This window comes from Podarcis raffonei, chromosome 3 (genome assembly GCF_027172205.1).
Source record: "Podarcis raffonei isolate rPodRaf1 chromosome 3, rPodRaf1.pri, whole genome shotgun sequence".
NCBI lineage: Eukaryota > Metazoa > Chordata > Lepidosauria > Squamata > Lacertidae > Podarcis > Podarcis raffonei.
In genome coordinates, this window is record NC_070604.1 from 35,041,897 (window position 1) to 35,113,985 (window position 72,089).

Below are 72,089 nucleotides of genomic sequence, written 5' to 3' on the forward strand. Positions count from 1 at the left end.
GTAGATTAGTACTTTCCTATTAAACTGCAATTAGCTCTTGTAGCAGCAAGACATCGTTTCCTGTAGTTTGTTTCATATTTAGTTAGCTGCTTTGGGAATATAATCAGGAATCCACTGTGGTCTCTCAGGAGCCAGAAAGTTTAAACTAATTAAAACTGGACCAAGAAAACTCTCTTTAAGAATCTTGCATGAAAGTGTAATGACCTTGGCCATTGACTTGCAAGGAAATGTTATACAAGTATTTTTCAAATTGACAGACACATGGAAAGTGTTTTATTAGCTACTGTGAGAAAGAGGTATGCTTGGACGCATGTGCAACTAAAATCCCAGTAGCGTATAGCAAATACAAGCCTTTGGAGCATGTGAAAATTCTCGTGCCAGTTTCCTTTTCCCCCTAAACGGAAGCAATGGTAGCAATGCATAAGGAGGGGGGGGGGTTGGTTTTTGTTTTTCCTTGTTTACAATATCTTTTCACTGATGATGCAATTGCAGTGGTGGGTTGGAACTGCAGAACCTTGATGCTTTGTAACGTTTGCACTTCTGTCAATGTGTTGTTTATAGTCTTCCTGAGCAGATGTACTCAGTTTGAAAACTTAAGTAACTATGGAGTCAATCCAAAAATTCTGTTCTACACTCAGAAGGATGCATTCCGTAAGTGGAACTCTCCTTCCATGAATGGAAGCTCCTTTGCTGGCCAGAAGGAGCCAACTCTGGATAATAATGGGTTATTCTTGTTCAGCAAGTTTTCCATATAATATAGCCAAGAAAGAAAAAAGTCATTGCAGAGCAAACAAAGGTTTCAGATTTATTAGATCTTAAAATATAGACTTGTATTTCAACAGAACATTTCAAAGAATAATATAATCTTCAATTTCATACACTCAAAATGGTACACCTTTATTCAAAAATATATTACTTAATGTACCCAAAATACACTTTTCAAACTTTATTTAAAATAAATTCAGTTCCAAATAACCACAACCTTTAATCTATCTAAATCACAGGCAAATCCATTTCCTTTTTAAATGCTTCTCAGATTAATTTTAACCTTCATGATTTCTCTTCAAAACAGCAAGTCATAAAAGATACCTATATTAAAATGCATTACAGTACATGAACTGCAGTTTAACTAAGTAAGGCTTTGTGGTAAATTAAAAACATAGTTAAAAGCAGCTGGAATGGGGGGGGTGTCAAAAAGAAATCTAACAGAAGTAATTGTTTAGTATTTCAACAGATTTTTGAAAGATATTTTAAAAACAGGAATAAATGTTATTTGTAAGTGAGATAAAGTAATTTTTCTGAAACGCCATACAGCTGACCACATTTTTCTGCAACAGTGGGCACCCTCACTTCCCCGTCACAGACACAAATCCTATTAAATAATGCTTGAAGGTGAGATTAAGTAATCCAAGAAATAAGTAAATGAGCATTCTTCTTAACTTAAATAATGCTCTTTGAGGACTGGTTTGAGGGCATTTGGGGCAGGGGGGTTATTCTCTGCTTATTCTCCATTTCATTAACTCACTCACTGGCTCATGTGTTTTGTTTTGGTCGATAAACACAAACAAATCCATCGCAGTTGCGTTATAGTTTAATAGACCAATAGTATTTACTTGAGGTAAGAAGGTTGTTCTACATTCCACCCTGCCCTGCTCCCGTAACTTCAAAAGCTATGGACCCAGGCAACAAGCAACCCCCAAAAGCTTAATGACTTCAGAAAAATTTGCAACCCCACAAGCAAATAGAGGTAACATAGCTCCTATGGTTACACTCCTTCTGCTAAAGAAAATAGCTTTGACAATTATGTGCAATCTTTCAGCCCCTGCATTTAAACTGCCATTTATTTATTTAAACACGGTTCAGCGTTTTTCTTTATCTAATGGAGTAGAACTTCTAAAAGGAGAACTGTTTTTAGCTAAGCATTTTCTCTCTCTCTCTTTTTCAGCCTTTCCTCAGTGCCTTTTCTAAATAAATAGCCCGCCAGAGTTTTCATTGGCACAATGTAGCCAAATGTATTCAATTTCCTTTAACAATATAAAACAGTCACGGGAGTTCTGGGGTTTCTGAGTTAAAGAGAGAGAACTATACAAAGGCTTTTTTAAAAAATGAAATAAATCTCAGCATGATTAGCTGAAAATCTGCCTTCAATATTCTAGTACATACTAATATAATAAAGCGTTTGCAATATCATTCATACAAAAGAAACTATATACCTTTAAATAAATTAATGCTACTATGTACATAATACTGTACATGAATGAAAAATGGCATAAACTGGAATAAGTTGTTTAAGGTCCTCGTTTCCTTAAAAAAGGCATTCTATCACCTTTACTATAATTAAGGAAAAAAGATATTATTGAGAATCTTCTTTTTTACAAACCGATTCTAGTGGCAACCACATGATCGCACCACCATGTTTCTGTACTTTTTCAAAATAACATTTGAACTGTCATCAAAATAGAGCACAGAGATTGCATTCAGTTTCGTTGGGGCACAGCAAGGCTTAGGGACATGATCAGGGAACATCAAATGGACCTGGAAAAGGCAGAGAGACAAGTAGGACTCAGCTACATTCATAAAGATAAAGTGCATTATATGGGTTATAACACTGTGACACCAGATGGCGCTGTGGAGTCCCTTTTTCGCCAGTGGGATTTCCCCATATGAAGTTTACAATGCATTTAACTGAACGGTTTTTTTGATGTGTCTAGATCCAGCCGTAGTCAAACTAAGGCTTTACTTGTACAGTCGTACCTTGAAAGTCGAATGGAATCCATTCTGGAAGTCCGTCTCACTTCCAAAACATTTGGAAACCAAAGAGCGGCTTCCGATTGGCCGCAGGAAGCCAATCGGAAGCCTCGTCGGATGTTTGGGTTAAAAAAAAAAAGCACTCGAAAACTGGAACAATCACTTCCAGGTTTCGGTTGTTTGGGAGCCGATTTGTTCGTGAGCCAAAGCATTTGAGATCCAAGATACGACTGTAGAGTTATATCCATACTTTCTGCTTGCGTTGACATACAGTAGGTACATTGGATTGTATCCCATAAAGGTTTCCCAGTTGGTCATGGATTTGCACTACAGAAAAACCCATCCCTCTCTTCTCCCCATGACAATCTGCTCTGGGGCTAGGTGTGGAGAAAAGGGGATTGGAAGTCCTACTGTGCAAGTGGAGCTCCTTGTGCTAATGGAACAACTTCATTGGATTTGGGTTAGGGCTAGACTAAGTTAGTTGAACTTAGATTCCATTGCAGTTAATGCAACAAGTTGGCAATGGCTGTACTTAAATTCCACTGATTTCTCCTTCAGCCACAGCGGGCACCAGTGAATGGAGCTCAACTCAAAGGTTCTGCCAGGCAGCAGGAGCAAGTTCAGGATTCCGGCCAATGTAAGTATGTTACGGTGCTCCAGTAGCGCTGGCAAGGGTGGGGTGAAACCACAGCATATGTGATTGCTTTTTGGAAGGAGCAGGGGAGAGACTAGAGGAGGCCATTCCATGAAATGGGCTTGGATAACCATATGGAAGGCAATGCTGAACAGCTTCCTGAAATGAATGGGAAAGGTAGTGGAAACATTGGAGACTGAGGGAAAATACAGGGTCTTTTGTACTTGAAAGCAAGTTAGGAATAATATTCTGCACATGTTGGGTGAGTTGGGAAGCAAGGAGGCCGTAGAAAAGGGAGTTGTAATAGGAAGGACAAAAGAGTATTAAAGCCAGGATAAAAACTTCAGCAGTAATAAGTTTCGTTTGTTTGCTAAGACTGTTAAAATCTGTTATAGCCATCTGCCCAGCAGTGATATAAGTCTGTAGTCTTTGCCAGAGAACACAGAACAGGCAATCGGGAAACAGCTTTTATATAACTGTTACCATGAAGAGATCGTTTACCAGGGAGAGATCTTTTCGAACAATCATAAATCCTTTAAACACACACACACGAGTGTTTAGTAGAAATAAAATGCACATGCATTTCCTAAGGTTGTTTAATAAATAAAATGAAACTTTTGGGAATGTGTGTGTCTAGTTTAATTTTGTAGGGACTGTGGAAATATCACGGGCTTCTCACTTTTGGAGGCAAGGGGAAGCACAATTTTCATTTTATCATTTCTTGCCTCTTTCTCATTTGAAGATGGAACAGATTAATAAGAATAGTGGTCAGCAGTAATACTGCCAAAGTTAATGAATGCACTTAGGAATGTGAATTTTCCCAGCTTGTAATGCCTGATTGTAACCCCTTTGCCTTGAAATTATTTCTCTGTTTCTAACCTAAATAAAGAATATTTCTAGATTTTGCACATTCTGCAATCGTCTTACTAGGTGCTCACATCTAATAGCCACTGCTGGCATAAGGTTAGAAAGAAATTACTTTAATGCCTCAAATTTCACATAATTTTGTGTGTGTGTGTGTGTGTGTACACACACACACACTCGACTCAGGAATTTCCAAGTTCAAATAAGCCAAATACAACCCAAAGGCATGCATTAACCATGTACAGCCTGATTCAGCTGTAGTGTCTGAGAAAGCTAAGCTGCTGGTTGCTGTTTTTTTCAAAGTGTGGTTAATAAAACTTTTCTTGGAAAGCTACAAACCTCATTGGAAACAGCCTGGTTGAAACCTTCACTTAGGTGAAGTCCAGGGAAATGAACAGTAAATGTCTTTAAATATTTTTAAAATTGGAAATGCTTATTATCACAAGGCCCTTTTTTTGATTGTTTCACAGCAAGTGTCCTAATAGAGGAAAGATACTTATTGGCATCGTCAACATAAAGGTGTCTGTTTGCTACAGTCTTGGAGCCCAACTCCCATGCAGTAAGTATGCTAGAAAACACTTGCTACAATAAGCCAGTCTGCCATGTAGGAATCCCAAGGACTAATTGCCGAAAACAAAAGGCTGACCCTTATTGGAGTAATGTGATCACAGTGGGAAGGACTTTATTACAAGTTGCATGCATGAGCAGTTAGGTCCCCAAACTGCACCCTACACTGAATTCTAACATTCATAATTTGAAGTAGAACATGCCAGACTTTTGCATGTACAGTGGTACCTTGGGTTACATACGCTTCAGGTTACAGACTCCACTAACCCAGAAATATTACCTCAGGTTAAGAACTTTGCTTCAGGATGAGAACAGAAATCGTGCAGTGGCGGTGCAGGGGAGCAGGAGGCCCTATTAGCTAAAGTGGTGCTTCAGGTTAAGAACAGTTTCAGGTTAAGAACGGACCTCCGGAACAAATTAAGTTCTTAACCCGAGGTACCACTGTACATATAAATTGGAAGATGACAGCTGGAGGGACAAACAGCAGGTGAGGCAAGATATTAATGATCAGATCTCGGGACACTTTTTTCTTGCAAGTTTAAAAGCAAGCTGGGTTGTGCTGGAACAAGGTGCTGTGGAAGAGAGTAATCTTTTCCCTTTGATCCCTTTTCTCTAGTTCTAAATAGATCCACCCACTAAAAGTGTCATCAGCTCTGCAGTTGGGGGGGGGGGAATGCAGGTACATGTTTTTTGGTCCTGAAAATGAATGACCGAGTCAAAATTTTAAAATATAATGGGAATGTTACTGTATAACAGTGCTTCAGGGGTTTCTTACAGAAATGTGATTATGTGGTTTGTTTTAAATATTAATCTGCTTGGAATATAATGTTAAGTAGAGAGGTTTCTGGATATTTCTTGCCTTTGTATTGAAAACTGCTGAAGCAGGGGAAGACATAAAGAAAGGGCAAGCCCAGAAAACCTCTGTGTGTGTGTGAGAGAGAGATGCTTTCTCTCAAATAATATTCTTACACTTAAGTACACTTAAGCAAAGCCCCGCTGGTATCCAATGCCAAATGTTTTGCTTTCCTTTCCTTTAGACAGCATCAGTGAGGCTGAGAAGGGGGTCTTGCAGTTACAAGTAATAAGCAGATCTTGATTGGCATCTACAGCCACAGCAGGCACTGCAAGTTCCAACAGTTTGACTTTACCCCTGAAGGCACACACTTCCATTGTCTCCGGAGAAAGACTGATGCAAGCAGCTGATATCTATGAGATAATGTATTTACATTCCATTGGTTCAATTCAGACATAATTCCACCTCTTTTCCTGAATGGCACTCATTACATTTAGGGAGGCATACGTACCAGAGTCTGCACTATGGCATGATTTGTTGCATTCATGTGTGCATTGAGAGGAAAGGAGCATTCTCCATCACAATAAAAGGCAGCGTAACCCTCTGGAGCTATAATCCAATCCTAGGCAACAAACAAACAAAGTACAAACTCAGTACTTCCAATCTAAAATGATCTGTAGTTTGCAGGTAAGAGAGATACTTTAAGGAAGTTGAGGTGCCAAATGAGGGGGGGGGGGGAATCAAACAAAAATGAATATTGAATTCCACCCAGAAATGTATACAGCAGGGATATCCAACTCCCAAGAGACTGCGATCTACTCCCACAAAAAAAAAAAAAAGGCAGTGATCTACCCATTGCAATGACCAAAGCTGTTGAGCTTTTTGGGGAGAGGAAGACCCAAAGTTGTTACGGGGGGGATCGATTAGGATCACGTGATCGACCAAGGATGACCCGCAATTGACCGGTAGATTGCAATCAACCTGTTGGACATCCCTGGTATACAGTAATGGTCCCGGCTCTTCAAGGTCCTGGGTAGATGTCAGTGGATTAATATGTGTGAACTTTACAAATATTCCACCGTTGCTGCAAAGCATTGCACTGGTGATCTTCTGCTCTTCTAGCTGCCCATTGCTGTCAATTCCTGAAAGGGGGGGCAAGGTAGCAGACAGCTTGGTCCAGCAATACCACACTGGTGTTGGAAAGCTAGCAGAGCAGCAGAACCCCACTGGCAGCTACTGACCCTTGCTTTGAAACTATTAGAGATAAACAAGGGACACTGCTGACAGAGTGAGGTCCAACACTACTTTCCTGTCTCTAAATTGTTGGCATATCAATTTTCCATGAAACAATATTTATTAATCTGGGATAACTAGATTACCTGAAAATTGATCAGATACCTTCCTTTAGCAGCTCACCAAAACCAGCATAATTACTACGGAATGAGTTATAGACTGAATTTCTAGATTTGTTGCAAAGATTCATGTTTAACATCCCTCCTCCTGAATCCTAAGCACCAGTTGCCATTATTATTCTTTTTTGCTGTCTAAAATAGGATTGATCATTGCTCCTACCTGCCAGCCTAGGTCTCTGAAGCTCACGTACAGTTCATGTTTTTTACAGGCTTGTTTCTGCTCACTTGTGTTATAATCTGCAGAAAGGAAATAAAACGTATAAATACTTCTATGGTTCAAAGCATTCATTATTTCCTCCTTAGATATTACAAACATCTTGATATGAGTAAATAGCAGGAAACCTGCTTTTGATATATGAAGTGTTTCAGGCAATTGCATGTCATGCTGACTACTGCTATTACTGACTACCGTAATACTAGCAGAGGAGCTTTAAAAGAATTATATTAACAGCAGACTCCCATACATGTCTACTCAGAAGTACATCTCACTGAGTTCAAGGGAGCTTCCTCCCAGGTAAGTAGATGTAAGATTACAGCCTCATTTTCCCTCAAAACCCGGGGCAGGCAAGAGGCTCAGTTGTAAAGGGATCATTGGATGGGAGTATAATAGCAACTAAATAAACCTGCCACTAAAGTATGTCAGTTATGGGTGGGTGGCAGTTGCGGCCCCTCACTCTCTGCTGCCATCCCAGCAATTAGCTTGTGCGTGTTTGCCAGCCATTTGGGAATTCCCCCAGTTGGCAGGATCTCAGGGCAGGACTTCCCGCCAGAATGCCAGCTTCAAATGGGCCAGTCAGAGGCCCTGCCTGATGGGCAGTACCTTGCTGTCTGGCAAGGCACTGACTGCTGCCATAACCAGCTATGATATGTGAAATATACTCAGAGTCGCAAAGTGATTTCATGCTCTTTATTCAGCTCATAGTGGTGAGGAGGAATGGAAGTCCCCTCAAAGTATCTGCTTTATATATATTATTTACACAATGGGCTGCACGTGATTAGCTAATTACAGACTTCTCCTGTAGGCCAATCAGGTTGTGGATTCACTTCTATCTGGAGCTGGATTGGGTGGCTCCTACCGACCAATCATACTGCTGCATTGTTCTAGGACCAATCAGACTGCTGCATTTTGGATCCTATTGTTCTAGGACCAATCAGACTGCTGCAGTTTGGATCCTTTTCAACTCAGTACATAACATTATGATAATAATATAATTGTAATTGCATGCCTGTTTTATTTTAAAAAACAGTAGCTAATTATCTCTCCTTGCCAAAAAGCAAGCAGCATGATGGATTTTCATCAACCTGCAAAAAGTTTCATTGTGATCAAGGCACACAGACATAGGGTAGTTTTCATGATGCAAACGGCAATATAATAGAAAGAACTATAGGCTCCTCATCAACATCATGTATCTTTGTTGACAAGCCTCCCTGGCTATTTATATAGTTGAGTCTATTGGCATTTAATACAGTGAAAATATTATCAAACCCTTCTGGCTGTGTGTCCTGCACCATACCTGTAGTGCTAATATTGCTGCAATTTCCCCATATTTACAATGAGTTAATAACTTTGACCGTTAAGAGAAATGGGTATAAAATGTTACATACCTTCCACTTCTACTGATTTCAGTTTTCCAGAATGTTCATAGTCAAAAGAGTGTTATAAGTCTCTAGCTTACTTTTTATAATAAGACTGACAGATCAAGGAAAGACTACCTCATGAACTGATTTTCTAAGAATGTCAATGCATATTTTGTGCCCACTCAGTGTCCAACCATGTTAACATCTACTTGGTTACTGATTCTGTTTTGGCATCTTAATTCATAATTACAGCATTTCTACCATTATAAGAGTAATTCTGTCTACTTTGAGGGGCTTCCCTTCCTTGATTTCTGCTCAAGAGTTTTTCCAGAATCGACCTGTCTATTAATCTTGCACACAGGATGGAGAGAGAGAAAAATGTGCTCTATTTGCTGGCTGCTTTGGGGGGGGGGGGGTTAGACCAGAAACACAAAAATGTACTCACCAGCTTTTTGGAAGTCCCCATCTCCCCATGAGCTCTGTGTGAATTTTTATTCAAAAAAACCAAACAAAACCCAAACCCCTCTAATATATGTAAAAGTATCATTTCAGCTTTCTCCACAGTGTTAAAATTGTTTTTAGCATTTTCATAACAGATGACTGCTGCCCAGATGTGAAAAAAGCCTCAGCACACTTGATGTGAAACTAGGCATTCAATATCCAATCATAGGGGGAAGACAGGGGAGAATTTGATCGCACACTTATTTAGAATGCAAAAAAATTCCCTAAATTAAATCCATATTCCTTCCTTACATTTCTGCATGTTAGTAATATTACATTGCATGGTAAGTGGCTAGGGTGACATTACTATACAGAATCTGGTGCCAAAGATCTAATTTCACTGACTAGGGATTCAAGGTCCATGTGCTTATTCTGCTAGGAATCAAAATCATGGGATATTGTGGCTGAATAAACTTTATACCCAAATAATTTAGGAACTGGAATTAGGTTTAGTAGAAAAATACTTTGAAGGGAGAACAAGGAAATCGGATATAAAAACTCCTAAATGTATCCATTGGCGGGCAGCAAATATTTGAGATGGGATTGAGTTTGTCTATATACCAAGGATTATTGCATGTTTAATTAAGTTATTACACATCTGGGCTGCAGTCATGTGCACATTTACCTATGAGTAAGTACCGCATATCTGACTAGACATGTATAGAATTGCACTATTAAGCATGTCCCACATCAATAAACAGAACAAGTTAGGCTTTTGTTTCTCCATGGAAGTCTGTATTTAGAATGAAATCTACACTGTTAAAATACAGCTTTTGAACGAATATTTGACTCAGTGAAAGAGCTACTTCTGTTCATTTAAAAAACATGGCTGCAATATTGGTAACAGAACAACACCATGGAAGTTGGGGAAACTCATTGCATTGTATGAGGGAGAGAAGAGAAACATTAGAGTAACATTTAGGCTGGTTAAACTCTATTGACTTCTGTGATTAAACCCCACTGGCTTCTATAGGAAGCAATGCACCCCTGGTTTAAAGTAATGGGTTTGACTGCACAATCATTTGTGCCTGAGAGGTCTATATGTCTCCGTCTGGCTTGTACTGGGTGGGTAAAGCCACAACCCTGGCTTACTGTTACGTGCAAACCTGGGAATGTCGGCTGTTTCGCTGCAATGAATCATGGTCAGTAAACCAATTAGATATTATGCATTCTTTGTCTTACCCCCAACACTCTGCATTCTTGAGGAATCTTGCGGAGTGCTGGATTTGTTGCGGTTCTGATTTTTCTTTTTGTTGTTGGCAGCTCGGACAGATCGAAAAAGGACTTTGCTTGCTTTGAAGAAAGCAACCATGAATGGCTGTTTTGACTGAGGTCCATGCCGTCCTATAAGGCCAGCAGATTTCACGTTGATACTCCTACCTGCAAAATAAATCAACATAAGCATATTTACCTAAACACAGAATAAGCTAAGCCAATAGGTGAAGGAGCCATGTTAGAATAATAACTCTGGAACATTATTATTATTATTATTATTATTATTATTATTATTCTACTATATTCAAAGTAGCACTGAGTAACAGCTATCTAGAGTAGACTGCCTACACACAGTGCCTCCATTTTGCCAGCAACCACAGTCAGTTTGTTGGCCCTGATCCAGCTCCCACTGGCTCCAGGCACTGGTCCAGCGCTTACAGAGATGTTATCCTGATATATGTTACAGAGGAACAGAGTTGTGTATCATTAGTGTACTGATGGCACTTTTCCTCAAATCTCCCAGAAACCATCCTGGATGGCTTCATGGAGATGTTAAATGGCATCGGGGATGAAATAGTTCCCGGCAGTACCTCACAGCACCCCACAGAAATACTCCCCAATGTTTTTCTCTGAATTTGACCCCAGAGAGAGGACCAGAAGCACTGTAAAACATTCTAGCCTAGAACATTCTAGCCTAGAATGTTATTTTTGTTTCAAACATTGCAGATTGTGGACAAGATGGACTGTTTCAAGAAGTGGCAAAAAGATATTTCCAAATTTGTCTGGCAGGGCAAAAAGCCCAGAATAAAATTTAAGATATTAACTGATGCAAAAGAAAGGGGGGGATTTGCCCTGCCAGACTTAAAACTTTATTATGAATCAGCAGCTTTCTGTTGGTTGAAGGAATGGCTACTACTTGAGAACACAGATATCTTGGATTTAGAAGGGTTTAATAACATTTTTGGGTGGCATGCATATCTGTGGTACGACAAGGTTAAAGCTCACAAAGCTTTTAAAAATCATATTGTCAGGAAAGCATTATATAATGTCTGGATCAAATATAAGGATTTGTTGGAAAATAAAACTCCTAGGTGGTTATCTCCAATGTAGGCGAAGGCCGTGAAAAAACTCAATATGGGGTTGAAATGGCCGAAATATTGGGAAATTGTGGAACAAGAGGGGGACAAATGGAAATTGCAGAGTTATGAGAAATTAAAAGATAAAGTGCGTGACTGGCTTCATTATTATCAAATAATGGAGGTCTTCAAGTCAGACAGGAAAAATGGCTTCCAGGTGGAAAAATCAAAACTGGAGACAGAATTGTTAGAGTCCAAAACTAAGAATTTGTCAAAAATGTATAACTTGCTGCTGAAATGGAATACACAGGATGAAACAGTTAAGTCAGCCATGATCAAGTGGGCACAAGACATTGGTCATAACATTATGTTTGAAGACTGGGAACGGTTGTGGACCACCGGTATAAAGTTTACGGTGTGTAACGCCTTAAAAGAAAATATTATGAAAATGATTTATAGGTGGTACATGACCCCAGTCAAACTTGCTAAGATTTACCACTTGCCTGACAATAAGTGTTGGAAATGTAAAGAGAATGAAGGTACATTCTTTCACCTCTGGTGGACGTGCCCAAAGATTAAGGCTTTCTGGGAGAAGATTTATAATGAAATAAAAAAGGTATTTAAATATACCTTTCTGAAGAAACCAGAGGCCTTTCTCCTGGGTATGGTCGGCCAGTTGGTGCCAAAGAAGGACAGGACATTTTTTATGTATGCTACAACAGAAGCAAGAATACTCATCGCAAAGTATTGGAAGACAGAAGAACTACCCACCGTGGAAGAATGGCAGATGAAAGTTATAGACTATATGGGACTGGCAGAGATGACTGGCAGAATCTGAGACCAGGGAAAAGAGACGGCGGAAGAAGATTGGAAGAAGTTTAAAGACTATCTTAAGAAACATTGTAAAATTGTTGAATGCTAAGACGTTGTGGATTTGGAAAATATGAGGTTGTATGCTGTAACCATTATGCAATATGAAAAGAAAGGTTAAAATTATTTATTAGAAATTAGGGAGGGATTTGTTGATCAAAATTAATTAGGGATTGGAATGCAGTAAGGGGAGGTACGAGGAGGTCGGGAAAATAAGTTTTATGAAAATAAGGGATTGAAATTATACATGTGGTGTTTTTTGTGTTTTGTGTGTGTTTATGGTTTATGTTTTTGTTTTTTGTTGTGATATGTGTGCTTATAATGTGTGAAAAAGCTAATAAATATCTTATTAAAAAAAAACAGAAGCACTGTAAAACAGTAGTCCCAATGCCCATCTCACAGAGCTGGCTCAAGAGGATACCATGATCAATGGTATCAAAACCTACTGAGAGATCAAGTAAGAATAATGGGCTTGCATTCCCTCTGTCCTTCTCCCAATAAAGGTCACCCAAGATGACAAAGACCTATCAATAACCAGGCCTGAACCTCAACTGGAAAAGGTCAAGGCAATCAGTTTCATCCCAAAGTATTTGCAACTGTTGAGCCACAACCTTTCCCCCAAAAGGGACCATTCATGACTGGGTGGTCATTGTCTCAAACCAATGGGCCCAGGCTTGATTATTTTTTCCTCAGGTGTGGTAGCATCACCGCTCCCTCCCACAAGGATACATTGACCACAGCTTGGATCCACCTGGTTGTACCACCTCAGCAAGCTTTTAATAAGCCAGGAGGGAGAAGGGAACATGTTGTTATTCACTTCATTGCAAACACCTTGTCCACTTCATCAGGCTCCATCAACTGAAATGTAACGTGAAAGGCAGATATGCTAGACATACATAGAATAGCCTCACCTATTTTGAAAACGGTGTAGCGCTAGAAGAGAATATTGTGTGTATTAGAATCCCACATTGTGATGGCAAAGTAGTCAACTTTTTTTTAAAAGCCACTAGCCTCTTAATTTAAAAAAACAAGAACGGCAGATGGGGAATCCTGTATACGCGACACAAATCAATACGAAAGAGAAAGGCAGGCATCCTACATATTTATACTTCGAGTCATAAATAATTTCAAAGCATTACTCAAATTTCACCAAAAGCCTTAAGTATAGGTACAGCTGAGGCTTCAGTCTTTCAAGGAATAATATATAATAGAGGTTGAAATATGTACATGATTGACTCTAGTTTTACTCCCAGGGGGATGTACATATTTCTCTATAATATTTGTTCAGTCAGGACTGAGCACTACACTAGATTATAGACTCTGACCCTCCGGGGCAACCGGGGGTGGAGGAGTGTTGGAGGAAGGTGTTGAAAATGAAAAAAAAGAGGGGGGGAGCTAGTCACTAAAGCTGCATCCATATGAATTTCGAACAAATAAGCCCCCAGCTCTTAACAGAATTTATTTTGGCAGCCCGAACACCTTTGTGTCTCCACGTATTATGCAGAACCCTTCGTTCCGCCAGAAACCGAGACAGTGTCATGTGAAGCTATGCAGCTGTACAAGGGGAAAGCGTACAAAATTCCTTAAAATAGTAAAAGAAATTCTGAATTGCTAGCCTGGTTGGCAGCAACGTCCCTCTGATCTATAGCAAAGTAGGAGATGGGAAATGGTTAAAATCCTCTGAGAAAGAAGCATCTGCCTTGCAAATGTATCATGCCATTAAACTCAATCTCGCTTGAGAAAGAACTTACTAATAGTCATAGGAGTAAGCCTTAAACAAATAAGCATATAGGCTTCCCTTTTAAAGGCAAACTTACAGTGGCTCTCTGCCAGGGTCTATATTTCTTAGAAAAACTTCTATCATTGGCGTAAATGAAAGAGGCAGTTTGATTTGTGGTTAAGGCAGTTTCCATTCTACTTCCACTGTAACAAATGTATTAATTCAGCTCAGACTTCCTCCTCCTGGCAGCCCTTTTGCAGTAAAAAAGAGAAATTAGAAGTCGCAGCCAAATACCGTACCTTGAACTGACCCACTTCAATACATAAACACTTTTACAACATGTTTATTCAGGTGTAGCACTTTAAATTGCTTTAAGATGTTTCCAGTGACAGAGAAACCAGCAAAGGTGAAAAAAGGAGAACTGAGAAAGTTAAGCAGTTCGGGAGCAGAATGGAGTGGCCACATATTATGAAAAAATATATATGAAATAATTGCTGCTTCATGGAGGGGGAGAGTCTGGAAAGGAAAATATGTATTTGTTCAATTTCTAATTTCATTTAAATGATTGTGAAATAATATAGTGCAATTCATTGTTGAATGTGAAAGTCTTTAGCAAGTCGGATCTGGAAAACCTTTTACAGATTATTACAACCTGGACCAAACCACAGCGTTCCACATTTACCTTCCTTTTTCTAGGAGTCCTTCTGACGAGGCGCTCTGTTTTGTTGCAAGGACTTTCAATAATTTTATTTTACCTATAAAAGACTAATACCTTACTGGCAGACATTTCAGGAAATCTATTAGATGTATATGTCCTGAATACTATAAAGGTATGTGTGAGACATTATTTTAAAGGGAGTTCACTTTGGTTTTGAAGGATCACCCCCCCCCCCACACACACACACACTTTTGCTTCTCACAACCTAAATTTTCTGAATTTACAAAAGTGTTTTTTGTGTGAGAAGCAAAAGTGGGGGGGGGGGTTGAACCTTCAAAACCAAAGTGAACTCCCTTTAAAATAATGTTTAATATTATTAAGTTTCCTGTCGGTTTCTTTTTAGATTTCAGCAGTGAGATGACTATTAAGATGCCACAAGCTAAGGTTTACTTAAGTCCTCAAGATATACAGAGATACTCTTAAAAATTAGTCTAAGCCCAAATACCCTTTGAACACAGAGGCAATTTATGTGACTCTCTATCTGCTGTTTACTTGATCTTTTGAACAGCCAAGGTAAGCTGCGAGAAACAGTTTTCCCCACCCCTCACCATAGAATTATGGCTCAGCACTTCTATTTTTCTACATAAAAAAACCAATAAATAATCATTTATATTTCAAAAGGTTTGCTCGGCAGTAAACTCCCAATGACTACCATTCAACATAGCTCCACGTAAGTAAATTTAGCATTATACAAGTTGATAATTCTGGAGAAAAAAGCATGTTGCAATCATCAAAGCACTTAATTCAGAATTGCCCCATTGGTCTCAAAACTACTACAAAATTAGTGGTTTCATAACTGAAGGCTCAACTTATTTATTATGGCCAGGATCCAAACAACCATGCAACTAGTTCCATGCACCCAAGGGAGTTTGGGGCTTGTGTTTTCTGAGCAGCAGACCCTCATGCCACATAGCAAACCTCTTTCGAACCAGAGAGCCTTTCAAAAACAGTTTGTGATCATGAGCCTGCTATTCAAAGGGAAAATGTTAAACCAAATGGGGCTTGCCTGAGGCACCTGGGTGGGTCTAAAGTAGCCATCTAAAGTAGCCATCAGTGTGTATAAATCAGTCAGTGTGCTTAAGTCACCTGATTATGGTATGCTTGCTAATAATTTTAATCAAATTCAGCTTGCTCAGATAAAAATAATGCATGTAACATAGATCTGGGAAGCACATACAGGAATCACATGTACTACCATTTTGGGATTCTAATTGACAAAAAACCCTATGTGTTTCATTTGTAGATTTCCACTAGACAGTGTCCGAAAAAGCAGATGAGTCATTGCTGCAATCCATCCTTTCCCATGTCTGAAGAGTCCTCCCCACACATTGGAAGGCGTATTTGAAGTGTGGAAAACAAGGGCCTTGTGTACGGGGGGGGGTGTCGATGAGTTTCTGGCACACAACTCCATGTGCGTTTCTGGTAGCAAAATTCCACAGGTAATGAAAATTCTTTCTTTCAAAAGCAACTCTGATCAAATCATCTCTTTTAAGAAACTCACCCCAAACTACTAGCTGTTTGAAAGATGCCAAAATTGTGTTTGGTCACAATGGCAGGAGATGACAGGTTATGCCCAAGAAACTTTAGAGCACAAGTCTATGTGTGTCTAGGCAAAAATAAATTCCCACTGAGTTCAATAGGGTTCATTCTCAGGTAAATGAGTACAAGATTGCCTTATTTAACTAGCTTCTGCATTGATGGCTAAATCATGCGTGCATCACACTCTGAAATCAGTAGACCTAATTACCCGGTTTTACACTGAGTTGCCATGGCCACTGTGGAGAGGGATACTGCAATTAGTCACCCACTACAGAATTGCATAAGCTTTCCAAAACTTGTGATCGCGTTGCTAAAGTTCATATTGCTTTGGCTAAGCATAAAAAACAGCAACTTGTAATGATTACCTTAAATGCAAGGCAGGCATTACGGCTCTTAATTTTGTTTCTTTCCAGTCTAGATGCTAATGCAGAGAACTCATTCTCACTCATCCACTTGCTCAAAAAAAAAATGCCCACCTCCTTACTTCTTTGGCTGCTGCTCTGACAGTGATCTGCTCTCCTCTTTCTCCTTCCCACCCTGAGGCCTGGAATGCTGTGGCTGAGACAGTGGCATAGCATGGGTTGCCAGCAACCAGGGCCACACAGTGGCAGTGGATGGATGGGAAGCAGATGGAGTACATATTCACATCACCCAGGAGATCACAGCACAGATATAAGAAAAGAGTCATTCTGTTGTCTAGAGAGGTCACTTCCTGGTTCACATGGAGAAGTCGTTCTCAACAGAGCCCAGTGACGGAAGCACACAGCTGTATTGAGGCAGCACAAGGTGCTGAAGTTTTGCAGCCCTAACAATTTTACGCCCAGGGCAATCACCGCTGTGCCCCCCTCCCCATGCTACACCACTGGGCTGAGATGCAGTAAATGCTCTATGTGTTCTGGACAGCAACACATATCTGGGGAGAGGGGGAGAGGCAGTGACATGCTCCCCCAGGCAGTGTTCTGACACCCGCCTGTCCCAGCGTGTCACAGCCTGTCCCAGAGAGCCAGCATGGTGTAGTGGTTAAGAGCTGTAGACTCGTAATCTGGTGAACCGGGTTCGCTTCCCCACTCCTCCACATGCAGCTGCTGGGAGACCTTGGGTTAGTCACACTTCTCTGAAGTCTCTCAGCCCCACTCACCTCAGAGTGTTTGTTGTGGGGGAGGAAGGGAAAGGAGATTGTTAGCTGCTTTGAGACTCCTTTGGATAGTGAGAAAGCGGGATATCAAATCCAAACTCCTCATCCTCTTCTTCTTCTTCCCCTGCACTGCGAGGTCTGGGATAGTGTCATGCAGTTGTGAAATATGTTAGAACTTATTTACTTGTCCCAATAAGGCCATTTATAAACATGGGGTATGAATTTATTTATTTTCTCTTGATAGGTGCACAAATTTATTCTAACTGCTGGGTGAAGAATGCCCTCTCAGTTTTGCAGCATCACCAACAAGACCACATTTTTGGCAACATTCTCAGAGGGGTCGGAAGGGGGACCCCCAACTTCTCCTTCACAAACAAAGCATCTAGAACGGCACCACTTCATGATGTTGTGGCAACCAAGAGAAGGGGTAATGGGAAAGGAACATGGTGGCCTGCCTAGCCACTAACTGCAAGTGCTCTGTGGTTTTAAGAAAAGATGCTGTCCACCCTCATCTTTACCGATAAGCTCCTCTGCCTTCCCAAATTTTAAAACTTTCACCAGTCTGAAGGTTAATTTTTCTTCCCACTGTTGTCCACTCAAATGCCACTACAGTCAAACCTCGGTTCTTGGACAGCTCCGTTTTTTAACGTTTCGGCTCCCGAACGTCTGACACGGCTTCTGCTTGAGTGCAAGAAGCTCTTGCAACCAATAGGAAGCTGCGCCTTGGTTGTCAAACAGTCTTCCGGAACAGATTACGTTCGACAACCAAGGTTTGACTGTACCTCTGAAAGGCTCAACACAGCTCTAATTATTTTTTAAGCTGTTGGCTTGACAGGCAAAATGAACTTTCTTTATCCATCTGATTCTAAAGAAAACCATAAGCTGCTATAAGGGGTTTTTGAATTGCAAATTACAAGTGCATTTGCATGGAAGGAAATTCCTTGTCATTTTTCACCAATACTTTCTACAACTTGAAGGTAGCTATAGCTTTTCAAAACATTTGGCTAGCAAAAGAAAAAGGGGGGAAAAGGCCAAGCTGACACTACTAATTTAATTCCACTCCAAACCCAATTTCTTTCATTTAGTCTCGTTACACACTATATTTAATTTTGCCCATTGATGCGTAAAGAAAATACGTTTCGGGAATTTGCAAGGAAAACTCCCCACCTCAATCTGTAAATCTTTCTTCAGGGATTATAAAAGAGCTCAAACTGACATGCTGCTTAGGCCTTTGTAAGTCTGACATTGCCCAAAGAAACCATTTTCATTGATGCATTAGCACAAATAATTATCATGCCAGAATAATCTTTTCATATAATCTTTGTTATGGAGTAATAAGAAACAGGAGGAAGGCAAGCAGTTCAGGGGAGGAGGAAAGGGATATGTCGGTGACCCAGGACCCAACCTTGGAGAGGCAGCAATGCAATTTCAAATGTTTCACATACCCCAACCCAAATGTTGGCTGCAGGAGGAGGGAAGGAAGGAGGGAACACATTTGAGACGTGTCTCTAGGGACACTGGATTGCTGGTGAATTCCAATGCAAGCTGGTCTTATCTGCACTGTCCAGAATCCACATATGTGTTGGAACTTGGTTATTCAGCATCTTTCACACACATGGAATCATAGATTAGTAGAGTTGGAAGGGACCCCAAGGGCCATATAGTCCAGCCCTCTGAATGTTCCAACACAGTTCTCAACTAAGAGAGAGAATTTAACAATTATACAGCAGTATCTTGGTTTATGAATTTAATCCATTCCAGAAGTCCGTTCTTAAACCAAGGCATTCTTTCCCATAGCAGAGGGGACTCAATTTACAAATGGAACACACTCAACAGGAAGTGAAACATGTTCTTATTCCAAGGCAAAGTTCACAAACCAAAACACCTACTTCCAGGTATGCAGCGTTCTTAATCCAAGTTGTTCATAAACTAAGCTGTTCTTAAACCAAGGTACCACTGTATTTTGATAGAAAAACATTTTAGAATTGCACAACTATGGACTCAAATGCACATTTCAATGCAGAAACAGATTGATTCCCACTCCTCAGCCTTCCGCAAGCCAGCTCCTCTACTGTGTGGCAGAAACCTGTTGCCCAGTCCCAAACTGCCCCATCTTTTCCTCCACCTGAAATATGCTTTGGAGGACAAAGAAATTGCATCACCAGCTGCTCCATCTCATCTTTAGCAGGGGAGGGGAGAGAGATCTTGAGAACAAAGTGGCTGAGTGGGAAAGCTGGGAATGTGAGAGTGAAGGACCAGGAGGTGAAGGAAGCCTCCTCCCACCAACACTTTCCACCCCATTTCACAGGCTATTAACTAGTTAGAAATATGTGTGGCTGCCACTGGGACTTCCATTCTCCTAACTGCTAAACCATGCAGAGAGTTGTTAGGAGACCGCTGGTCCCCTGACAGAGCTCATGTTCGCAGAATGGTTTAACAGTCAAACTCCCTTCTCGGTTGGGAATTCTGGGAATTGTAGCTCTGTGAAGAGAATAGGGACCTCCTAAGAACCCGTAGCAACCTTAACAACCTACAGCTCCCAAGATTCTTTGAGGGAAGCCATGACTGTTTAAAGTGGTTTAGTACTTTTAAAAATGTACAGCGGTACCTCAGGTTACAGACACTTCAGGTTACAGACTCTGCTAACCCAGAAATAGTACCTCGGGTTAAGAACTTTACTTCAGGATGAGAACAGAAATCATGCTCTGGCAGCACGGCAGCAGCAGGAGGCCCCATTAGCTAAAGTGGTATCAGGTTAAGAACAGTTTCAGGTTAAGAACGGACCTCCAGAACGAATTAAGTTCTTAACCCGAGGTACCACTGTATAGTGCAAATGGGTGCCACGGTAGGATGCACGTATATGTGTAAGCTGTGCCATGCAACCTGTCCACCAAAAAGGGTGGGGATAGATCATGGTGGGGAAGTTATACGGGCCTTTACACCTCATCTCAAACTATTTCCCACATGGGATCAGGGTCAGGGGTGCATAAACAAAAGGCTCATTTCTCCTTCCCACCACTTATAGTGAATGTGAACCCATCTTTAAAATTCATTTGTTTGGCATTAAAAATGAAAGTCAAAAGAGGTACATTCTTAAGACTGAACTGTAGCCAAATGGTTTTAAAAAATAAAAATCCCTCTCATGGCTAAGGTCAGAATTAGTAGAATTAATTTGACAGAGTTGCTTTGGGGTTTATCTGTACATGCTGAAAATGATATCTGAAAAGCACTTTAAGGCAAACCTCTTGAAAGATTTATGAATATTTCAGGGGAATGTTTTACACATTCTTTCAGTGCAGCCTGACAGATTATTTTTAAAAAAGAGAAAAATGTTGTAATCATTGTAGAAAATGTGCTCATGAAATACTTGACCCACCATTCCAATTTAATACAGTTCCAGTTCTGAATAGTGTGTAGGAGTGTTGCTTTTTATCCCAGTTTGACTCGTTTGTAATTATCACAAAAAGATGATAGCATGGAAAGTAAACAGGAATCCTTAATAAATGACTTCATTAAAGGAACAAAAAGGACAGTGATTTTTCAAACAAATGTACCTCTTTTTATATCTAAATGACAGTTATTTTCTGTATTAAAGTGATTTTTTATCATCCCAGTCTCCCATTGATCACACTAACACTTTCTGATGTGTATTAAACCAAGCCAAAAAATGTCCTCAATCATTTGTTACACTGCATAATTGAGAGTTGTGTTCTGTGCTATACATCAGTGGAGCCCAGCAGCATCTGAATCATGTCCCAAAATGTTTACAATCTCTTTTATACACTGAATAAGACGTATATTCAGCAGGGCTGCAGAGAAAATTTGCTATTTATAATAAATGAGAAATACACAATGCAAACTTGATGGGCTACTGTGAATAGACTCCACAGGGGAAAACACACTGGTATTTAAGAAACTATTGCAAACAATTACAGAAAGGTAGCCGTGTTGGTCTGCCATAGTCAAAACAAAAAAATTTTTTCCTTCCAGTAGCACCTTAAAGACCAACTAAGTTAGTTCTTGGTATGAGCTTTCGTGTGCATGCACACTTCTTCAGATGACTGAAGTATCTGAAGAAGTGTGCATGCACACGAAAGCTCATACCAAGAACTAACTTAGTTGGTCTTTAAGGTGCTACTGGAAGGAAAAAAAATTTTGTATTGCAAACAAGAGATTAAATAATAGCATTCAGGAACAGGCTTGCATAAATAGAAAACCCAGAAATAAAACAGAACAAGGCCTAGACGCCAGAATGTACAATGTGCTGTATAGCATTTCAATTACTTTGTGTGATAAGCATCAAATGAGAGAGGGCAAACAAAACTGAAAACTCACAACAACAGCATTCCCTTGGGACAATTCTTACACTGTGAAACTCTCAGATTAGATGCCTCCCAAATTAGATGATTGAAATCTGTAATCAGATCTCCTCTTACTTTAAATGTTTGGGGGGAGAGAGAGAGAGAGAGAGAGAGAGAGAGAGAGAGATTGGGACCGAGACTGAGAAAATAAATACAGCTATGGAAGCAATGGGAAGGAAGATCTGTTCTCCCCACCAATTTCCTAGTGAAAAATTCTCCTCTTAAAGTTGTTATTTGCCCCTGCAGGGAACACCTACAGATATTTTCCTAACAGATCAAACAGCACCTTCAGGAAGGAAAAGTGATTTTCATCAAGAAAAATGGTGGGTAGAGGAGAAAGACTAGCCACCTGCCCCAGTGGTCCCACAGTGGCTTTTAACAAGAAATCAAAGAGATGGTGATCCAATCACAGTTCTCCATTGACTCATCTACTTTGGCCTTTAGCCTCACCCATTAAAACCAACCCATTAGCTAACACTGGAATGGATTAATCCAATGGTTCCTAAACTTTTCTTTCCCACTTGATAATTGCTAGGGATCTTGGCAGACAACTCAATGATTTTTCTGCCTGTTGCAGGAACTGTAACACACGGTGCTAAATCCTGTATGGTTTTTAATTTCCATTTTGCAGACATGCCATGAATGAAGGAACATAGTTTGGGAACCCCTGGACTGATCCACATCTTCATAAACCTTACAGCTCTAGACTTAAAAACAAACATAATATTTTGATGAATTTCATCCTACATATTGAACCGACATGGACCCTGTGATCATCAGCTGAAGCCCTTCTTCATGTGCCTTCTCCACAAAAGGTCTGGATCGTGGCAACACCAGAGTGGGCCTTTTCTGTGTGGCTCCCCACTTGTGTAATGCTCTCCCCAGGGAGACTCACCTGACACCTTCATTACATATCTTCAGGCACCAGGCAAAAAATGTTTCTCTGTAATAAAGCCATGGGCTGATTAAAATTCTACGGTCTTTAAAATGTGCTTGTGGGAGAGGGCAAATTGGTTTGTTTTTGTTTTATTATGTATTTTGTGTTCTCATTTTGTATTTTTATGTTGTGAACCGTCCTGTGATCTTTAGATGAAGGGCACTATACAAATTAAATAAATAAATAAATAATACATATTGCTTTTCAGCAGAAGCATGTTGTTTCCTTACAACCTCAAAAAAATGTAAACCACAAAAGCAGACTTCAGTTTCTTTTGTTCTATTTTATGTATCAAAACACAGGTGCTGATACACAGGATGTCAAAAATCTTAAAGAATGTTCTGTGTATACGAGAAAGGAGTGCAAGATATTTCTCCTGTCCCCGCAAAAAAAAAAAGTTTTCTGAAGCTACATACATTTTACACAGAAATTCAGTAACTTGCCTCTCATGTCTTGTATCAGTGTAAGAGTCATCAACTCTCCTTTAAGACCATAAATGTTTTCAGTCACCAAAAGCCTAGAATGTAAACTTCAAGGTACCCAGTGGATTATTGGAAAGAGATAGGCAGACATTAGAAGGGAGAATTAAAACAACAACAACATGATCCTTTCTTAATTTACTGCAGCCCTGGGGAAACTAAATTGTATGTTGACAGCTTCCATATGTGTTTTGTTGCTCTTTGGACCTACAATTCAATATAAAATGTGGTTTTAGCAGAAAATCAGCTACATTTCATTCAGAAATGATGCTTATGATACAAAATATCATTTTTTAAAAATGGATTCCAATGCCATGTGGCCTTTTGTACTTTTCTCAGCATTATCGGGGGAGAAACATGAACTATAACAACCAGACATTTTCCCATAGAATAGATGTTCTCAATATATGGTTATTTCATACCACATATTTTTCTTTCCTGCTCCTAGTATAACAAAGGATTTACAGTTAAGAGCCACAATCCCAAAGGAAAGCCATAAGGAATTTGTTTTAATTCAACAAGACTTAAGGACCAAAGCTCACAGCAAAAGTGATGGGGCTGAAATCTAGGCTACACAGACAATGTTGCAACTGGAAGAGGCAGTCCCTGGCTTTTGTCAACGGTATGAGACAAGCTAACCAGTGATCTGGGTGTGTGGTAAAGCCTACATTCAGAGCAGAGTGCATACCCATTTGCATACTAGATCATGTCACCCACGTTTCTCTATACTCAAAAGACTACAAAAACTAGCACCAAAAGCCCCCCAGCACCACATCAGATATATTTCAGTGGAATCTGCTTCTGTTTCCCTTTTGCATGAATGGACACTTCAATTGCTTGAAATTTCATTTAAAGATTAGGTAAAACTGATGGAATGTTGTTGTTGTTTTTCCAAAGGCCCTTTCACAGGACCACTGTAGCTGTGGTGGCTCACAAAAATGCCTGTCTGGTTCAGCTTCTTGTCAGTTGCCTGGGGTCACCGGCCACACCAGGATCAAGCTATTTCCATATGTGAGTTTTAATTATCTTTTCTGATCATGTTATACAGCACAATTAACCTGCTCAGAAGTTTTTAAGCAGCAAGCAGAGGCCCAATTGCTGTGTGCGTTGGATCAAAGTCAACAGTACATTTTTTTCTCTTTACTGAGGTTTTCTTCTGTCTATTAATTTAATTTAATTTGAACTGTCAGGATTTCCAATGGTAGCACCAAAACCAAAAATAGAGTTTTCAGTTTGTGTTCTGGCAATGCAATCATTTGACTCCTTTGGTAGTATCTATACTAACATATTATACTGACCTTATTCCTAGCTAGCCTATTGGAGTTTATTTGGGCTTTGAGCCATTACCTTTCTTTGTAATTGATTAATTAGGGTTGCCGTATTTCAATAAGTGAACTTTCTTTTTGGCAAGAAGTTTTTGAGATATTTTCTAAGGAAATTCACCAAAGTCTGCACTTCTGACATTTAAGTGATTTCCGCCTGGACACTGTTTCTGACGGCCGAATCCTGGCTATGTCCAGGAAACTCCAGACGTAAGGCAAACCTAAATTAATACTTAGATCATACAGGCAAAGGGTCCCTGTTTACATGAATTCAGTTGCACTGCCATAATCCTGCACTAATCAAAGCCACTGCCCAGACTTGATGCAAGTGCATGTCTGAATTGCAGCAAAAGTAGGACATTCTGCATGTGTTCCCTGCATCAGTGAAAACACCATGACTTGCAATGTTGTACTCAGTCCTATTTTTCTATTTTTTTTTAAAAAAGTGCTGGAGCTCACTATGAACGCCTCCCTTATAATGGCAATGGTGCCCATCTGAGGGCTGCTGGAACTGTGTTCCGTCGAGTTCAGGGTTTAAAAAGCTGTGGTTGTACTGGTGAAAGAGCCACTGCATTTTGTTCACTGTCTCCAAGGCTACTGTAATATCTTTTATCCAATATATTATGTGCCAATGAACTGCTGGGTTAGACGACAAAACTACCACCAGGATGGGAAAATCAGTCATTTTGTTTTCTCTCTATTTCCCATTTTTTCAAGCCTTAAGTTCAGTTTTCCAAGGTTCCACATCAGTTTATGATTAAAAAACAAAAAAGTATTCAGAAAAATTGATTAGCATTTCTAATAGATCTGCATTTCTAATATACACATTTTCTATCCCATTTTGTCATACAGATATATAGATTGCAACAATCTCTGATACTCTGTCTCCCTAAGAAGAGGAGAAGAAGAGTTTGGATTTGATATCCTGCTTTATCGCTACCCTAAGGAGTCTCAAAGCAGCTAACATTCTCCTTTCCCTTCCTCCCCCACAACAAACACTCTGTGAGGTATTGTGAAAGGTCAGCGGGCTCTGCACCATCGCGGAGAACTCCTGGAGACGCTGGTGCTGCTGAACCCTTCCGACAAGAAAGAAGATTCCACCTGAACATTAGGAAGAACTTCCTGACAGTAAGAGCTGTTTGACAGGGGAATTTGCTGCCAAGGAGTGTGGTGGAGTCTCCTTCTTTGGAGGTCTTTAAGCAGAGGCTTGACAACCATATGTCAGGAGTGCTCTGATGGTGTTTCCTGCTTGGCAGGGGGTTGGACTCGATGGCCCTTGTAGTCTCTTCCAACTCTATGATTCTATGATTCTAGGTGAGTGGGGCTGAGAGACTTCAAAGAAGTGTGACTGGCCCAAGGTCACCCAGCAGCTGCATGTGGAGGAGTGGAGACGCGAACCCGGTTCACCAGATTACGAGACTACTGCTCTTAACCACTACACCACACTGGCTCTCTAACCCCAATGCCAAGGGTGTTGTCAGGTCATTTCTTCTAACGCATTGCCTCTTTAATTATATATTTAATTTTTATTCCACGCTTTCGCCCAAAGGAGTCCAGGGTGACAAATTGTAGGCAAATTTCAAACAATGCCTGCAGACCTTACATCAGTAAGTAAAATAAATGCAGTATTTCCCCATTACCAGAAGAATCACTCCAGCTTACTTCGGCTATTAAGAGCTCTGTGTGCATTTCCATTATTGCCAATCAGCCCTCCCTCCTTGCACATTGCAAGTTGCTCATGATCTGGACCAAGAGGAAGCGAGAGAGAGAAAGTTGCTGTTAAGCCCAGTAGGGTTTCCTTGTCATGTGGCCATTGGACCTTCACATGGAGGATTGTAATAAAGTCACAGGGCAAGAGGGTATACAGTCCATAAAATTTGTATAATTCATGGACCTTATGCAGCATAGATATCTCCTCTGCCCAGGTAAATATAGTATAGTTCATAAGGGAGTCAGTAACTGGAAGCCCCAGTATAAAACCTGGCCTTCTAATAGCTGCAGTCTTCCCCATCCCCTGCCCCAAGAAAGATAGCAAAGAGATCTGTGGAAGGAGGCCAGATTATAGAAATGAAACTTGCTAGCTGGCTGCTGTGCAGGAGTAGAAGTTCAAGGATAGGTCTTGTTCCTCCAGCACCTTAGAGTGGCCACCCAACAAAATCAGTTGCTGGCTTGGGATCTATGCTACATATAACACCAGCTTCATAACACCACTGTCAGTCATCACCAGAAATGTGCTGCTTTGGCACAGTAATACATGATGCAAAGGATCTGTATGGTAAGTGGTTACACATGTCAGTCAGATTCCCACGTGGAGTCACATGAATTATGTCTACAGAGTCTTTCACACATTCTAAAATGTAGAGCATCCCACAAGTGCGTAAACGACAGGAAAACCACCAAAAAATGAAAGAAAAATATCTATTTTGGAATGAGGTATGTAAATGTAGCTTACCATCCATCATTTCTGCACAGAGCTGCAATCCTAAATTATTCTGTGGATTAATCACCCAGTGATTGCTGGTCACGGTGATGTCAAACACAAGCCAGCCAATGTCAAACGCTTGAGCTCGTCTTGTATCTAACAGAAACAGGTCTGCGTCCCTAGTTTAGAAAATAAAGAGATAACATTTAGAAATTAAAAGTAAATTATGTCTTGGATTTAGACTTTGCTTCTGCCAGTAAAGCGTTTGTCCTGGCATTGCAACAGCAATGCTGAAAATGGGTGCATGACATCACTGACATTTCTTTTGGAAATAAAGGCTGTGGTCCACAAACCAGAGAACTTCAATCTTAGTTGTCGTCGGTGATTCATAAACACTCTTCATTTCTCTTAAGGGAAATATTTTCTGTATTGTGTCTGTTAGCTGCGCTCTGCTACTTCCATGTAATATATATGCAATGAAGAATTTCAGTGTGTACATGAAACATCTATCTTTGATCAAGCAGAGGCTTCTATCAGTGAAATGGAGACAATTTTCTCACTCCTTCTGCATTTCCACACATGTCCCCTCCCTCATCAGTTCAATGATTATTGAGGGACCCTTCAGAACCATATGCAGGTGGACGGACGAATCAATCAAACTTGCCTCCTTCCCTGTTACACTGCTGGAAACCTCTGCTGGATCAAAGAGCTTTCTGTCGGTGCACAAAGGATGTCATTGGACACAACCCATAGAAAATAACAGAAAAGCCCTACACGCATCAGGCTTTTGAACATGCCAATGGTATTTTGAGCAGTTTCCCCCTCCCAATGATTATTAGGAGAAAAGTTATATATTTATTTGGTTTACTGTGGGGTCCAATGAAAACCACACTGAAAATCAGGTCAATTAATCTAGATAGGACTTGTAGACATTAGAGCCTCAACAGCAAAACCTTTTCCAAACTCGGTCAGTAGTTTAGATGTTTTAGCTCTATAGCTCACAGATATTTCTGGAAACACCAAACCTAAAGATCATCACTTCGCCCACTTCTTACTAATGGAATATTTGCATTAAAAATTACTTATGGTGAGGAGCGTGGATGTGGCAAATCTAATCTTAAAAGTTCATTCATGGCTTAATATGCCCAACAAGCTATTCCACTCACACACAAAAGTCTTATACAGTGTATAGATTAAGAAAGTAAATGTAGCTCTTGGTTCTGTAAAAATAAATAAGAGTTGAGCCATATAGTATATCCCTTGTTGCAGTTAAATTAAACTTGGCTTGTCGTATTCATATTTCAGGGCAATGTGTGTTTTTCAAAACTAGCCATTTAAATTGTGCATGTAATTCCTACATTTGCTCATCCATAACGGTTAACTTAACTAATCATTTACATGATGAAATTGGAAAATTGGATACCTGTGAATTTTCCTTCTGGCACCCTCCCTGGGCAGCAGTACAACAGATGGGTTGTTCAAGCTTCCAACCACTAGGAGAAAAAGACTCCAGGTAGAGGCTGAAAACAGACATGCTGGTATTAGGAACCATGGCTGTTTTGAATCCAGATCTATATAACCTATTTTTCCAAACTTGCCAGGCTGTGTGGGTATGATGTAAAAGGCACTTGCTGGGCTCACATGGACTTTCTCCAGGGCTTAAATGAAACTACACACTGTGCAGAGGTACAAAAGAATAAGTGTTAAGAGCTGGGTTGAACTTTCCCCTTCATACTTCACAGAAAGCCTAGCATCCCCTTCTAAAGGGCAACTGAAATGCCATAGCACCAGCTTCTATTTATTCCCACGATTATGCACAGAAGCTTTAAGTTCTGAGCACACACCCCTGGGAGAAAAATGCAAAGTTCTGTGGTGATTTAGGCCTATTTTTTTAATGAGGTGAGAAACCTGTGCTTGGGCTATCCCACCTCAGGCTACAGATTGGAGGAGGGGTATCACATGCTCCTCATAAACACCTAGCATCTCAAGCTTGTAGCCTAGCCATCCCATAAACATGCTTGTTTTCTAAGTGCAGGGAGCATTTCTGTGTGAAGCATTAAATAATGTGTGCCCTCCCTCAACTACTGTTGGAAGCGGTACAGTTCAGTTACCACCTCAGTGAGGGCTCAAATTCCACATGATGCCACAATCTCCTGATTGATTGTTTTCTGTATGCATGTATTTTTACTAGATTTCTGGCTGCACAGGGTGAAGAGTGCTTAGTCCTTTCTCATGCATAGTCATTTCAGGAGGTAGTTCTAGTGATCAGACTCACCCTTCTAAAGTTGAATTTTTGGGGTACCTGCATTCACATGCATGCAGGCACACACAAACACACACACTTGGGAACGCATACCTCAATTTATTCTTCACCCAGTGCACTCCTACTCCTAGTTTGGGAACTGGTGTCCACACAAGGTTAGCCATGATCCATATCTATCCTGCAGTGTCCTGAAGAATGACCTAGCTGTGTTTTAAGCCAGTATTGTATATACATCCCATGTTGGGGATAATTATGATTTTTAAAAGGGCATATGAGGAAAGAGATACCCCTTCTTCCAGTGCCACTCCTGGAATAAAATTTGCCACTCCAAACAAGCATGCTGAGCTGCTGACCACAACATACTACAACAAGTATGAAAATGCTGAGGAGAATCATAACGAGCTGAGGAAAAAACTATTTCATTAACGTGAAAACACTGCCATGATCCAAGAAATGCCACTGACAGGTGGGATGGAAATCTGTCCAGGTAAGGGATCTTAAAGGAAAATTCACAGGTAATACCTTTTTTTATTTTTCCATTCATAAGTATACCTTTTTTATTTTTCCATTCATAAGTATGTTTACTATTCCAGATGAACATGAAGAATGGCATGGCCCCTTGGCAGAGTGTGACTTACAGAGCAGAACTGAATATTTATGTTGAGCCGCTGATGTTGACAGTTCCAGTTAGTATGATAAGTAATGCTCAGATATATTGTGAATAGGTTGCACAGCCACTGTACCCATAAGCAGGATTCTGTAAGCAGACGTTTCCTGAGATAGTCTGCACCAGCAAGGATCAAAATGTGACAAATGTGTTATCTGATTTGCCTTTGAGTCAAATTGCCAGCAGCTATCTCCTAGCCATGAAACAAGCCTTGTCAGTGGTTTATGTTGAAATGATACCAGGTCATGATCTAGGGTTCTGATGTCTTACAGAGGTCGGCCACATACCACTATGAAATTCTAAAGCAAAACATGATTCAGGAGGAAAGGGCAACCCTTCATTTCCACCCTGGTTTACTTGCCTTATGTAGCACAATCCTATGTATGTTTAGTTAGAATTAAGTCCCACTGTGTTCAGGGGAATGTAATCCCTAGTTTGTGTGCTTAGGATTTAAGGAATGGAAGTATTCCTCTGCTGGAATGTGTGCAGATAAATAAACGCAACCGAAATTCTGACACTTAGGCTGCAATTCTATCCACACTTACCTGTGAGTAAGCACCACTAAGCATAGAAGAACTTGCTCAGGAGTAAACAAATAGTAGGGATAGGGAATGAATTTGATTCAGTTCACAATGAAAGGCAGACCTAACCAATTTTCACTTTCTGAAACAATACAGAAACTGAAATATAGCTACTGCTCTAAATTCGCACTTTGCAGAAGTTTGCAATGCAGTTCTCCAGCTGAATAATGTGTGTTAAATAAAAATGCATATGGTGGTCGAAACAGCATTATGTTAGAGAAAATGATAAAAATGTGTATATTACATTAGGCAAAATTACATATAAAATGAGGGGAGAGGTTCACCATGAGGCAGGGTTTAGAATTTAGATGGTATGCTAAGTCAAACCTTGGCCTGGATCAGTGCAGCGCAGGAGCAAAAATAGCCACTGGACTCCCTGTACTGCTTATCACATTATCAATATGCCAATAAAGGTTTGAGATTGAAGGGGGTGGAGTCACACTCCTTTTCAGGAGCTCACACATTCATGAGGTCCTCATAAGCCATAGTTTGCCTTTCCATGTCAACTGAAGTAGGTCACTGCCGCACTCGCATACATCCCAGGCGCATAAAGAAGAGATTCAACTCTCTTGTTGCTGCAAATGGAAAAAATAATTTGAAAAAGAAGGCACCTGTTTGGATACTCCTTGATTATCTGATAAATGCTAATCTTAATGGTTTCATTTTCAAATCGACTGTAACTTCGATCCTTGTAAATCCGGAATTCAGCCGCCGTCACTGCCTCTCCGTGAGGGATCTGAGTCAAGTCAAATCGAAATTCTTTGTAATGCCTTCGTTGGTGGGAAAAGTCCTTGTCCCTTTCAACTGTGAAAATAAAACAATGAAAGGGTAAAAAAAAAATGCACATCCCATAGTTAATTCAGGATTCATTGTACATTCTTTAAAACATAAACAAAGAGGGTAACGGGAAATTAGACTAACAGCCAAACCACAACTCCTGAATTATACAAGTCAAGTGTCATTAGGTCAAAGAGGAAAGCCCCTGGTGATTGCATTCAACATTTCAGCAGGCAGAAAGCTGAAGGGAGATCGAGAAATATGACAAAAATATATGGCCTAAAAATGTGGGGGAAATAAAAAGTTACCGAAGAACTAAGGCATTGAGTTTGGTTTTGCTCTGTGTACATGTAGGAATTATTTGCTGATTATCTTGGTGTGTTTTACTGAATGAAGCATCTGAGAATGAAGAAAAGAAGAAGCCAGCTAAGGCATAATTCTATAACAGGGCAAAAGACTAATTTACACCCAGATGTGCATTTGCATTGACTGAGTGTGTAGGAGAAGTCTGTTCTCATGGGGATTTGCTTGGCTGGACCAGGATGCCTGACTCCAGATTAGCAGGGTATGAAGCCAGTGGAACTTAATGCTGGTTTTAAGTTAAGCTGGTGTAAATTCCCCCTATTCCAGACGCCATTCAGAAGTGTGACTACTGCCACCTGAGCTAACCCAAGCCTGGTAAAAGGGAAACAAACCTTTAAAACAGAGTTTTATTGTACCCTCTTTTTACCAACAAATATTCCACCAGGTTCCCAGGTCATGTGACTGAGATGAAAGAGGTTTGGAATAGGTCTAAGACTCTTCTTGTCCCATCTCATCCCTGCCATGTCCCTGGAACGCCTTTGGGGGAACTTACACCAGAGTAGGTTCCACCAACTGAGCATAGCTTCTGCTAAAGCAGGTTGAGTGACTTACATTGGCATAGCCCAGCTGATCCCTGGCTCAGCGGGGAAAGCCAAAGTTCTGCCTATTCCAAACTTGCTCATCCTGGTGGATCTTGGATTTGGGCTGGGCTGTTAAGTTTCATTAAAGATACACTTGGAAGTCAAAAGAAACTAATGCACACAACACTATGTTTAGCAGTAAAATCACACACACACACCCCATTAAGCATAAACACCTCCAAATATCTTCCTAATACTCTTTAATAATAATTTTAAAAACCAATCCTTGATGTTTTAGTTTATTTTGCCCTTACTATGCAAGTCAGGCAATAATTTTGGCTTTATGCTGTTCAGAATAGCTAAGCCATAAATAAATTAGGCCATCCATTAAGGATGTTAACTTTTTTTTCAACATGACAAGGAATCCTAAGCTTCTAGGCTAAACAACCTATACTAGGACCCGTAATAGGGCACTTGGGGTTGAAATATTTTTAAAAGGGTTTGGTTTTATTGCTAACAAGAAACTTCAACAGACACGTATAAATAGGTCATCCTGCTGTCATAAGATAGGGAATGTGAGAGAAAAGAAGCAGGAAACACCTGATTTGGGAACTCTATTTCAGGCTGCGAAACTGAAGGGGGAAAAATGTACCGAGATAAACTTGTCCTCTTTACAAAGACGCAACCCCACTTAAATGCCTCTTAAGAAGCTGCAGAACTGTCTTAGTGAAATTAAAACATCATTGCATTAGCACTGAAATGCTTTTCAATGTGTTCAAGGAAACGGAGCACATCATGTTTTATGAGTGAAACTGGTGCCAAGTCCTTTTGTTGGTCTTTCGGTATTGCATATATCTAATGGTTCCAACAACAAATACAGCAGAATTCTCAATATTTTGGGGGGTATGTGCTGTTCAAAGGGAAGCCTCCTGGTGTGGCAATCAATCCTTGATTCTTTTCAAGTTTTCAGGGGACATCAGGGAGAGATAACCATGTTCAGACAAATGCTGCGGAGCCTTCTCCTTAACCCTGTTCAGGTATTAGAGCTGAACAGGAACTATTAACATGGGTAGGAGGCACAGAGCTTTGTGCAGCAGCCTCACATGCAAAGTTTTTGTGTGAGAGTCCTGCCCTATGTTTCCAACCTTCCTATATCTTGAGCCGGGTAGGGCTGAAGAGGACTCCTTGCATGCATTTGCTTGAACACAAGCATGCATAATCAGGAAATCTGAGAAAGCCCGTTTCCCAATCACACAGATTTTCTACTTGCATTCAGCTGAAAGTTGGTAGAAGCCCCCTTCAGATCTTCCCTGTTCAACACAGGAATGTGTGGGACTGGCCAGGCAGGGGATGTGGGTGCTGGGAGCAGAGTGCAGAGCTACCTGCCTCCCACTCATATCAATATTTCCTGTTCAAATGATGCCTTGTGATGACAGAATGGGGAAGGAGGCAGATGGGAACAATAGGTCGCTGCGTATTTATTTTATTTCAGTCAACAAAATTCAAATGCCACTAGAACAAAAGGCCTCTAAGCAGGTTTACCAGAGTCTCAAATATTCATTTAAAATGCCAATAAAACAAACAAACATGAAAAACAAGTTACTGGGGAAAATTAAAGTAGGAAATAAAACCAGGAATTTTAAAACACTTACAGTATAAGCTTTAGAAGACACCTGAAGGCAGCCCTGTATAGGGAAGCTTTTAATGTGCCATGTATTATTATGTTATATATGTTTTTTAAAAAATCTGAAAATGCAATCGTGAGCAAGACCTGAAATTAATTCACAAGCATAATAGCTCTAACACTTTACAAATGTCTCCTGCTTTCTGTTAGGACAGCTTTATATGACTCTTAAATCTATTAAATATTATGTGATAGGGGATGGCTGAACCTGACTCACTATATTCTCTGCAGAAGCAGAAAAGTAAACCAGTCTGTACCAACCACCTCTGGGTGACGGAGGTTACTGTAAGCTGACACAGAACAAAGTGCACATGTTTACATCTTGAACCCAATGAAATGATAGTTTATCTTCAGTGAATACTTTTGGTTATCTGACAAGCTCAGGTCAAAGGTCTCAAGAGTTTCCTCTTGAAATTACTGAGTGCTCTTTCTGATGAATGATAATTAAAAGCAGAGGCTGGAGATATCAAATGTGGTAGGTGACAGATAAGTCTCAGATAAATGCAAGGACTCTGGTTCCTACACACTCAAAGGGCAGAGGCCCCAGGAATTAGTTATTGTGTTACTGGGAACAGACAGAAACATCAAACAGCTCTCTGTCCCTTCCTCTATCTCCCACCTTCAACCTGCTCTCACCCACACGTCTTTGATTCTTCTTCAGGAATCCTAAGTGACTCATGAGAAAGAAAGAACTTCCACAAAGTAGAAAAGGGAATTAGATCGGAATGAAGGACTACATGTATTATTATTTTTCTTCAGGCACTTTAAATCAAAAATATATGAGCTGTGATTGCTTGAATATATTATGCACCATGCTGCCAATATTTGAACTCACTGAATTACAAAGCTATGAAAGGAGCAAGAGGCCACCAAATCTAATCCCTTGTCCAAGGTGAAAGTATTCACATATTAGCCCCCTAGGAATAACCCACATAATCCAAGCCATAAACTTGGGGCTGTGTGTGTGCCACAATCCCATAACAGTGTTGCCTCCAGCTGCAGGTGGTTCTAGTGTGGGTCAGCCAGAGTCCATAGGGGTCAGTTTCCTGATCTGCCACAAGAGAGGTTCTGTTTACATGCCCCTCCGCCTGCCAGCAAGACAATTTGGCTGCAACCTGGATCAGTTGAACGTGGATTACTCTGAAAGCAAAGTCACACTAGTTCCAGAAATGCAGTGCCAAGAGCTAAGTCAATGCTGAACGAATCAAACCAAATTGTCAGAGCTAGGACAAATGGTAAAAACATGATCTCCATCTCATTCTGGTCGGACCACAATTTCTAAAATGCACGTATGTAGGAATCAGTGTCTGTTTTTGTTCACATCCCTTTGCTCCAAACAGAAATTATAAACATCACAATTGATAACTGGCTCAAAAATACTTTACATGTTGCACAATTTATCATGTGTGTGTGTTATAGGGAACTGCAGATCCTGAGGACTATGTGGGTATTTGATGGACCCTTCATAACGTACCTTAATAATCACCCTCTCTCAATATACTGTCCACAAACTATGGATTCATCTGGAAGTAACTTTAAGTAGTATTTTCCCCTAGTTTTGCATACCTATTACTTTCCTTGTTTGCCCATTTTCCCCCTTACTCTTTTCCTTAAATCTTTCATTGTTAATCTTTCACTGGGCTTTTTAAAATATAAATGTGTAATATAAATATTCACTATTGCAAAATCTATATTTATGCTATTATCTTCTTTTGCAGGGCTAATCTTCCCTAATCTTTTGAAAGGGGTATCAAAAGCTTTAGCTGCTCAGTTTCCAAAATTATTAGAGCTAGGAAGATATGAATTTTCTTGCACACTCATCTATCTGGAAAAGTGTATTTTATTATCTTTTTTAAGATTACGTTATATTTTCGATTTCTTTTAGAGCCTAAGGCTAAATTGGTTCATAGAGTTTTAAAATATTCAGACACATTATAGATAAGGAGCAACTAAACAAAATGACCCCTAGAACTCTCCATCTCTGCTACTTCCGTGCAGGTTTCCTTAGTTACTAAAACCAAGGTCAAAGCACTAGGTGCTTCTATTGCAATCACTCTGAACTCCACACTCTGCCCTGCCCTGAAAAGAAATAGACCTAACAATTTGGTCCTTGGCAGAGATTCATCTGCAGAGCATTTATGGTGATGTATTTATGGTCTAGGGGCCTTGTGTGCAACCTTTTCGAGGGGTCCTATTGATTGACCAAAATCAGTGTTTCCAAAACTTGAGTCTCTAGCTGTTTTTGGACTACAACTCCCATCATCCCTGGCTAGCAGGACCAGTGGTCAGGGATGATGAGAATTGTAGTACAAAAACAATGGGAGACTCCAGTTTGGGAAACACTGACCCAAATAAATGTGGCTATATCAAAATTAGGTGTGTATGAGGAAATGATAATAATGTTTCTGCCTTGGCACTGTGCTCCTCATTCTTCAAACAACCTGGGAACAATTTGAGGAAAGGTGATCATGATGATGGTGCCTCTGCGCCGGGCTTGGTCCCTACACCCCACAAAACAACAACTTCAGAAAAAGGAGGTGGTGGTGCCTCAGCACTGGGCTCCCCCCACAAAACAAAACTGGGAACAGTCAGGGGAAATGTGATGGTGATTATGATGCCTTTGCATTGAGTTCCCTGCCACTGCATTGAACAGTTCTGGAATCATCCCAGGTGTACAGCATGCAACAGGAACAGGAAAGTTGCCATATTTTCCACTCGCCCTCATAGTCAACTGATGGCCCATTTGTCCTGTGATTTCTAGCCAGGGGTACAAGATTGGGGTGGGGGTGGGTTGTCTGGTAAAACCTGTGGTTCAATGCTGAACTGGAACAAACATCATTTAGGTTGTCTGTGGATTGACATTTGTTCCGCTTCAGCAATAAACTGTGGGTCTTCTTGTGAAAAGCAGCAAAACAAAACAAAACAAAAACCCTATTGGATCCCTAACTAGAAACCTTAATTGTCTGCTCCATAACAGCAAACAAGCACTACAACATTTGTTCCTACACACACACTTTCAAGCAGCTGCATGTCACATGGCTGGCAGGCAGCAAAATGAGCAGCAGATGATTATCACAATTTCAGTTCCCACCCTAACATACATACACTTCTTTAAAAGAGTAGCTGCCTACCCACTGTTCCATGTGGCTGACAGGCAGCAAAACAAATAGAGCAGGAAATGGGTGGATCCTGCACTTCTTCCTCCACTGTTACACAAATGTGCACACTTCCCCCTGAAACTCCCCCATGCCGAGAGCCGCTACCTGCTTCTTCCATGAGGCCGTGGGCAGCAAAGCAAAGAGAAGGCAAACATTCACAGGACATCTTTAGCTCCCCGCTTTTCAGAAAGCCCTGCCATGGGCAGCCAAAGGAGGGGAGTTGGAATGGCCTTGACACTTCCCACATCATGACATCCTGCCTAAACCCAAAGAAGTGGCACCCCATCCATCATCTCCTCTCCATCTTTGTCCCGTGACAACTGCTCAGACAAATCCTTCCCTCCAGAAATGAGTGGAGGAATCAGCATCATAGCCAACTGGAGTTGTAAGTGGGTGAATCCAGAAGAGGGTGGATCTTCTTTCCATCTCCATCAAGGGTTCTGTGCTGCAGAGCCAGAAAAAACATTATACTCATCCCTTTGCTTGTGTTGGGTTCGTTGCCCCAAGCTTAGAAGGTTGCCTGAACATTATGTTTCCTAACTTTCTTTCTAGAAGAACTAGGGACTTTTTTTTCTCTTTAAATGAAAGCTTGAAGTCTGGGCTCCCTGATGCCACAGGCTCCAGTGAAATTACTCCACTTATACAGTTATAAATCCAAGGGATTCCTATTGCCCGGTGTCCAAACAACACACTTATCAATCACAGCTCTGATTTCACTCATTGGCTAAAAACACTGAAAGGCAGGAGCAGCCAGGCTGGCTCATTTAACAGAAATTGCTTAGAAGGGTACCTGTGCATTATGCTTCATAATTTTATTTCTAGAAGGGCAAGAGATGTACTTTAAAAAAAAGAAAGAAAAAGCTCAGAATCTGGCACCCCTGTTCTGGGGTTTCAATCAAGGCCTTTGCAGGCACTGCGCTGGCAACCCCATCCTAATGGAGCAGCCTCCAGCGATTTTAATCAGGGAATAGGAGAAATAAAGAGTGGAAACAGTGCAACAAACTAAAATACTAGAATTCAACCAAGGTAAATCATTGTAGCCAAAGGTATCCTCTCAATGAGCAATGTACAGTGGTACCTCGGGTTACAGACACTTCAGGTTACAGACTCCGCTAACCCAGAAATAGTACCTCGGGTTAAGAACTTTGCTTCAGGATGAGAACAGAAATCGCGCGGTGACAGCGGGAGGCCCCATTAGCTAAAGTGGTACCTCAGGTTAAGAACAGTTTCAGGTTAAGAACAGACCTCCGGAACGAATTAAGTTCTTAACCCGAGGTACCACTCTATACTAATAACTTGGGGGGCTGTCAGATGTAGAGAGCCCTAATTTAGCACATAATGTGCATATCTATAAATCCACCAGTATAGACTCCAACAAGCATATGATTTAGGCCTGTACTTCTGTAAACCCTTTAACCCTAAACCTGCCTTTATTAAAGAGTGTTCTCGGTGTCTTTACTTTTCGCAATTTTTAAAGCCCCCATTTAAAATCACCCATGTGAAAACAACAACGTATTTCAATTAAGGAAACCGTATCACCCCATAAAGCAATGTTTCGATGAAAAGTTAATTTGTAAACATGTGCTATTCATTCCATTTATAATTTCCTTTTACTTTCCAAGTCATATGTAGCTGTTTTGCAAGTCAAAACAAGCGCGACGTTGCAGCTGCCTCCCTAATTATTAAATTCTGGAAGGCATTGCAGTTGTTGATTTTAAGTGGGGGAAATGACACCTTGTCTTTCCTTACGCTAGTCTGATCCTTACCAGCATCAGAACGTTTAAAATGAATGAATGAATTGGCTTGATAAGATGTCTGGAAACCAGAAATCAAGGAAAATATTAGTACTGTAACACAGAGACTACAAAGCTAGATATTTATAGATATTTCTTAGAGCCTGCTGAACTCTGTCCATTCCTTTGTAGACTAATTAATATATTTAGCTGCTATATTATGACGTTATGTGTCTCAAGATCAAAAAGCGTCCATATTGCAGAATCATACAGCATTAGTTAGTGGTTCCTAAACGTTTCTTCCCATGGACCGCTTAAATGCCGTTATCATTTTTACAGAAATGCCACAGACTCTTGCAAACCACTTGGTGGTCCATGGACCGCAGTTTGGGGATCTTTGTCCTAGAGTATTAATCTACAAAAACTCTCAACTGATCCCAGCATGGAGCCCTCCTGATGCTGTTGAACCTACAACTTCTATCAGCTCCAGCCACTATGGCCAGAGATAAGCAACAGCAGGAGTTGCAGTCCAGGAATCCACTGGGTCCATCTGTTCTAGAATGTAGCTGATCCATAGCAATACAGCAGTGTGCTTTATTTCAGAATATTTCACATTCATAAAATTTTACAGAGCAGACCCCATCACTTCCGTGGCTGGCTTTGGTTTCATTTTCATTTTTCATATGTCTACTTTGCTCTGTATGATACAGGCACAAAGATTTTTTTGACCTCCTAGATGAATAATCATGGACTACCCTAACACCTGCCCACTCTGCATATGTTCCTGTGTACAGTGGTACCTTGGGTTACATACGCTTCAGGTTACGGACTCCACTAACTGAGAAATATTACCTCGGGTTAAGAACTTTGCTTCAGGATGAGAACAGAAATCGTACTCCAGCGGCTCGGCAGCAGCAGGAGGCCCCATTAGCTAAAGTGGTGCTTCAGGTTAAGAATAGTTTCAGGTTAAGTACGGACCTCCAGATCGAATTAAGTACTTAACCTGAGGTACCACTGTATGGTGATCTGCAAAAAAAGGAGGTGTCTTAGTAACCTCCCCTCACCATCCTCGCCATCCTCCAGACCCTCTAAGTGTCCCTATTTTCCAGGGACATACCTGGATTTACAGAAGCCATCCCAGTTTCTGATTTGATCCCAGAACGTCCCGCTTTTCCTTAGGACGTCCCTATTTTCATCAGAGAAATGTTGGAGGGTATGCATCCTCTAGACCAGGAAGTAAAATTGATTCACCATGTTACATGTAACAGGATTAGCAATCACATTGAAGGTTCTGAAACTACTTAAATACCTGTTGTGGAGTGGAGTGTCCTCAGGAATGAAGCATGAGAGGGAAAAGGTTTAATCCTTCTCAGCAGGCCAGAGTGAGATTTTTAAATCAATACTGCAGGACTTAAACCTTGCTTCCCTGGGGTGCTGTGCTCGCAAGGACAATCACCTTCACCTGATGCACCTCATTTCCTTCCTGATTGCTAATCACATCATTAACATCATGTGTAGTTTCTTCTTATAATTCTTTCCAGTCAGCAGAATTCAGCTTTCCTTATGTTAATCTTAAATTGGGGGTCTTTCGCAAAGCTCTGGGGCGGGAATGCATTTGAGGGTGTAATTCTGGATCACACTCTGCCACAAAAACCCAGATCCGTCAAAACTTCAATTCTCAGAAGATAGCCAGTTTTCAGACTAATCCCACTTGCTCCTGTGCTGAAATCTGAGGGGTCATGTTAGCTTTGTACTGTTCTGTTTCTCCATAATAAAAAAGTAAACACTACTGGCAATTATTATAAGCATTTCAGGTGCCGATTTGCCAGATCTTAGCAACATGCTTCCAAGAGAGCTCAGCTCATTTGCCAACTTTGCAAGAACACTTACTTCACGAATTTAAATAGATCTAAAAATATTAGCTTCTAGATTGTTCAGACCTAAAGTCTTGCAGACAGATCTTGCCAGTCCTTAGACCTGAATTGCTGTGGGATCCGAGTCAATTTTACATTTGAAATAAATTAAATAAAAGCCTTTAGATCACAAACTAGTTCCCTAGGTCATAAATACACAAAGTGTGGTACACTCAGGCTGTAATACCAATTTCCCTCCCTCAAAACAGAAAGCCCTCTAAAGAATGACGCTAACACTACCTTTTCAGTAAGGAAAACTTAAGAGAAATTAATATCATTCAGGTATGGATCGGAATACACTAAAGCTCCTGTTTCAAGTTGGGAAGTCAAATTTTCCACATTTACTTCATGTCCTGTTAGGGAGCCAGCTTCTGCTATACTGTTCCTGATTAGTAAAAGGGTAAGGTGAGTCTATAATTGCCTATAAGTCAAATAAACTATTCAGCCTGCTAAGGTTGAAAAATAAGAGGAAAATCAAGTTCACGTTATGTTGCTTTGGTTACAGTCTACTGTTTTCTACTTGTCTTTACTTTTGTTCAGTAGCAAAAAAGAAAGACCCATTAATAGCAGAGTTTTCAAAAACCTACAAGTGAGCATGTCAGTTCAAATCAGCCTGGAGATTAGTAAATACATAAAAAAATAAAAATCTGCTTGACACCCCCCACCCAGATACAATGAAGGCTCAGAAATCTTCACTGCTATTGAATATGTCAGGTTCTTTGCAAAGCACTGATTCCAATAATACTCATAACTCATTTTCCTTTAATTTTTTCATACCCAGGGTCTGCTCTTACTTATGCACTACCTCACCAGAGCATTTGACTTCCATTCAGCTAGAAAAAACAGTCATACAATTTCTGAATCAGGTATGTGTCAATTTGAAAATTTGTGTGGACCATTTGTAAAAAGACTATAGCTCAGTGGCTGAGCATCTGGTACAAGGTCCCAGGTTTAATCCCTGGGAGTTCTGCACAAGGCTGGAAGAGAAATTTTGAAACTCTGGAGAGCCACGGCTTGGTCAAGTGTAGACAATATGCTGGTTGAACCAATGATCTGACTGAGTATAAGGCACCCTCCAGTGATCCAGTGTTCACTGGTTTTGAAGCTAATAAAATATGTCAGGGCATGTTAAGAAGAAAATAGCCAAGGCCAACAAGTTAGGCAAGGATGGACACATTAATTTTAAGAAGCACTTCTTGTTCTCAAGGACTTTTGCCTCCTTCAGAAGATCAGCATAAAACAGAGATGGGAAACCCAGGGCTGGATTAACCATTAAGCAAAATAAGCACATGCTTAGGGTATCAAGGGAAGGGGGCACCACCAAAATTTTCCACTGCCAGATCATAGCTGTCAACTTTTCCCTTTTCTTGCGAGGGATCCTATTCGGAATAAGGGAATTTCCCTTTAAAAAAGGGAAACGTTGGCAGCTATGTGCCAGATTTACCATGTGCCATTTGGTGCAGCTGAACAAAAATAAATATTTATGCAAATATACAAAAATAAACATTATTTTCTATCTTACTGTAGATTTTGTTTCATTTTGAAAAACAAAATTTTGTTTTACGGCTTATTATTGTGTGTGTGTGTGTGTGTGTGTGTGTGTCCCAAAATATTTTAAGTGCTTAGCATAGATGCCAACTCCTAGGAACTGGGGCAGTTTTGCCCCCCCCCCCAATGTATTTTTAAGAGGGGTGGGTCCTCTCAATTTTCAGAAGGTGTTCAGTTCCACCCCCTGGCTCCTCACAATGTCCTGTCAGGCCCCCTCAATCCTCTGCAGAAGCTGATGCCTGGAGTGCTTAGGGTGTCTAAAGGTGTCCGGCCCTGACAACTCCCATTATCCCTAACCATATGCTATGTCAGCTGGTGCTGCTGGGAATTGGATTTCCAGCCTCAGATGCCCCATCCCTGACAATAAAGTATCAAAAAAGTAGGTACCCCTTTCTGTACAATACTTTGGTTCTAAGGGAAGTCCCATCATATTTTAAGAATGGCAGCAGTCGTTTGATCATCCCACCATTGTTACAAAACAATAAACAATCTAGAAAATAGTACCTTGATCATCAGAATTAGGGGAAATTCCCACACACACACATTCTTGCAATCTACAGCTAATTACCGTAATGCATACATTTGAATTAGTAAACACCAATCCTCAGATGACTATAGTTGTGTGATGTTGCTTAGGAGTCTTGCCTGTATCTAAAACAGCTTTTTAAAAGTGAAGAATGTTTGAATGAAAATGTGTCACCCTTTCATATCACTCTTAAGAGTTCCCCCTCACCCCATACCAAGTACAAAGTAACATACATACTAATCCCTTTTTTTTAAATGCTTTGGATGCTTTGGTTTTACATAAGGACATGGAGATCTTTAGGGCTGATCTTGAGCATGCTTAAAACTCCTCTTTTTCCCCACACCTGAAGTCATGTGCTTGCTGCTGCTTCCATGACTACGGCTACATTGGGAAGGTTTGAAAATTTCCACCACGTGGTTTCACTTTATACTGTGTTTATATAACATGTAAGAGACACTTCCCCCCTTGAGAGAAGCATCACTCGCGTATTATGTAAACAGACTGTAAACCAAAAACACATGGGACTGACATTTTTAGATCTTCCTAGAGCAGAATGCACATTGTTTCAGCTATGTGAAATAGATATATATAAATAATTTCTATTGAAATGAGCAGGGCTTGCTTTCAAGTAAACGTATTTACCAGCATCCAGGTCTTAGAGGTGCACAACATTACCATTTTTATTCATTTGGTCAAAGCGCAAACGACTTGAAGCCAAAGAGATTTCAGCATTTGGAATATACACAGAGGCTGGAAAGGTCACAGAGGACTTCCTGGAGAAATATTAGATGCACACAAAGAGACACACACATAAGTCTGTATCTTCAGTCAGACAATACATCCTGGACTTACTTAGAATCAGAGAGTTGTGCCACTGTTTTGTGGCAGAACACACATGTTGCATGTACTGGAGCCCAGGTCTGGATCCTGGCATCTCCAGTTACAGTTGTACCTTGGAAGTCAAACTGAATCAGTTCCGGAAGTCCATTCGACTTCCAAAACATTTGGAAACCAAAGCACGGCTTCTGATTGGCTGCAGGAAGCTCCTGCAGCCAATCAGAAGCTGCAGAAGCCCAGTTGGACATTTGGCTTCCCAGAACCAGAACAGTCACTTCTGGGTTTGTGGCGTTCGGGAGCCAAAACGTTCAAGAAATAAGCTGTTCGAAAACGAAGGTACGACTGTATTTTAAAATTTAAAATGATCAAAGAGCACATAATAACTACAATAATAATAATTTTATTATTTGTACCCCACCCATCTGCCATGATGTGAAAAGACCTCAGCCTGAAACCCTAAATTACTGCGGCCGGTCAGAATGGACAACACTGGACTAGGTGATCAGATAGTTTGACCCTATGTAAACAGCTTGCTATGTTCCAGATGGATGCTTCCTGTGATATCTACAAGCCTCAGATCAACCCTATCTGCACTCAAGTGCTGTTACTGATTATTCAAAGGGGCTACATCCCAAATAATGCTTTTGGAGAGCGTTCCAACTCCCAAAAAAGCAAACAGGAAAGACTTTTTTCACAATAGGAAGACAATCTCCCTCTTCAAAAAGAACTTGATTCAGAGTTTCACCTTACTTTAAGATCTTGAAACTACTATGCCACCCATCAGACTAAAGAAATAAGCTCATGAGACTATGCTTTATTACAACATTCGCTATTATTAGCCTTCATATCCTCTCCATAAGAACTTTCATCCTCATTGCAAAACATTAAAACAGGATGCAATTAAGTAAAATTAACAACAGGGGTCAGATGGTCAGCAGATAAAAATTGGCCCAAGCAAGGAATCACACAAAGGCCAGGGCTGAAATGAATCCACAGTATTGGTTTTTGCTTTTGTTTTTTTTAAAAAAAAAACAAAACAAAGCAACTTTAAAATAAAAAGCAATTTCATTTTAGGCAATTCAGTTTTCATAAATTTAGTATGCTATATTTTGCCTTCTTGATTAAATACATAAAGGCTGCAATCCTAAACACATATCCTAGAGAGCAAGCCACATTTAACACAATGGGACTTCCAAGTAACCAGGCATATGATTGTACTTTAAGGCTGCAAACACACCAGATCTTTAAAGCACATTAAAAGTACAAACCGTAGTTTGCTAAGGATGCTGGGAATTGTAGCTATGTGAGAGGTAAACTACAGTTCCCCTAATTCTTGGGCGGGGGCGGGAACGTACTTTAAAGGTGTAGTGTGTAACAGATAGCTATACAGTGGTACCTTGGGTTACATACACTTCAGGTTACATACGCTTCAGGTTACAGACTCCGCTAACCCAGAAATAGTGCCTTGGGTTAAGAACTTTGCTTCAGGATGAGAACAGAAATAGTGCTCCAGCGGCGCAGCAGCTGCAGGAGGCCCCATTTGCTAAAGTGGTGCTTCAGGTTAAGAACAGTTTCAGGTTAAGAACGGACCTCCAGAACGAATTAAGTACTTAACCTGAGGTACCACTGTACTGCATTATACCTTTTGCATACTTTGTATTCACTTGTAGTAGCACTAACTTTGTCCACCACAAACATGACACTTGCGCAATACTTAGAAACCCCGGAATCAAAATTTCGTAGCGCTGTTGAGCAGAATCTTATATTACTTTAAGTAATTAAAACACATATATAGGCTGAAGTCAGTAGATTCCCCCAGACAATGGACTGACGTGTTCCCATTTCCAATTTAGCACTAACCATGGTTTGCCACGACATCCAACTTGGCAAATTCTGCTAAGCGATTCCCTCCAAACCACAGGCAGAATCCATGGTTGGAATTGGGGAGTGCAATCTTTGATTTGGAATGAATTGTAAGTGTCGACTGCAGAGTCAGATGTCATGAGAAACTAGTGTTAGTGCTGAAAAGGCAAGAGTTCAAACCTATTCAGGAGGGAGGGGAGGAGGACGTACAACAGCCCATGGCTCAAACCTGATTCTCATAACCAGGAACAGGGAACCTGAAGCCGTCCATATGTAGTTGGACTACAACAACTTGCATCATTCTTGACCATTGGTCATGCTGGCTGGGGCTGTCAGGAGTTGAAACCCAACAACATACGGAAGGCCATAGATTCTGCCACCGTACTCTGAAATATGGCATGCAGAATTCTGTGAATCAAGACAATGAATTAAAACAATCCATTAAAATCTCCTTTTAAAGATGCTTTGGAAGAATATATAATTGAAACACAAGCAAGAAATTTTAACTATTGAAGGATACATTCCAGTTCAGTTGCTCATAAGCAGAAATTGGTTACTCTTGGGGATTTTATAGACACTGAATCTAGTCTTTCTGTCTGGGGAACAGGGTCTTCAAAATGTGTTGGCTCCTCCAATAAGAAGGGCACTTAACTCCTAACATTGTCCAGCTGGACAGAAGGATATATTTTGTTTATAAATAAGAAGTCGGGTTTGGGCAGAAACGGAGCGTTGTACAAATTATTTGGGTGGAATTTCTTGGCAAGGCCGAGACTAAACTTACATGTTTTGTCTTATTATGTTGAAAGGCAGCTCCCAGTTTCCCATATTGTTTCACTGCAACTCTTCTCATTGCCCTTTTTCCCTTTGCCATCACAGTACAGTTCCTTGGCCACTTTTGTCCAGTCTACTGTTTTAATTCTATTGGCCAGGATGACCTACCGGTATGTAAATATTTGGTATGTCCAATGTGAGGACTGCACAGATGCATGGAAACAGAACAACTGTGTGTTGTGAGTGACAGTGAGCAAACAGGACTGGGAACAAAGAAGGAAGTGGGGAAAAGAAACAGCATAATATAGGAAAATAGGGAGCTGCTGTATCCTTTGTTGCATCTAGCTCAGTATTGTCTATACCACTGCTATTTTTCTTGGGGGGGAAAGGTGCTGGAGTTCACCTCTTTCTCTTAGAATCACAATGGCATCTGCCTGAGAGGTGCTGGAACTGAGTTCCAGTGAGTTCCCCCTGGAAAAAAAGCCCTGGCCTACACTAACTGGCAGTGCTACCTGGAGATGTTGGCAACTGAATCAGGGACCTTCTGCAGAAAAAGAGGATTCTCCACCACTGAGCTATGACCTACCTTTAGCCTCAGCCAAAAGAACAGAAGCATTCTAAACACCATAGAACCAGCATGAATATTTGCCAGGGGTTTTTGGTAGCATCTTTTTCATGATGGAAGCATAGTTCTTGTTTTCCCATGGGTTGTTTATTACATACCACACTTTCTTCAAACTACAAGATGGGTTACCAAACAGAGAGATTAAACGTAGACTAATAGCCTGCAAACAAACAATGTTTAAGAAATGTGTGTCTGAAAACAAGGACTGAACGTGAAACGCCCTACGGTCAACTTTGCACAGAAAACATCTCAATCTTGAGGGTAAAAATTGAAAGTCCCTCCAACACCACTCCACCAAAACAAACTAACCGGTTGTCAGGACTGACAGGTTTTGCCTGCTATAGCACTCATGTGTTTTATAGGAATCTTTAGCCAGGGGTGTTATTTTAAGAGATGAGCAAATGGGGAAACCCCATGGCCTAGCCAATAAAATATGAACTTTAGGTGCAATGAAGCACTCATAAATATGACTCTGAACAAGGGGATTCATTGTTTTGACTGACCTTTTTTGCTTCTCTTCTGATCTCAGCCTCTCTGTGTGCGTCATGGCAGCCCTCATCCTTTAACCTGTGGTTTTTAGAAAGCTAGCTACTATGTTATTTATGGCCAGAAGCATTAGTAGCTGCTCTGTGTACTCCCTGCATGCACACATACTGAGGTGGGATGGGGTCTTTTGGTGCATGTGTTTTACTTTGCTGGGATGAAAGGATTTGCTTCTGGAACTGAGGTGGTTGCTGTACTTTAATGAGGCCTCAGCAGTTCGGATCCCTCCCTCCGGTACTAAAGCTGTGATATCTCCCCCCCCCCCCCGGCACCGGCTGCTCTCTTTTTAACATACTGTCATATTTTATTGTTTATTTCACTTTTCATTTTTCCTAGAATATTTTTTCCAATGTACCACCCTCATGTTATCCCACTACCCACCAGTTTTCTGAAGGCAGCTCTGTATGGGAAGTTTTTAATGTTTTATTGTGCTTTAGTATTCTGTTGGGAGCTACCCAGAGCAGCTGAGGCAACCCAGTCAGATGGGCAGCATACAAAATTATTATTATTGCTACTACTACTACTACTTTTAGGTAAGGAAGTCAGAGAATTCCAACAAAAATGGGAAATGAAGTGCAGTAGAAATTGCTGTGGTTCATGTGCTTCTCTGTGGGCAGGAAAGGAAATCACTTAAGTGAATATAATCAAGTTACATTGTTTTTAAGTCTGCAAAAATCAGCTACTATGTTGTTTTTAGTCTGCAAGCAACATGTAAATAAGAACTGTTTTTTTACATTGTTCTGGCATTTCCTTTTCATTGAAATGAATGTAAGGTGAAAGTTACATAACTTATGTAACTTGCATTAAATGTTGGACAGAGAAAATAATATTTGGTGGTAATAAAACTGTAGCACTACAGAAAAAGTGTTGGCTGTGATGAATACAGGTTGAAATGGATATCATTGCTTCCTTGCATGCCTGCTTTTAGGTCAAACTTTGCAAGCATTGCTGCACGCTAAAGGCAAGTTCACACGATCACTAGTTACACAGAAACATTACCACAGCCTATGTTGTCTTGCCTGCTGCATAATGCAAGTAAAAAACACACACCATGAAATTCAATTACTGAAAGCTAATTTCCTGTGGTGGTATCTTGATTCTGTCACTTGGGAGCACATTTGTAAGAATGAGTAACCACAGGAGGATTACAGAAAAATAACGCAATTGCAGGGCTTATCCAAATTGTATCCCAATCAGTGTTTCCATGGTGGAAATATAGCTACTATAGATGTGTGATTTACATATTCATAAATCCACCCTCACGTAGTCACTCGTGAGTGTGACTCGCACACTGCAGAATACACACCACAGATTTCACTTTCAAAGAATCTCACACCATCTCAACCACAATGCTTTCTGAGAAGGCTCTGAATATTTTACATGCAACAGGATAGTTAGGGTGAAAACCAGTAGCATGTATGGACTGGTCCACAAACTGCATCCTACTTGATCTTATGTTGCAGTAGCTAGTATTTTAGATGCACCTGGAATTCAAGTTCAAATCCCACATCTACCATGGATTCTGGATGGCATTCCACGAAGAGCACCAATCAACACAGTTTTAAATCCTAGATCTTCTATAGGATGGGCTTTGATCTTGTTGTTAAACACTACTTCAGCTCTGTTGTGTTAATGTTTTATATTTGCAGAATCCTGGGAACTGTAGTTTGTGGTTTAACAGAGTAAATCTCTCTTCCCAAGGAACTGTAGAGCTGTGACAACTCCCAAAACCCTTAACAAGCCACACTTCCCAGAGGTCTTTGGGGGAAGGCACGACTGCATTAAATGTATAGTGCTAATGGAGCCATGTAGTTAAGCACAGCCTATCAACCAGCCAGCCAACCAACCAACCAAGGGTTTCTTTGGAAGGGTTTGTAAGAGCAGCCTGGGAAGCAGGGAAAGAATCACCACCTCACCGCTAGAGAGTCATTCTTCATGCAAGCACTTTCCTCACACGGCAAATACCTAATAGCCTGCCTTATTATTCATCATAGCCAGGGATAGCTGTCACAGAGGTCTTTGTGTAGGAACCGGCATGCTGGTTAGGAATATTACGCACCACATGGTTTTCCAGGAAACAAAAGGTTGCATCAACAACCAAGAGGTGTTATTATGGATGACTTTAATTGCTATTCACGGTTGCTATGAGGTTTTCTATGTGCATGAGTGTGTTTTTCCCTAGTAAGACATGTATTGTACCTAACCCACAGCTTCCCACCCAAAGTCTGTGTTTAGTCTGAAAAAGCAACTGATACTGAAAAAACAAGCGGAACTGTATCAGCCTCCTTCCTAATGGCAAAACTATTAATAACAGTACATATTTTTACACATATGTATGTCCCTTCACCATACACTCCCAGCCATCTGCTATATCAGTTTCTCTTGGGTTATTGGTGATTTCTTTCATATTTTTCTGGCAAACCAAGATGCTGAGTCTCTTTCAAATCCACGAGGAAAAACAAAATAAAATATGTGTTTTCAAAACACTGCTGGATCAATTACTTCAGAACAGTTAGAGTAAATGTCCTAACTGTACGCATAACTCACACACATATATATCTATTTCAGAACTCATTCATTAATGTGAATTGCCTATTTTCTGTACCCAATTTTCAAAATCATTCATGACCTTTCTGACGGACCTCTTTATGTGAATATAGTACTTAACCAGCAAATGGGAGTGAAGGGCAAAATTGGAAATGTGGGAGAGCACTGCTAGGTAAGAGAAACATGCTCTTTAACTTGGTTTCATTTCAAATAAAGATAATACAATTTTTACAGGTTTTCCAAGGTTACTATGACAATACTTCCCACCCTCACAACCTGAGGGTTTGTGGCAAACAAGTTTGTGGCAAACATGTTTTTGTGAAAAACTGAGAGGCAACAGGTGTTATGCTACCATGAGCATAAATCAGAATGTTATGAGTACTGGAGAAAACACAGGTTTGTTTGCTTGCTTGTGGAAATGCTTGCTTCTTTCAAAACGGGAAAAAAATCCCACACCTAGCAGTAGCTGCCAATTTTACTGGCAGTTACAGTGCTATATAAAACTGGCTGTTTCCATGCATAGCCCCAAAGTCACATTTTTTCCTCATTAAGATAAGAGAGCCCTGCTAATCTGAAGTGGGGCAACTCAGCCACAAAACCCTGTGAATTGGCCCTGTTTGTACAAGACGTGTAAATCCTAGCGTGTCTGCAATGCTTTTCAGGATCCTGGTCTTTCCTTAGTGATATACAGTGGTACCTCAGGTTACATACACTTCAGGTTACATACGCTTCAGGTTACAGACTTCGCTAACCCAGAAATAGTGCTTCAGGTTAAGAACTTTGCTTCAGGATGAGAACAGAAATCGTGCTCCGGCGGCGCGGTGGCAGCAGGAGGCCCCATTAGCTAAAGTGATGCTTCAGGGACATGTGTACTATAAGGCATTCCCACTTAGTACGGACCTCCGGAACGAATTAAGTACTTAACCTGAGGTACCACTGTATACATGTATACCTTTCAGAAATTTCTTTGAACTATGGAGAGGTATATAAATAATAGTAGTTGATAAGATGAAAAAGATGAATTAAAAACTCCCATTTTTCAGCTTATTCCTGCTGCTTGTAATGGGGGGGGATCATTCAAGAATTTGATACAGAAAATCTACAGTAGAATCTAACTAAGGGTGGTATTCCAACAAATTTCTAATCAGAGTAGATCCATTAAAATTAATGGATATTAATTTCAGTAGGTGTACTCTGAATAAAACTTAGTGGAATACTACCCTAATAAATTACGTCCTTGCTTTTCAATCCTCAAACCTACAGCTTGACAGTATTGGTAAATAAAAAGAAAATTGAGGATAAGTACAATCATAGTGTCTACTGAATTTGGAATTATCCGTGGGAACAATATGCCAAGCATCAATCATCCACTGCCTGTATTTATTTCACTCTCATGGGAGTCTCATTGAAAGTAATATACAGAATGTAAAGAGCCTTCCACTATTCAACAACTCATTTGTAAAATAAAAAGGTAGCCTAGTTCCCCAACCCCAGTGATCTTTTGAAGTCTATCTGAGTAGATAGTTTTATGTCGGCAATCCACTTAGTCTTAGACAAAGCTCCAATGATCACCTGGGAGTGAGGCATTAGACAACCTTTTTATTTCACCAGTGAATCACTGAACAGAACTGTGCTTAAGTACAATTATTATTATTATCATCAACATTTCCAACCAGGATTGAATCACACATTACTACAGATTTTGAAAACTCCTTCCAGAATGCTGTATCTCTCCTTCCTGCCTGACAGCGGGGCGGGGGGGGCGTGTTATCAAAATCCCATGCCAGTTATACAGTTCAGCTTTTAAACACAACAGAAAAAGTGGTGGGGTATGAAAACAACCAGATTCCGTATCTGACATGAATTTTAATGAATAAATGTAAGCTAAAAATGGAAACAAATCTCCAAATGTTGGCAAGTTTTTATTTCAGTCTATAGGAGGAGGAGAAGCTGGGCACTATGAGGTAAAACTATTGTTAGCTTTTGTCTACCATAATCAGATAACGGCAATAGTAACAAAGGCATGGATTTACCTATCTTTGTTAAGTAAGGTGTCCTGGTTGTCTCTGAGTACTAGAATACTGAAGTTAATTATTTCTCAATAAATTTAAAGGGTTTTTGGTGACAATTTCAGTGTTACAAACGTCAGCTGAAAGGGAAGAGCAGAATGAGAGGTTACATTATTAAAAACATAAATGAGAATACTACTAGCAGAAAAGAACACACAAATTTTTAAAAAGTATACATTTGCACTTCTTAAGAAGAAGAAATCCGGATTCAAAGATGATGAAAAGGCAGACATCATCTTAATTGCAGATTACTTCGTTTTCCCCTCTAGCTTGATTTCAAAATTAGCATTTCAATAACCCCTCAGGCACTTCTAAATTTCATTAGCAAAGCATGCAAACATTATCAAAAATTATTCTGTCAGAATAATTATTATGACCACCTTTTGTTCCTCAAGGGGGGGGCGGGAATGCCTCAAAGTACACGTGTCCCTCAAGACTAATTTTATTACCTCAAGCTCACAGAAAACAGCATTTCTAAGACTTAGCACTTCACGTTTGTTATTTTTAGCATATGGGTTTTTTAACAGTTACAGTTGGCAATGCAATGATTTATGCAAATTCTTTTATCACCTCATGGGGGATTAATGTACTGTAATTTGATAATAGCCCTCCACTTAAACACGGTCAGCTCCTTCCAAAACAGAGCAATTTGATTGCAACTGACTGATAGCTCGAATCACAAAGAACTTCAGTGATACTTCCAGTCACAAAGAGCTTCAATTATTTTGTAAAACAAATCTTGCGGAGTTAAAATAAGGACTTGCCCATTTGTCGCTCCCATCTTTTCCCTTTTACACCTTAACCCAGATTGCCTGATGGTTTTCGAATAAATAATAAAAGGTAGTTCTACATGAAGGATTAACCCTGCAATTCTATACATGTCTTCTTAGAAGAAAAGTCCCACGGCATTTCATGCTGCTTACTCCCAGGTAGGTGGGTATAGGATTGCAGCATAATTTAATTGTATGGCAATGACAGAAGGCTATGTTTAAAATTAAAATGTTTAGTTAGCTCACGTTATGCACCGATATTTTGAAATGAATGTCGCAAAGTGGGAAATGCTTTAGAAGCTACATAACGCACAACTATAGAGGGGGGAAGAACTGTAACATACTATGGACCAGCTCATAGAAACCTAATAAAGCTTGAAATTCAATAATGTCTGCACATAGTAACCACAAGAAAAAAAAGCCTTCCATTCCAGATTCCATAAAAAGACTCTGATATGCAGCTGCTTCTTAAAGTGCTTCCAAAGTAGTAGGATATAAGCAATAACGATCTAGGGAGGGGGTCGGTGGGAATCTAACTCGTAAGAAAAACAATAGTCCATAAAGCAAATCTTGTAACAAGTTTTGTCTGTGTTCTGCATAATCTCTAACCCCTGAAGATCTATGAAGGATTCGGGCGTAGGGGATGTAGGTACTGTATTTCCTTAATAGCACATTCATTTACTGAATGGTCCTGTTTGAACCAGTGGAGCTCAGTCCTGACACAAGTCAGAGCAAACGAATACGAAGTGATACGTCAATCTGCCTCCATCAAGGATCTCTGTTAAAATGCATAAATTTAAACACTTGCTTGGTACTTTTTGGAATCCTTGGCTTCCCTTAGCAAATATGCGTGGGTCTATATAGCCATTTCAACTTTGCTTTGGGCACAGGAGTCAAATCAAGCTACAGATAAGGGCAAAGCAAAGGTAACAGTAGGACAACATTTGAAAGGAATGCGAGAAATGAAACTCCTGAGGAATAGTTATACTTACAAAAACAAACAAAAATGCGGACTGCAATTGCCTTAAAAAGCACACAATAGTACATTTTTTCAAAGAGATTTGAAATCAGCTTTCTGCTAGCAAAGAACTGGCAAAATATTGTTATAGCAGCTGAACTTTGTCATTTGGTGCTTTCTAGGACATAAGGTATTAGCAGCTGAGGACTGGTGTAACTTCACTATAGCGAATAAAAATTCAGAAGATGCTATTTACAAGACACAGCTATTGCAAGATATTTCAGGTCGTATGCTGGAAAGAATAGCTGTATAGTAGGGGAAATAATGTTGTGGTTATTTTGAAGAGCTGAACACACACTCCTTACCAGAGTGCAACATATGCAAGATATTTCCCCCCTTGAACTGAAAACCGGCAAATTGGTAAACAATTGCTTAGTAACAACGTTCTTAAACTGACCTTTTCTATTACAAGGTGGGCATGTGGATCATTATTTCATTATGCAGTGTATTGTAGTTATATTCCTCCCTGAATCATATACTCAAAAACTGAAGACTCTAAAACATGCTCCATTCATTATGTTTCTGATTCTAAATATTATAGAATTAATATTTTTCAAATATGCATGGGGGGGCTCCCAGACTTAGACAAATATGAGAACTGTGGCTATAAAATAACAACAAAGGAAAGGCAGTGCATCTCACAATACAAGAATATTCACCACAGATCTTCCTCTTAGATAGGAAAAGCAACAAAAATCTCAAGAGATGTGAAATCTTTTTAAGGCTGCAATCTTATGCACAATTACTAGAGAATAATAATAACCCACACTAGTTATGTCCACAGTAGTTATGTCCAAGTAAAGCTGCACAAGGTAAGGCTGAATTCACTATCTATAATCTCTGAAACAACTAAAACTTATCTTCCAAACTGTCTGTCCTTTTGCTTCTTCTCCCACACAATTCTGTAACTTTCAAATAACACGCTTCAACTTCCTATTCCTTTAAGTTTTGTTTTGTAGTGCATAATCCACCAACTCACGTGCTTATTTTTAAAAAGATTTTACCAAAAAAAAAAACACCAAATAAAAACCCTTGCTACTAAGCCTAAGGCTACACAACTTCATTACATCAAGGAAAGAAGTCGAGAGAGGAGAATTATAAAAACTGACTTTAACATAAACAGTGAGAGAAACCTACATACCCCATGACCACCTACAATGTAGCCTGTTTTAGCATTAGCTCAACATCAGCTTGCATTATTAATACACCTTCCAGGGACCAATTTGGCCATGACAGAAGCCAGCTTCTAGGTCCAGGCTCCTAGCTTGTCAAACACAGAGGAACGTATCAGAAAGAAAGAAAGCAACATACCTAAATTGACAAAGCTCATGACCATATCTGCATCATTCAGAAAGTTGGTATCATGCAGGCTAGCTAAGGGAGGGCTCCGTGTAGTCAGCGGAGTTGTGCGAGATATGTGTATTCTCCGAGAGTATCCATTTGGAGATGCTGGGTACCCCTTCCTCAGCCCTTTGCTCTCTCCGCCAAGTGATCCCCTGAGCGAATACTCCAGTTCTTCAGTATCTTCTTCATTTGTCATGGCATTGTAGAGGTCGAGCATGAAGAGGGGTGCTGAGGAAGCTTGCTTTCCAGGTGAAAATGGCCTGGGTCTGTGAGGCAAACCCAGGATGGAGAGAATTTCTCTCTGGATCTCTCTTCTTTCATGGTTCCGCAATCTCCTGTAAATGAAACTGGAGTGGACGTGATTGTCTCCTATGCCTGCCTTCACAGAACCCATTAGAATCCAACAATTCCAGAGTAAGCTCACCAGAGCTTTGAGCACAGTTTGGTCCATATTTATATATATATATCTCAATATGCAAAATAAATAAAAACAACAAAAAAGTAATCCCTTTCTTCCACCTTCTACTTTTTCTTATGAGGTCTGCTTTCCTGGTGGCTGGGGGGTAAGGGGTAAAAAAAAGAGGTGAACTGTAAATTACCTATTCTTCATGTCAACGTTGTCATTTCTGAGCACAACATCTTGCTGGTTTTATTTCTCCACTTATTTAAATATTACAGGATGTGTCGGGGCGCAGTTCTTTCTAAGAAAGCTGAAATTCGGACTTCCAATTTTCCACTGTTGTTACTGTTTTTTCTGCATTGATGGAGCAGAGGACCAGAACTTGGTTAGTTGATGCAGGCATTCCTGTAAAGAACCGTAAAGAACCAGTTTTGGGGGATGTGGTTCTAGTAAGCGACAGACCATCTTCAGTCACACAGGCATTCTCAGAGCAGTCTTCTCCTGCAATGTTTTCAACTCAATTAACTGCTTAAGACTCTTCTCCCACCTTTCATTCTTTCCTGGTCTGGGCTGCAGCTTGGTGGTGTGACATCTAATTTCCCCCCTAATAATCAGCTGAGACCATTAACATCCTAAGTTCTCTCCTTAATGTCCAGCAAATCTGAAAAATGTACCAAACATTTAAAAGGCCTTTCCCTGAATTCATTCAGGGAAGGGGGGAAGAGAGAGAGAGACCCTGCTGAAAATCCACCCTTTGAGTTCCTTAACTGTTATTTCCACCTCTAGCAGGCAAAAACATAGCAGCTCCCTTCAAGAGAGATCTAAAAGCTAATGTAAGCACAACCCTGCTGGGAGAGAAGAGGCTTCTCATTGTAATTTGAAACGGGCAAAGTGAGGGGGGAAATGGCTTAACCCTTCTGTTACCAGACAAAGCTATTTCCCCCCCTTCAGATTACAGTCCTGCCTCTAAGAGGGCGAGATAATGACCTCTTCAAAAGGAGTGTGGCACCAAATATCAATGAAAATAATTATGTGTGTGGCACATGTAAAATGTTTTCAAAATCCTTGGTCCACAGGATTATATTTTTTATCATATTGATTAGCATAATATATGAAAAAACTTTTTAAAGAACCCCGCAACCCACCTCTCTCCTTGTAATAATTATGGCATGATGCACCAAAAGTTAAGTACTTTAAAATTCCATCGATATTGTTGGGCAAGGACTTTGAGTGCTGGATGTGGGTTTGTTAATTTGGAAGAGCACGATTCAACAAAGTCAAGCACTCTAAAAACAACCTGAGATTGTGGGGACTGAAAAACATGTTGAAGCCATACAGAAAGTAGCTGGAATTAATATGCTTAATATGCTTAAACGTGCTTAACTTTGGTCAGGCTGTACCCCTTTCAAATAAAGAAAGTTGCATTCTTTTCTACTTAGCTGAAACTCATTTTAGAATGATAAATTAGAAATTATTTACCAGGTGTTGGAACAGTGGCGTAGCGTGGGTTGTCAGCACCCGGGGCAAGGCACGTAATTTGCGCCCCCTAACCCGTGGATTTGCCCTAACCCCAGATGCTGCGGCCGGTGCGGCCGGCCCCCCCTGCACCCCCCACGCTACGCCACTGTGTTGGAAGCAATCTGTTGGACATTTAACAAATAATCAGTTTCTTTGTCATTACGTATTAATAGCATCTTGAATTTCTAAAGATTTTCCCATGGCTGGATCTTGTCAAGTCAAATAAATGCAAACGTATAAATACATAAGTTTGCTAAATTATTTGTTTCATTTTTCTGCTTCACAAATTTCAAAAGAAAGGAAAGTATCTCATCAATACAATGAACTTCCCTCTGGAGACATATGCAGACCTCCGGGTTATACAAAATACTTCATTTGGCAGAATGGAAAGGTTTAGGGCTAAGTCACACCCACATATATGTCATTCAGTGTTTCTCCAGTCAGTTGCTCAACCACTGCTAAGTCACAGCTGACTGTGTGAGCTTCTTCTATCGAAGTTAATGATTTTCTGTTTGCAGTGTTTGATCTGTCATTACTATTGCATGTGTGGAAGCCATCAGAAAGTGTTGCAGTCCTCAGATGATGAGCCTGCTTGTGTCAATTCAGCCTTTGCTCCTGCCTGAATAGATCTGCCCTTCCACTTCAGCGGAAGGAGATATTGAAAGTATGCATCTGTTTCCATCCACCGAATTACACACTTCATTTAACCGAATGGAAAAACACATGGGCGCTTCAGTTATCAGCTGATAAAAGGAAGAAATCTCTGGATTTGGGCAATATAGTATAAAGTATCCAAAATAAAAAAAGAGGTTGGAGTCATAAGAGGCTGCAGACACTTCTAAAGAACAAAAAATGTACAATCTCTGTATTAATAATAATCGACCCAATAAATAACATCACCTCATCCCCACAAAACCCTTGAAGACCAAGGTCCCCCAAGGAAGAGATCTACAGAGCAATTTTTCCCAACTGGATCTCCTCCAGATATGGCTGGACTCCAAGTCTCATCAGCCACAGCCAGCATGGTCAGGGATGATGGGAGTTGGGAGTTGGGAACATCTGGTGATCACCAGCCCAGAGAATGTTCCTACAAAGGAATGGAAAGTGGCAAGGCTGTTCAAATGGGGGCAGACATTTGTAGAGGAGCATGGGAGTTTAGCAAACTTCTTAGGATCCCTGGGAGCATTGCTGCAGCTTGTGATGTGGCATGGGGTCTTCTGCTCAAAGACAGGCGGGGGGTTGGGGGTGGGGCAGAGGTCCCATGGAGTACAGGCAAGCCCTAGGATCATTTAAAAGGAACTACTGGCCTCAGTTTACAGTATAAACATAAGTTTGACCTGACCTCCTAGCAGCTGCTGATCAGCTTGGCTGGTCTAACTAACAAGAGTAACTTGTTTCAAAACATCTGAGTTAACATATGATTATGCCGCGTATCTTCTTAGAAGTCAGAAGCTGAGATTTCAATCTTATAAATAAAAACACTAAGCTTAAAAAAACAAAAACGAGGCAAAATTGAGGTGCTTTTCTTGAAAGGAGAGTTACATTCTGACTTCAATGGGCACATGAAAGACCTGTGATGTAAACCAAACTCCTTTTGAATTTATGGCTGTGTTCTATATTCAGTTTCTTTGAGGGGCGGGGTTTGGCTTCTTGTATTTTATTATGCTTATTTGTTGCTTTTAAGTGTCTGTATAGGTTTTGTGAATTCATTTTATTCACGCTTCTGCATACCGCCCGGTAATCTTTGAATGAAAAGCATCCAAGAAATATTCTCAATAAGTAAGAATGGGATCTTTCCCAGCCCAGCAGAACTTTATGGAGCAGCCAAGTCAGCTGGGACAGATAGCTGGGAGAGGAGGTCGAGGCAGGCAGCAAACAGGCCTGGACCGGGCACAATGCCATCTCATGTGAAGGGTTGGTTCAAGGGACAGCCGATCCTTACTAGATCAGCCCTGCCCTACCTCTGGCAAGCGCCATTCCATGGGATTTCTCTAGCTGCCACCACTAGCACCAGCAACCTCTACCCTGCCCCCCACAAACACACATTTGGTGGGAGGAAGGGAAAGCTTTGCACCAATGAAGTACCACTGGCACCTGTCTGCAGGTGGTGGCTTGTGAAAGGGAGGCAGAGCTGGCCAGGCTGAGCACAGGAACATCTTTGCCCTATCCACCCCTGCTCACAAGGGGCTTGGATCGCCCTGTTCGTATTTATTGCTGTCTGTTTTGGATTTGTTCACATCATGGATTGTATTATGGTTTGTAGTTTAAATATGTTGTTCACAGGCCGGAACTGGTGTTTATAAGCTAACCTGCAATGAAAGTTTCCCCAAATGGTGGAATATAAAAGCATAAGAATAAAACTAAAAGTGTTTCCCCCCTTTTTTCCAGCTTCTTCAAAGAACATGATCTGCTGCCTTAAATTTCAATTTAATGCTAAAGTGGGGGGGAGGTTTCCTTGGGCACATGGTGTCGCATTAGACTTCCTCCGAGTAGACCTATTAAAATCAATGGTCTTAAAGTTGTTCCTGCCTGCTGATTTGAGTGGGTCTCCCACAAGCACCATCCCAAACATGTCTACTGAGCGAGGGGAGGAAAACCTATGGAATTCACTGGGGATTACTCCCAGCTAAGTGAGGTTAAGAATGCAGCCTAGGTCTAATGTTGTTGTTGTTTAGTCGTGTCCAACTCTTCGTGACCCCATGGACCAGAGCACGCCAGGTACTCCTGTCTTCCACTGCCTCCCACAGTTTGGTCAAACTCATGCTTTGAGAACACTGTCCAACCATCTCGTCCTCTGTCGTCCCCTTCTCCTTGTGCCCTCTATCTTTCCCAACATGAGGGTCTTTTCCAGGGAGTCTTCTCTTCTCATGAGGTGGCCAAAGTATTGGAGCCTCAACTTCACGATCTGTCCTTCCAGTGAGCACTCAGGGCTGATTTCCTTAAGAATGGAAAGGTTTGATCTTCTTGCAGTCCATGGGACTCTCAAGAGTCTCCTCCAGCACCATAACTCAAAAGCATCAATTCTTCGGCGATCAGCCTTCTTTATGGTCCAGCTTACAACCCACTAATAACCACGTAAGCAAAATCTTGCTGCTTCTCACCAGCAGCCTATTACCCACAGGGCATGTATGTGGTAGCCCTCCTTTTGGCCCATCAAAATTGATATTCAGAGATGTGCTGCCTCTGAACATGAATGCTCCATTTGGTTATTGTGGAGAAGAAAGAAAAGGGAAAGAAAAGGAAAAAATATTGCAAGAATATTGCCTTTCCTGAAAGATACTGAACTATCTGATGTCTAGCAAAAAAAAAAAGGAAAATTCTTATTTAATCTAATTAGCTGCTTCGCGTTCATTTCACAGAGACACAGATGCAATACACACATACAAACCCTGTTTCGAACACCACCCACTTTGCTGCTAAGCATCTCGCAGCATCTGGATTTCATTCGTACCAACCCGATCAGCTCTTTAATGGGGGAAGAACAATACTGGAAGCTGCTCTTGCTTGTCCAAGAAAAAGCACGTGAAAATGATACAACAAATGTACACAGCAAGTAAAGACCTAAGATGCATGAACATGCATGGAAAGCCTGACCAGTTCAGATCTAACCATGTTTACTTGAAGGACCATCGCTCCTTTTTCAATACCTAGTTATTAATACAACTTTCATGACAGGGAAGTTTATCGAATCTATTTCCACAGGGTAAGACAGAGGAATAAAAGAGGAGATGATGATGATGATGATGATGATGATGATGATGATGATGATATTTATACCCCACCCATGCGGCTGGGTTCTCCCAGCCACTCTGGGCAGCTTCCAACACATACAGTGGTACCTCGGGTTACATACGCTTCAGGTTACAGAGGCTTCGGGTTACAGACTCCGCTAACCCAGAAATAATACCTCAGGTTAAGAACTTTGCTTCAGGGTGAGAACAGAAATTGTGCTCCGGCGGCGCGGCGGCAGCGGGAGGCCCCATTAGCTAAAGTGGTGTTTCAGGTTAAGAACAGTTTCAGGTTAAGAACGGACCTCCGTAACGAATTAAGTACTTAACCTGAGGTACCACATGGCAAAACATCAAACATTAAAAGCCTCCCAATACAGGACTGCCTTCAAAGGTCTTCTAAAAGCTGTATAGTTATTTATCTCCTTGACATCTGATGGGAGTGTGTTCCACAGGGAGGGCGCCACTACCGAGAAGGCCTCTTCCTGACTCCCTGTAATTTCACTTCTTGCAGTGTGGGAACCAACAGAAGGCCCTTGGAGCTGGACCTCAGTGTCTGGACTGTACAATGGGGATGGAGACGTTCCTTTAGGTATACTGGGCCAGGGCCATTTAAAGGTTAGCACCAACACTTTCAGTTGTGCTTGGAAATGTACTGGGATTCAGTGTAGATCCTTTAGTGTAGATTCATACAGGCATGTATCCTGCCAAGCTTCTATCATGTCCAAAGTTGCAACACAGAAGCAATCAAGTGTCAGATAAGGACTGCCGGAATCTTTATGCCACATATGAGCAACTGTGTCCTCCTGAGAAGATTAAAAGAAGTTCTGTTAATGAACTCATCTCTTGGTTTTAGTAAAGGCTCGTAAAGTGGAAGTACTTTTTGCAGAGAAATGACAATGAAGGCACCCAAACAAGAGCATGGGGAGAGAGTAAACATTCCTAGAGACTGAGACATAACACCCAGAGGCATTTTGTTGAGGTAGGGATCAACATTGCTCTGCTGAGGAACCATTTCTAAAGCTATTCCCTGGGACAACCAAGCTACTAATAAGGAAGAATGCCTCAGAGAACATGCAACAAATACATAGCACTTTAAGATTAACAGATTTACAGCAGAATATGTTTTGTGTGTTACACAGTCCACTTTGCCATATGCACCTGACAAAGTAGGCTAGAGGCTGGATCTAGACACATTAAAAAAAATGTTTCAGGGAAACGCATTGTAAAGCTCACAACGAGAAAACACATTGCTTAAGGATCGAACTCTACAGCCCATATGGTGTCACAGTGTTATGACACATTAAAAACTTTTTTAAAAAAAACTAATGTAGCCGAGTCCACAGTCTACAAATGCTTATATTGTAATAAACACGTTAGCTTTTAAAGGGTACTACAAAACACATTTTCCTCTGCAACAGACGGACACAGCAACCCTTCTGGAACATGAAAATGTGCAGATTACTATCTTTTTCTCCACCAGTGAATATGTAAATTCCCCTGTCTTCTAGGATAGGAAAGCGGAGTTTGTAGGTCCGTAAATGAGGCATGCAGGTCTGCAATCCTAAACATCTTTATCTTTTAGAAAGTGATCACTGACTGCATGAAATTGGTGACTTACAATGAGACAAGAATTGGTCAGATGCAATACAGTATTCCATGATAAGGAGTTGTAAACGTGGATTATAATATATTCTTATCCATGGGTTTAACTTGCTTTGTTGAAAACACACATTGATTTAGGGAACATATTTTTAATTTGCATGTATTACATTCGAAACTTACTTTTGCAGAACATTTTCAAAGGTACTGAAAGAGTAGGATCAGGTCAGAAGCACTTACCTTGCATTTACACAGCTGTTTTTTCCATTTTCCTGATGTTTCCCTAACAATTAATTTCCACATTATATTTGAGCTTTCACATGATGCAAAGGCCACTTCTGGAAGTATAGTGGAGTATAGTGTAAGTTTAGCACTCATTTCTGTATGATTTGAAACAGTTTTTCCCCCTCTGAAAGCAAATAACAGAGAAATGAGTACTAAACTTGTGGTAAAGGTAAAGGGACCCCTGACCATTAGGTCCAGTCGTGGCCGACTCCGGGGTTGCGGCACTCATCTCGCTTTACAGGCCAAGGGAGCCGGCGCACAGCTTCCAGGTCATGTGGCCAGCATGACTAAGCCGCTTGTGGTGAACCAGAGCAGTGCATGGAAATGCCGTTTACCTTCCCGCTGGAGTGGTACCTATTTATCTACTTGCACTTTGACGTGCTTTCGAACTGCTAGATTGGCAGGAGCAGGGACCGAGCAACGGGAGCTCACCCCGTCTTGGGGATTCAAACCTCCGACCTTCTGATCGGCAAGTTCTAGGCTCTGTGGTTTAACCCACAGCGCCACCCGCATCCCTAAAAAACTTGTAGTGCATTCTGCTATATTTCTGGAAGTGGCTTTTATATCATGTGAAAGTTCAAATATAATGTGGAAATTAACACGTCATTCCAGCTAAATGAGTCCTAACCAGAGACAGTAGAAACAAGTGTGAATTTAATATATAAATATGATGCCTCTATAAAATCTAGCTGGAGCTGAAGTGCTCAGGTGTGAATTTTTCCATGCTAGGAGAAAGAAGCAAAATCAACTTGCCTCCTTCTACCTGGAGTGACATAAACCCCTCTTTCTGCCAATTCAGACACAAAAGATCATTATTCTAGCTAAACTGCCCAGTCATTTGTGACCCTCTTCTCCTTCACTGTTGAAGCTGTATAAATATCACTAGAACACATGCTTACTCTCTCCCCTGATAAAGCAGAATATTTTTAAATGCTGGGAAACCTAATGCAGGGAGGAGGAACACCCGCATTTGTTTACAGTGGACATGGTTTTCTGAAATTTGATGATTCATAGGAAAAATCATTATGCTCTGTCTTTAGTGTTCATTACTACAATTTGACCCTCCATCTCACACAATTAATGACACAATCCATCATCATACCACTGTGGTTTGTAAGTTTGGATACCAAAAGAGACTCCAGAAATCCTCTTTGGTTTATATTAAGGCTATGATTAGTGCAAGAATTGCACAGTGGCAAATGTAAAACATTTGGCTGCAGAATGCATTTGCAAGTAGCAGCGAAGAGCACTCCTTTAAATTTTGATATTTGGCTTACCTACTAAAGTGTTTTATTGAGCTCCAGCTGCAGAGTAGTACCTGTTAAACTCATTGTTCCTTGGCTATACAATTTCCTCAAGCACATCTGTTTTGCTCCACTGCTGTCCTTATTTCTCATTCAAGGAGTCACTCCCTAGTTTTTCAAATCTGCTTGGGGTTCCGTCAGGAGAAGGAAAAGGAGACATGAGGCAAATGCCCTGATCATATTATTGACTTTCCCCTTAAATAAACTTGATTCTCTTACAAATTGAATGCTAGCATTCATAGGGACACAGGAATCTGCCTCGTACGGAATCAGACCACTGATCTATCTAGTTCAGTATTGTCTACACTGATTTCCTGGGTATCAAACAGGAATCTCTCCCAAACCTATTTGCAGATGCTGGGGAATGAACCTAGGACCTTCTGCATACGAAGGAGACGCTCTGCTGCCGACAGCCTTTCCCCTCTTCACACATGCACACAGCCTATTGGTTTCCTTTACTGACAACTGCATGCCTTGTTGTAGCATCTGTGCTGTTGTACTTTAAAGAAATGATTCCCTTCCATGTTTGGTAGACTAATATACACACATTTCAGGTGCAATGGTTGAGAGATCAGAAGCATGCCTCATGCTCCTGCAGTCCTCTTCCCTTATGACATGGCAAGATCGGATTGCTAACTCTTAAACAGCAAACAAGTCCCATGTTGCATGGTCTTTACCCTTTGCCAATCTTATATTCAAAGCTGAAGATAATATCTCTGCCATGGCTCTATGCCAGGGGTCAGCAAACTTTTTCAGCAGGGGGCCTGTCCACTGTCCCTCAGACCTTGTGGGGAGCCGGACTATATTTTGGGGGGAAATATATGAATTCCTATGCTCCACAAATAACCCAGAGATGCATTTTAAATAAAAGAACATATTCTATTCCTGTAAAAGCACGCTGATTCCCCGACTGTCTGCGGGCCTGATTTAGAAGGCAATTGGGCCGGATCCGGCCCCCGGGCCTTAGTTTGCCTACCCATGCTCTATGCCATACCCTTTGCAACCAGCTCTCTAATCTCAGGAAAATCTCAGACATTCTCCAGGTTGCTTGTGTGTGGGTGGGGGGGGGTGTTTGCCACTGCCATCCAGGGTGCAATTAATATAAATGCTATGAAGGGCTTAAGCAGCTCCTTTTCAATCTTCCTGTAACAAATATTTAAGAAGGAAACAAATACAAGTGGGAACCCCTATGCAAATTCAAACACTAGCGGGTGTAGAATATTCTGATCTAATGTGAACAGAGGGAAAGTGATTTGAGAGCAAAACAACAGTCAAATTTGAACAAGTCCACTGAATGCTTGTTGTTGACATTTGTAAGCTGCCCTATGACAAAAAAAGTTCATAGGCTGGCTTAGCAAAAAAAAAATAAAAATCATAGTATATAAGTAACCATACAAGCCAATGCAGTAACAAATAAAACTCAAGAGCAGAGAGTTTTGTTTTTGTTTGTTTTTTAGTGAGCCAAAAGGCCTGGGGAAATAAAAAGGGTGTCTATGTTGTCCCCTCAGCACCAGGCAAGTCTGCCTGGGGATGGCTTCTCGCAGAGGTGCCACCACTGAGAACCTGTGGCCACCTGTCACACCTCACCTGGCAGTGGCACTCAGAGAAGGCCCTCTGGGGAACAGCTTAAAGTCTGGACAGGTACGTGAGAGAAAAGGCAACCCTTTAACATGAAGCTAAGTCTGAGACACATATGCAAAGGAGCCACATCAAAGGAACCACACAGAGAATGGCTACAATGTGTGGGTAGCTAATTTGGGAGACACGCCCCAGACTGGCAGCGAAGCTAATCCAGGCCTCACTGGACTGTCTCCCTGTTCCTCTCGATGGGCATCCCCTGCCCTAAAGCTATTCGTTATTACATGCAATTAGTTGCTCACAGAAAGAGAGGGATCTCGGGGCCACTATTTACTTATTTTCATACCCCAGGATGGTCTTGAAATTTGCTACATGCCACAGGGCCTTGGAACCAGCCAGGCTAGAAATGTAAACAAACAACCTTTTCTGGGTCTCAGACTTCCCACCGCCAAGCTTCAGCCCATTATGATTTTTTAATATATATATATATATATATAAAGAATGGTTACATTATAAATTGCTTAAAAATGGGCTTTATGGTGAAAATGGTGACAGACTTTACTATGGCAGCAGCAGCAGGCGCCAGTCTAATTACAGTCTTCTCAAGACATAACTTATTACAGGCTCCGCAGCAGAGCCCGCGACTTTGTGTTTTAATTCAGAAACCTGGATTTTGTTTGTCATAATTGACTATTATGCTGCCCCCTTTTGCCAGGACGCTCTTGTAAAAAAGAAAAAAAGAAACTCTTGCCTTAAGTGGTCATTCCTGCTTAGACATTTTGAGCAAACTGAGCCTTTGGAGAGCCTCTCACAGCTAATTATCAGCTGTCCTTTTCAGATATTTCATTTGCCCAACATTTCCCTCAGCTGAGGTTCATATTACTCTGCTAATATACGTAGCTAATAGATAATTTGATCTATTCCTTTTTCAGGGCATCACGTGCTTTCGGAGGATATATGACAGAGTCAAATGCATCACTGAGAAAGAGGAAGCTGCTTTGTGGCAAATTTGCATATGTTCATTTGTATGTGTAGATGTAAATTAAGAAATAATAATTTAAATAGAAATACAATATAGCTCACCGTTGGGTGGGCGATGGTGACCAGGAAACCTGTGGAGAAGCCTAACCAGATTATATCTCATGTCTGCTGTCCAGCTGCTAACTGTTGGTGGGCAAAGTGGGCACAGTCCCTGCTTTCCCTCGTTGTGGCGCTTTCTTTTTGAACTGGACTTGGGCCAGGCAACCCTTCTAATATAGGGCATCTTACAATGTAAAGGACTGTCTCTCAGACAACCCTCCACTAGAGGACAATGCTCCGTATTTTAAAAATGACACAGGGCCACCCGATTGCATTCAATTTGAATGAAAATCACCAAATGTGTTTGGAGTCATATATAACGGGAATCATTGACAATATTGCATGGAATGCTGCCACCTTTTGGTTTTACAAATTATTTGCATGGGGCATAACTGCTGTATTTTGTGATTTCTGCAATGACTAATTTCAAGAGCACACACGTACCCATATCATTGATCCATTTCCATTGGACTTATGTTCACATAACTCCTATGTTCACATATAGAATAGAGAGTTTGTTAAAATAGTATGTTCTCATTTCTACTTGGACAGGGTATATAGTCGATGTTTATCTACATCCTTCTCTTCTGTTGCACTAATATGTCTATTCTCTCAGGACAAGGATTTCTGCTTACCAGATAGCACAATCTCCCTTCTCCTCCCCATGCATGCTGTTCTGGGGGAGAGCAGCTCTCCAAACCTCTCAGAGACCATTTAGCGGTGCAGGGGCACACAGCGGAGAAAAGGGGGAGTTGTTGTGCTGGTTCCTGCACAACTCAAGCTTACTGACACCCTGCCCCATGCCCAACCAGGTAAGCAGTGGCAGATACAATTACTTAAAGAAACATTTGATATGCATAGGGGTCTTGAATAAGCTGGTGATATTGCATAATAGCCAATAAGTTTAACACTGTACACGCAATCATTTTTTCAAACCTCAACCGGCAAAATAAGCCCACCGGTAAACTTACTGTTAAAGGTACCAACTGATAGTACCCCAGTCAAATAGTGCTTCCAATACCCCCTGGTATAGTTTAACTAGAGTCACGTACCACTGAAGCATCATTTTAAGCAGAGCTCTTTTAAAGTTGAAGCTACAGGCAACTCCCTGCTTGCACAAGGGTTGCGCTCTGTGTCATCATGAGCATTGGTAAAGTGTGCATAAGCCCATCCCGTTCTACCCCATTCTGCCCACTTCCGGAACAAAAAATGGCATGTACATCAGTGGTCACACGCCAATCGAATGCATGAAAAATGGTTGGTACCTGCATTGTGCATCAGTTTGGCTCCTTGCGGCAGATGTGGATATGTGGCCAGATACTGTAGAAAGAAAAGTCCCACAGAAGGCGATAGTAACAAATTGCAACCATAACCATAAGGGCATTCTCTGTGGCAGCCGCTAAGCTGTGGAATTCCCTCCCCACAGAAGTGGGTCTGGCACCTTCACAATATAGCTTTTGGTGAATGCTGAAGACGCTTCTCTTCACCCTGATCTTTGACTTTTGAGGCATGTGCTTTTCAGGACCCACCCTATTCCTATACCTGTAATTTCTTTTAATTGTTTCTAATTTATGGATTTTAAATTGTTATAACCCGTCTTAGGACCTCCCGGTGAAGGGCAGGAAACAACAACGACAAATGCAGGTTTGCCACAAAAATGTCCAGGTACACTCAATGGGGAGCTTCAGATCTACTTAGCAGCATGTGAGTTATCAGAAACCAAAGTACTTTAATTCAGAACAGAAAATAAGAGTGTAGATGAACAGTTAATATTACTAGCAATTCAACAGGCTAATTACAGGGGGGTTTTCAGGCTTCTCCTAAGCTTGGACTGAGCAGTGATTCCTTCTAAAGTTAGATGCTTAGAACAGGCCTACGAAATATATGTATATAAGCTGAAACCCCTCCTTTTGGATGCTACACCCAAGAGAAAAGACATGTTTAGGTGAGATTTGAAATGTGGAAGTGACTCACTCATTCAGACAGTTCCTGACAGATGATGCAATGTAAGTGAAAGACCACAAGCAACCAAGGGGGAGATCTCCAGGAAGAGAAGAGAAGATTGGAAGAACAGAGAACGCAAGCTGACGGAGGAAGTAAATATAAGGTCAAAAAGAGAGGGCGGAGTAAAACCCATGGAGATTTTTGCAAGCCAGGACTACAGTGAGGCAGCTGTTTGGGAGACTGGCAGTGCAGATCTATAATGACACAAGGACTGTAGGTCTCGGCTTAATAAAGCCTTATTGCAGGCTACCCACACAAAAACTGTTCCTCAAAGAATGCAGCGTCACTAAGCTAGGACCAGACTGCTTGCCTTAGAAACCCACACCCAGACCTTTAAAACTGGCCTATGATTCACCAAGTCACCTGTATTTTTAGCATAGGGGAAATGCAGAATTGAAGGAAGCTATTATTTACTGCTGCTGGCATCTTTCCCTGTTCCACTGTATTATGGGTGAGATCCAATGAAGTACAAGCCAAAGTCCATTCATGCTTCCTTTTCTTCAGTCCTGCAGCTCCCTCTGCACCCCCAGAAGTTGGGGACCCCTCTGGAGTAGATCTGGGGGAAGCACAGGAGGCTGGAGAGGAGAGGAACCAGAAGTCCAAAGGGCAAGTGAGAGAACCGACACTCATACCTCCCACAATCTTATCTGTGTTTTTGAAAACCAGAAACTAAAATAGAACCCTAAGGTCTGACATGAAAATGCAACAGGCATTTCTACCGGTCCTGCACAAACAGTGGTTGCAACGTTAGACTGAACCCATGTAATTTTAGGGAGAAATGTTTAGCAAATTGATCACAGCCGTCCAAGAAGGAATGTAATAATCCCTGTAGCCATATGAAAAAGCTAATGCTAAGCCGCTAGACAACACTTTGCTGACGCAATGCAAAAGGCAAATGTCCACCACTGTGGACTTGAAGCTCAGTTTAGTTGGACTCTGCTTAAGTCTTCTGCCAGTTGTGCTTAAGCTATCTTCCTCTGTAACATTATTGCCCTTGATAAACAATGAAGAAACCAGGGAGAGAGCATTGGAAAAGTAATTATATCAAGAAGCTGCAACAGTCAGTTTCAGTAACCAACCAGACTCCATGACATTTTTGGAAATCAACTAGATACATTAGGTTCCAGGGATGTGTTGTTTAACCTGCTCCTATGACCTCTAAAGCTCTCATGACCTTTGCCTTGACCAAGTAATCATCTTCCCACAGAAATGGCAAAAAAAACCCACACAAAATACCACCCAAATTAAGATTGCAAACATGCAAAACTTCAGGCTGAACCCATCAGCATATGTGGGATCATGGACCAAGGGGACCAGACTTGTCATGGAAGCTATGCAGCCTTGAGCTGTATCTGACAAGGCAAATTCATGGATGGGTGAAAACAGCCGAATATAGCACACGAAACAATGTTATTTAGTCCCCAAATATATACGCAGTAAATTTGCATTACCATTGTTTTTAGAAGCTGCTCCCATGACAGCTTGACTATTTGGATAGAATGGCTTTAAAACACAACAGATGGCTACAATTACATGCTGGGAATTACACTTCTGGGTCTAGAATAACTGAACAGAGCACAATAAAATAAACACACTAATTCCAACTGGATTGCCCACAGTTTTTGAAAACGTATACACTGACATATACAATAAATCTTGTCACCAAGAGAGGCACGCTTCAGAAAATCTTGAGAGCCTGGAGTCATGGCATGGAGGGTGGCCATGCGTCCCGCTTTGCCTAGGACAATCTTCTGTTTGCAGCAGCCCTCAATTTGAAGGGCTGACTAATCCAAGTCTGCTTTCAAAATAAAGAACAGTAAGGAGGAAGAACAGTAAGAAGAATGGTGGGGGCAGGGCTTGAAGTTGACCATCAACAGTTGGCACCTGGAAAAGGAGACTGAGCAGGCACTCAATTGCCTAGACAAAGGCATATCGAAAATAGGCTACGTTCTACATGTAAAATGTGCATGTGTTGCTCCACCCAGCCGCCAATGGCATGTGGCCCCTGTTAGGCTGGCCAGAAGGCAATGTGGCCCTTGGGATGAAAAAGATCCTGCACCCCGCACTATGACAATGGTTGAGCATAGGCGGGAGCCAGCCGCTTCCTCCCACTGAGTCATAATGGCTTTTCCTCCACTTGCTCAAGTGCGCTTTGGGGAAAGGAGATTAGTTCAGCTTTAATTTAGCCAGCTAAATTGAGCTTTATTATTGGAAACAACTCTGAGCTTTTCAGTTCCCCCTAATAAAGTCAAAAGGCCGGCGGATGCTCTCACCTGAGACCACTGTAATGTTTTATTTGGATTAAATCTTCCGACTTGGCAGCTTTGTGCCGCCTCCATAGACACGATTCATTTTAGCTTTATATCCTCCCAGGTGGTTGATTACTTATTAGCAAGAGGACTCTCTCTCTCATAGTTGTGAACTCGTTCCCAGCATTGTCATGAAATGCTAAGCAGGCAGGCAAGCAGGTCTTTCCAACTCCGCTTGTTTTGCTATCCAGTCCAGTCTGGTAAATACACTTGAATCATTAGATCCGATTTGATCAAGATGCCTTAATTTGTTGAGCATCTTTAGTTCCTGGCTTCGCTAAAGCAGAGAATAAAAGTGCAACTCTAACCATATCTCTTCAGAAGTTCCAGTGAGTTAAACTGAACTTAACCCTCATCTGCACAGTATAGCATCGTGCTTCTTTAAACAGCCATGGCTTCCCACAAATAACCCTGGGAAGTGTAGTCTGTTAAGGGTGCTGAGAGTTGTCTGGAGACTCCCTTTTTCTCAGAGAGCTACAATTCCCAGAGTTCCCTGGGAAGAGGGATTCATAGAATCAGAGAGTTGGAAGGGACTCCAAGCGTCATCGAGTCCAGCCCCCTGCAATGCAGGAGTCTCAATCAAAGCACCCATGACAAATGGCCATCCAACCTCTGCTTAGAAACCTCCAAGGAAGGAGAGTCCACACCTCCTGAGGGAGTCCATTCCTCTGGCAAACAGCTCTTACTGTCAGAAAGTTATTCGTGACAGAAAGGGTTCATTGTTAAATGAAGCCTTTCATTTAACAATGAAAGTTAAATGAACCTTTTCATTTAACAATGAAAGTGGGTAACAGAAACCTATACTGCAGGGATGGGAAGCTTCGGCCCCTGGGGCCAAATGCGGCCCTCCAGGAGGGCTTTATATCTGGCCCTCAGAAGCTTCCTGAGGCCACACCCCTCTCTGCCTCTCCATTGCACCCCCCTCAGTGTTTTTGCCTGGCTGGCATGTGTCCTTGAACCCTGCCTTTTTGCTGGATGGACAATCGAGAAGTGTGTGTGTGTGTGTGTGTGTGTGTGTGTGTGTGTGTGTGTGTGTAGAAACTAGCCTACTGTGGAAGGCTAACATTTACATTCCTTTTGCCTCCATTAACTTTTGCCTCTGGCTCCAACCACAGCTGTCAACTTTTCCCTTTTCTTGCGAGGAATCCTATTCGGAATAAGGGAATTTCCTTTTAAAAAAAGGGGAAAGTTGACAGCTATGGCCCCAGCCTCCACAGAAGGTGGCCCAGAGGTGAATGCAGGCTTTCGCCTGAAAGAGATTCCCTACTC

The 72,089-nt window shown here is 41.0% G+C and overlaps 1 protein-coding gene across 2 annotated transcripts; it reads right to left on the reverse strand.

Annotated features, from left to right (window-relative positions):
- Positions 1 to 784: 784 nt before the first annotated feature.
- Positions 785 to 56,248, reverse strand: BMP5 (bone morphogenetic protein 5). Of its 2 annotated transcripts, XM_053381090.1 has the most exons (8): positions 55,612 to 56,248; positions 54,980 to 55,347; positions 31,014 to 31,206; positions 26,922 to 27,070; positions 10,280 to 10,477; positions 7,179 to 7,255; positions 6,118 to 6,228; positions 785 to 2,535 (listed from the first exon to the last, which is right to left on the reverse strand). In XM_053381090.1, exons 1-8 carry the CDS (start codon positions 55,620 to 55,622, stop codon positions 2,386 to 2,388), a joined length of 1,257 nt encoding a protein of 418 aa, XP_053237065.1. In that variant the 5' UTR covers positions 55,623 to 56,248; the 3' UTR covers positions 785 to 2,385. The 2 variants fall into 2 exon arrangements, with proteins under 2 accessions (XP_053237065.1, XP_053237064.1); XM_053381089.1 differs by having other exon boundaries at positions 54,980 to 56,248.
- Positions 56,249 to 72,089: the final 15,841 nt, after the last annotated feature.

What these genes read in the sequence shown, in the direction of transcription:
- BMP5 (XM_053381089.1), bottom strand. Translation starts at nt 55,463, where the DNA reads ATGGACCAAACTGTGCTCAAAGCTCTGGTGAGCTTACTCTGGAATTGT. An exon ending in ATCAAGGAGTATCCAAACAG is followed by an intron (nt 27,071 to 31,013) that starts GTGCCTTCTTTT and finishes TTTCTAAACTAG; the next exon opens with GGACGCAGACCTGTTTCTGT. An exon ending in AAGAATGCAGAGTGTTGGGG is followed by an intron (nt 7,256 to 10,279) that starts GTAAGACAAAGA and finishes TCCTTTCTGCAG; the next exon opens with ATTATAACACAAGTGAGCAG.